Genomic DNA, 68610 nt, shown 5'->3' on the forward strand with positions numbered 1-68610 from the left:
CTATATATTTGTTTCTCCAGTCCCACGTCAGGCTCGTTGAGTTTATCTCGGCATGTCCATCTTCCACTACCGATTTCATAAGTTGTACGACCGCCCTCGAGTTGAACTCATCGTCCTCAACTGCCGACCCTAGGTTAGCAAGGGCATAGACCTCACTATTTTGATCCCGAGGTACGTGTTGTAGAGTCCACTCCTTGAATTAATTTAATGTTGCCTGCAACTTATCAAGGTACCTTTGCATTCGTTCCTCTATGACCCCGAATATCCCATTAACTTGGTTCACCATAAGGAGGGAGTCACACTTAGCTTCGATTACCTCAGCCCCCAAGATTTTGGCTAGTTCGAGACCTGCAATCATGGACTCATATTCGGCCTTGTTGTTAGTCAATTTTAAAGTCTTAATAGATTGTCTAACTACATTGCCTGTTGGTGGCTTCAATACAATGCCAAGTCCGGACCATTTTGCATTCGAGGCACTATCCGTAAAGAGGGTCCAGATCCCCGAAGAAGTACCTGAGTTCACCAACAACTCTCTTTTGACCTCGGGTATTAGAGTCGACGTAAAGTTGGCCACGAAGTCTGCCAAAATTTGAGATTTAATGGCGGCCCAGGGTCGATATTCAATATCGTACCCGCTAATTACCACTGCCCATTTGGCCAATCGTCCCGAGAGCTCAGGCTTATGCATAACATTCCTTAATGGGTAAGTAGTCACAACACATATGAGGTGACATTGGAAGTATGGTTTTAGCTTTTTAGAGGCGCTTAGCAAAGCGAGCGCTAGCTTTTCTAGGTGAGGGTACCTAGTTTCGGCCTCGCCAAGGGTCCTACTAACATAGTAGATTGGAAATTGCGTACCTTTCCCTTCTCGGACCAGGACTCCACTTACCACTATCTCTGATACTGCCAAGTACATGTACAATTGTTCGTTTGTCTTTGGCGTGTGAAGTAGCGGTGGGCTCGATAGATATCGTTTGAGTTACTCCAAGGCCCGTCACTCCGGGGTCCATGAGAAGTTATTCTTCTTCTTTAACAGTGAGAAGAATCGGTGGATCTTATTGGAGGACCTCGAGATGAATCGCCCCAGGGTAGCTATGCGTCTGGTTAATCTTTGCACGACTTTCACGTTGTCCTCAACTGTGATATCTTCGATGGCTTTGATCTTGTCGGGGTAGATCTCTATTCCCCGGTTGGATACCATGAATCCAAGGAATTTACCTAACCCAACTCCGAACGCACACTTCTCTAAGTTCAGCTTTATATTGTATTTCTTTAGTATGCTGAAGGTTTCGCGCAAATATTTTAAATGGTCCTCTGCTCGCATGGACTTAACCAACATATCGTCAATGTAAACCTCCATTGATTTTCCTATTTGTTCCTCGAACATCCGGTTTACTAGGCGTTGGTAAGTGACACCAGCATTTTTTAATCCGAATGGCATCACGTTATAGCAGTATGTGCCGTACTTAGTGATGAAAGAGGTTTTTTCTTGTTCTCCCGGGTTCATCCGTATTTGGTTATACCCTGAGTAGGCATCGAGAAAACTGAGGATCTCGTGGCCGGCCGTGGCATCGATCATGCGAACGATGTTGGGCAAAGGGAATGAGTTCTTGGGACATGCCTTATTCAAATACTTATAGTCTACACACATTCTTAATTTATTCCCCTTTTTAGTGACTACCACTACGTTTGCTAACCAATCCGGGTATTTACCCTCCCGAATGGACCCTATTTTAAAGTTTAGATACCTCATCCTTGACGAAAGCATGTTTGACCTCGGACTGGGGTCTCCTCTTCTGCTTGACCTGGTGGAACTTCGGGTCCAGGCTTAGCTTGTGAGTGGTTATATCCGGTGGGATCCTTGCCATATCAAGCTGGGACCAAGCGAAAAAAATCTTCGTTAGCTATAAGAAATTGAATGAATTTTTTCCTGAGCTCAGGGCTTAACCCTGTGCCCAGGTATACCTTTCGATCGGGTAAGTATTCGGTTAGTATGACTTGTTCCAGTTCCTCGACCATTGATTTTATGGCATCAGAATTGTTGGGGACTATGAAAGATCTGGGGACTCCGTAGTCGTCGTCCTCGTCTACCTATCGTTCCTCTGATCCTGTCGAGGCTGGTGTCGATTATTGCTATTTGGCCCCATTTTTGACCATCCGACTCGGGTCCTCCATTGTTGAGAGTGTGGATGCCGGAATCACCTCATCGACCGCGAACATCTCTCTGGCGGTCGGTTGTTCCCCATAAACCATTTTGACTCCTCCAAGTGTTGAGAATTTCAGCACCTGGTGCAGTGTTGAGGGTATTGCCCTCATGTTGTGAATCCATGGTCTCATGAACAAAGCGTTGTATCTCATATCCTCTTCGAATACATAGAACTTGGCTTCTTGTATGGTTCCAGAGACGTTCACCGGTAATGTTATCTCCCCTTTAGTGGTCTCACATGCCATGTTGAACCCGTTCAGTACTCGGACCGCAAGTACGATCTGATCTTGTAGGTTGAGTTGTTCCACGACCCTTGATCTGATGATATTGGCTGCGCTACCTGGATCAATTAACACACGCTTAATTCGAGATTTATTCACGAGTACCAATATTACCAGTGCATCATTGTGGGTCTGCATGATCCCTTCAATGTCTTCGTCATTGAAAGACAAGGTTCCTTCCGGTACGTAATCCCGAGTTCGTTTTTCCCTTGTGATGGATACTTTGGTGCGCTTCAGCATCAGACCCTGGAGAATGTCAACTCCACCAATGATCATGTTAATGACATGCTGAGGCTCTTCCTGCTCGGTCTATTGATTAGAATCCCTATTCTTGAAGTGGTTTTTGGCCCGATCACTCAGGAATTCTCGAAGATGCCCGTTGTTGAACAGTCGGGCCACCTCTTCCCTTAATTGTCGGCAGTCCTCTGTTCTGTGGCCATGAGTGTCATGATATTTGCAAATTAGGTTGGGATCCTTTTGGGCTAGATCAGACTATAAAGTTTTAGACCACTTGGTATCTTTGATGCATCCGATGGCAGATACGATAGCGGCGACATCGACGTTAAAGTTGTACTCCGATAATCTTGGCGCTTCTTTAGGCCCAACGGGCCTGTTGAAGCTATTTTTGATCATGAGTCCTCGGTTGCTCTGACCTCGATCACTTCTCCTTTCGTTTCTCATAGAGTTTCGTCCGGACCCACTGTTTCTTCGGTCCCCATTGTAGGGCTGATACCGATCCCTGTTTGATCTCAGTTCACGATCGATGTCTCTCTTGACTATGTCGATGGTTCTGAAGGGATACAAAAAGCTGGAAGGGGACCCAAGCTGATCATCTTCGACCCTGATCTTCAATTAAGACCGGTTATGGACATCGGCCCAAGTGTCAGCTGGATATTCCACCAAGTTTTGTTTCAATTGCTGTGAAGCCAACGAGCTCTGAATGTTGAGTCCTTAGGTGAAAGCCTGAATGGCCAAATCATCAACGACCGGTGGCATGTCCATCCGTTCCATTTCAAACCGGGATACGAATTCTCTGAGCATCTCATTATCTTTCTGTTTTACTTTGAAAAGGTCTGACTTCCTAGTCTCGACCTTGATAGCCCCGGCGTGTGCTTTCACGAAAAAATCTGCAAGCATAGCAAATGAGTCAATAGAATTAGAAGGTAAGTTGTGATACCATATCATAGCTCCTTTTGACAGGGTCTCTCAGAACTTTTTCAACAAGACAGACTCGATCTCATTATCCTCCAAGTCGTTCCCTTTGATGGCACATATGTAGGAGGTAGCATGCTCGTTTGGGTCGGTCGTTCCGTTGTACTTAGGAATCTCGGGCATGCGAAACTTCTTAGGGATCGGCTTTAGAGCCGCGCTTGGAGGAAAAGGTTTTTGCACGAACTTCTTGGAATCCAGGCCTTTCAATATCGATGGTGCGTCTGGAATTTGGTCGACTCTGGAATTGTAGGTTTCTACCTTTTTGTCATTAGCTTCTATTTTCTTCTCCTCTAATTTCACCCGTTTTGTCAGTTCTTCGAGCATCTTTATGATCTCAGGGTTAGTCCCCGATTCATTTTTATTCGACCTCCCTGCGACCGGTTCATCCCTGCGGGTGACTTCCTGGGACGGATCGGGTTCAATTCTGCTCGGTGCGCGGTTCTGTAACTGAGCTATCGCCGCCTGTTGAGCCTGTAATATTTCGAAGATCATCCGTAAATTGATCCCGTCTCCTCCAATGTTTTATGTATTTTGAGCTGTTGATCGGGCTCCACCGCGGATGTTATTCTCGGGATCGATAGGCAGGTTTGCATTGATAGCCATATGTGAATTAACGTCAATCATGTTCGCGACCGGAATACAGATGGGATCAACGGGCGGTACCTCGTCACTGGGCACTATGTTGTAATTTTCATCGTGATGGTCAGACTCATTGTCAACATGTAGGGGTACTGATTGAGAGTTTGACATTTTGAGCTTTAACCTGAAATTAGAGACACTTCAAAGAACAAGTGTAAAGTAGTGTGTGTTATGGAAATTTGTATTAAATAACCATTATTATCCTTAGCCCCACGATGGGCGCCAAACTGTGTACCCTCAAAATCGGATAACAATTGAATTTGTAAGTGATTTTAAAAATATGCGGATTAACTTGATACAAAGTGATAAATTAAGTTGCAATTGAAATAAACAATGATACAGTAAATTCAAACCACACGAATTGGATAATTTGAATCTCGAAAAGTCAACCACCCTTGAGCTGGATGCATTTTGATCATTATCACGATACAGAAGAACAAGAGCTTAAAGAGAAAAATAATAATGTATTGCTTTGGAATGCGTGTTACAATGTGTTAAATGAATCATCAGATCCCATTTATATCGTATTGGAGTCCTACTTTAGGTACAATTCTATAAAAGGTAAAAAGATCTCTTGATTTGTCGATTGCCAGTTCCTCATTGATATCTGTCGAGATTCCCGCCGCAATATCCGACCGGTCACGGATATTTCAGTCTTCTGTTATGCTAACAATGTTTCTTCGAGCTCGTTCGAGGCTAGGATCGATTCCAAGATCACGACTTCGATATTCTCGAAGGCAGGCGTTCCAACCCCGAGTTCTAGCCCGGTGGGACTTGGGTCGATCTTCAGTCCTTTATTTTCATATTCCGAACCTGACCTACCATGTCGTAGGTGAGCTCGATTTTGACTGTACACACACACACACACACACACACACACACACACACACACACACACACACATATATATATATATATATATATATATATATATATATATATATATATATATATATATATATATATATATATATATATATATACTAGTTTTTATGAACGTGCGTTGCACGTTAATAATAATACATGATGGTTTAGTCAATTATTTATATGAAGGGACACCAAATTAAATTAATAAGAGAGATATAAATAATAAAATAACCCTTTATTAATTAATATATACTGCAAAATATTATCTAATATTGTTAATTAATCTATATATTGTCTACAAGCTAACAAAATGCTCAATACACAAGAGCTTAAAAATAATATCTAATTTGGTTGAATAATCTATATATTATCTCTAAGATATTAGAATGCTCGATATAACAAATAATGTATTGACCCTTTGCCTAATATGAATTTATGAGGAAGTCTAAAAATAATTAAATTCTAAGTTTCTTTATGCATACGATAACCAACGGATTCTTGAAGTTTTAAACCATACAAATTCTCGATTACTAAGGGCATTGAACCACTTTGTTTCATTGCCCCAGGCAGAGTTTCTCTAAAGATAATGCTGAAAATTAATATTGTTACACTAACATTAATTGAAATAACACATACCATTGATCTCTAAAGGTATAAAATTTAAACTTAAATATAACGTCAATATAAAAGACGTTGATATCCAAAACTAAAAACTATGACGAAATATAAAAAATACGATACAAAAACAATTATAATAAAAGTTAAAATGTCCTTGTTTTTCTCTCTAATTCATACATGACCCTAAAGCATTACTCAATTGCGAAAAAACGGGAACAATAGAGAGAACTAATAATACCTTTGGAGAAATTTATTTCTTTCTACACCAATACCTGTAGAGAACAATAAATAATGTGGATCAATAGGAATAACTGGCTTATTCTTTTCCTGCATAGAGTCATGCAATAAATCTGAATCCTACACAAACCAGAGAATTACATAAGGAAGCATATTGTTTTGTTGTGAAAAACGGAATAAGCTAGGAGGAAAAAGACAGCGGTAGAGACCAAACCAAGAATTTAACCAAAATCGACATATTATTGTCCAACAAATAGTAGGTTAGCAAGAAGAAGTATGCAACGAGAAGTAGAGTTCAAAAAAAGAATTTGACCCAAAGTTGGCTATGTAGCCTCGGTGTATGCTAGTTTAAATGAAATGAAAAATCAGCGATTTACAAATATTTAAGGTTATAAAAGTTGATCAATATTTTGAGGTTATTTAATCGTTCAACATTTAGTATAAATTATTCGTACTTTTATAATAATAATATAATATATATATTATTTTGACGGACATCTATACAATGTGAATTTCTGTAATGATACTATGAGCCCGTTTGGATTGGCTTATTTTAAGTGCTTTTAAGCCAAAATACCTTTTAAGTCATTTTGTAGTGTTTGAATATATAAAAAAAAATGCTTTCAAGCATTTGTTTTAAAACAAAAATGACAAAAATAAGTCAAAAGCCAAAAACTAAAATTCCTAACTTATGGCTTTCGGCTTAAAAGTCATTTACAACAAGCACATCCAAACGTGCTCTATATTTCTTTAAGGGCCCTTGTCATCTCATTTGTAGAAACGTGCACAAATTATTTTTCACATAATTAACCGGAAAGTAAAGAAAGTTGATCATGAAGCTGTTAGAGCTGATAACGTTTGTTTAAACTTTTTTCTTTTCAAAAGTTAAGTTTGCAAAATCAGGTTTTGAAGATTTGAAAACAGCATTTGTGTGGCATGCTTTGCAAAGATAATTTACTTTTTTCCCTCTCCAAACTCGGGAAATGTTAAAAACTCCTCAAAAGATATGAAAATATGAGTTTGAAAATCTTCAATTTCTTTTTTTTTTTTGGGCAAAAAAAGAAACTGAAAAATTGAATTTGCAAACTAACGGCATGGATTTCACGAAACTTATGATATGATTTGTATTGACTTTTGGCCATGAACTGATTCTTGGTGACCAAAACACGTAATACTTTACAGCACAGAGAGACTAGATAGAGAGAGAGGAAAAAGCTGAATGATGATAGCAATTGTTAACAATACTGTTGAATCATAAACTTTCTTTTGAAGAAAAAGTCAAAAAAGATGAAATCGTATGACTATTTTAGAGATTTTCATATCTTTTAGAACTATTCCACCCAAGTGTTTTAGGTCCTATCACATTTTTTTTTTGCTAACAAGGAACCCGAATGCCGCTACACTTTGGGTGCACAACTGTCCTATATAATAATACCTCGAAAATTCCATTAGAGTATAAATTGTAATAGACAAGTCCGGTAGGATGGACTCAATCCACAAAATATGCAAGTGTGTTTCGATTCATACTTATTATTAATACTATTTTTTTCACCATACTTATTGTTAATACCAATTCGTGGAGAAACTGAGAGTGAAGGGATTGCTCCTCAAAAAGGAGTGCCACGATTTTCCTATAAAGCGATAAGAAAGGAGTCGGGCTCGGGCCTAACTCCCCCAAAAGAAGAAAAAGTGGAAAATAAAGAAGTAGACGCGTATCACACGACATACTTGAATTGTGCCTTCTAATTGACTCGCGTTCCTTTCTGCTTTATGAAAATTTTGAAACCGTGACTTATATACACTATATCTATACACGCGAGTTTTTGACTAAAATTATCCTTTTTGGGAGTAAGTGTAACTTTGAGGTCGGATTTTTAATTGTAAATGCTCTGTTAATATGTGCATCAGGCTACATAGTTAAATTGTTGCTCCTATATCTGCTAATTGGTAAAGCTTATATGGATTATATTTGGATGTCTAGATTAATTTATAGTACATAGTATTTTTGATCTCTTAACATTGTTGCCATGGCTTTGTATCGTGTTTAAATACTCAATTGTCAATTTCATTTTCGTCTCGGTTAATAAGAAAATCTAGCTATCTTTAGTCATCTCCAATTACTAGTATTAAAAGTTTTTTTTTTTTTTTTGTCATCGACTTGCATTATTTACTGATTTGATATGGAAATAAACGAACGCGACATGCAACCCTCTATTCTCTTTTTGTGTTTCTTCCTAATCATTGGATAGCTACTGCCCTTTTTAGCATTTTTGTGGCTATGCAATCCTCAATTATAAGAGCAAATAAAATTAAGAAGGTTAGGATTTTTCTTACTACTGAAACAAAGATGAAAAAAATGAATAGGAGAAGAAGGTGGAAGGAATAAAATTGATTTGGGGTGAAGAGCTAGCTTCTCTTCACGTGCAGGTCATTTCTCTGTTAGTTTTAACCGTCTTTGGGGAGTTTGCTGTTATTTGAATTATATATAGTGCTCATGGTTATATTTAGAGGATAAAATTATACTTATCCTTAAAGATAATGTAAAATTTTAGCCAAAAACTTCGCTATATACCCTACGGATTAACAATGAAAACTTTTCTCTAGCAGTCAAGCTCTAATGTCCCATATAGTACCTTATTGCTTGCGGCTCCTTTATATGCACGGAAAAATGACAAAGAATCTGGGTTGCTTCAAGTCCAAGAAAAAAGAAGAAAATACGGGTTGCTTTCATAAGTAAGCTCCTACCATTTTAATAACGAGAGGTGTAAATGAGATTGTTGACATTCTCTGATTCAATTACTAGGAATGAAAACCTCGACGCGAATTTGAATTAATCGAACAATAAAAAAAAGCTTATATCGAACAAATTTAAAAGTCTAGGTTGCTTCGACTCCAAGGAAAACTTTTATGATACTGCCCCAAACTTAAATGTGAGAATGCAAGACTTGATTATATTTTCAATGCCTATGAATATGTGAATTTTTTTTTTTAATCTTTGTATTTCTCGGTTTGGAATGGCAATTAACATATCAGGCAGCATTAGACAGACTAAAATCACACGCACCTAAATTTTTGTATTGAAAACATCATACTGTGAAATTGATTTTCGATGTCTTTAAATACTACTAGCATAAATGGTATGAGTCTATATACTTTTGTGTGTGATAAAATATGAAATAAATCTATATGTATTATTGATAGATTGATAAAATTATATAAAGATAAAGGTGTAATAACAATTTATGCATAACAAAACAGTTGATCTTTATTTTCTCGGCACCTAATTGTAATATTGTACCTCAATAATGTTTGGTAGTGATGAACGAGTCTTTATCAATCGAAATCCCTGTCAACTATCTCTTTTTACCGCTATTCGGTCAGTTTCAAGGTTATACGGTAACTAATTAATCGAAGTAGTAATTTTTTACTTTTACCACCAACCAAGTACATCAACATTGACTGCTGACTAGCCTTACAATTCTGGAAAATGAAGTAATAACAAAAACAGAAACAACCAAAAAGCTTACAGGTCGCGTAGTTCACGCCACGAACGTGATATGATATCCCTTCTTCGGTTCAATTAAAAAAAAGGAGGACTCACGAGTTGCGACAAACCAAGTTCGGTGCCACAACAACAATAGTGGATAAGCCCATTTCCGTCATTTCACAACAATTTGCGCGTCACCTCAGTAAGACGTGGCGTCCTCTGCTTTCGATCATGAAATGAACCGCAACATGCACGCGCCACGTATAATGTTGGAGCAGATAAAATCAACAAGGCCACATCATACGCCGACGTGGCAACCCCAATCCTAGTCAGCTACCCTACCACTCTATATCCCCCGTTTTTAAAATGACCCACCCAAACTCCCTGATCACCACTTTGAAGGCACTCCACCCACAGTTTTCACCTAAAAGCTCACTCCTTTACTCTCTCTAGGGTTTATTATATATATATCTTCGTCGGTAATATCGCCGGAAATGATTTTTCCGGCCATCGGTTTTGTTATGGAGTGTTATTGTGATGACGTCATGTCGTGTAGCCGTCGCAAAATCGGCGATTTTTAGCCGTCTCGTGTTTGTTGAACCTTAAGCAAAAGTTACAGACTTTTTAGCTTAGGAGAGTTTCCAAGTTATTCCATGCTTTGTCGAGTAAACCGCTAGAAGACTATTTTCTACTCTAAATACTGATTTTCTACTAGATAAAAAGGTATCTGTTTTAGCTTAAGCCTCTCTTTTGTATTAGTTTCTCACAGTTCATCAATTTCTCGCCGAATTCTCGTGAATCATTTGAAATTTTCGTGGTCGATTGTAGAGTGTGAACTTGAAATCGTAGTATCAGAATTGTAGTTATGCCTTTTCCGATGAAGATTCAACCTGTTGATTTCAATACCGTGGAAGAACCGAGTCGATATGACTCGTTTAAGCCGGTTCAAAAGTCACGGTTCAAGCGGCTATTCGAGAGGCAATTTTCAGGACTTTTGAGATCATCGGCGCCGCTGGAGAAGCTGGTGGCCGGCGAAGAGTTGATTTGTAATAAGAAGGATGTTGCGTCCGACGAGTTCGAGCCGAGCTCCGTTTGTTTGGCTAAAATGGTACAGACTTTCATTGAAGAAGGTGAGGCCGATAAACATCGGTGCAATCGGAACCGAAAATGCAATTGCTTTAACTGTAATGGTACTGACAGCTCAGAGGAGGAAACTGATTCACTCAGTTGCTTCGGTGAATCGAATCATACTTGTTGCAACGATGCTTGTGAAATCCTCAAGGTATTGCATGTTCCATTAATATGCAATTTTACCTTAATTTGTTGTTAAAATTCTTCTTAGAGTTAAATTAACAGTGTCTGTTCTTTGCGTGTTTCTCAAAATAACTCCCTTTTTGGTGTAGAGTTTGGTGCCGTGTCCTTCCGTTGTTGAAAGGAACGTTTTAGCTGATATTACAAAGATCATTGAGAAAAACAAGATGGGAAAGCGAAAGGACAATTTCATCCGAAAGATAGTTGTTGATGGCCTCTTAGCTGCGGGATATGATGCTTCAATCTGCGAGTCTCGCTGGGACAAAACTCCTTCCACTCCTGCCGGTAAACTCACAATTTCAACAACAAAGATGTGCTGGATTTTTTTGCTTAAATCTGAATTGGAAACTATTAACTTCATGCTCATATGTGTACTGACATATAAATCTCTTTAGTTTTGTATGGTTAAAGATCTATATATATTCCAGTAACTGTGAGATGACATATAAATCTCTTTAGTTTTGTATGGTTAAAGATCTACTATATATATTCCAGTAACTGTGAGAGTGAGAATATTAATTTTAAAGTCGTCAAATTATTGCTAAAGGTATTGCAATGCATCTGACCGAAAATAGAGCAGAATGGATACAAAAACTTACAATGAAGTCAATTGGTTCATTCATCATATAATCGATCCTATTATTTCGACACAGAAGACACATATAATTGATCCCAATTAGTTCCAGATTAAGGCCTAATAGCAAGAAAACTTGGTCTGCAACATGGCAAGTTACAACTTGCATTTTGTTTTATATTCAGGCTAGCTTAAATGGAGAAACATGAACAATGAAGATTCATATAGCCAATACCAACGTGTTTGGGACTGAGGCATAGTTGTTGGCTATCTGCTTAGGCTGCCTTTTTTTCTTTCTTGCTATTATGGGGCTAAGAATTCAACAAAAAGTCTGAATCTTTTCTACAGGAGCGTATGAATATGTTGATGTTTGCTATTATTTTTGGGTTAAGATTTCAACAAGACTGTATCTTTTCGACAGGATCGTATGAATATATTGAAGTTGTTGTGTATGAATATGTTGATGTTGTTTGCTATTTATTGGGTTAAGAGTTCAACAAAAGTCTGAAAATTTTCTACAGGAACGTACGAGTATGTTGATGTGGTGATTGAAGGAGAAAGACTACTAATTGACATTGATTTCAGATCAGAGTTTGAAATAGCAAGGTCGACCAGGTCCTACAAATTTCTCCTCCAATTGCTGCCCAACACTTTTGTAGGCAAAGCGGATCGCCTTCAGAAGATTGTTCATTTGCTAACAGAGGCTGCAAAGCAGAGCTTGAAGAAGAAAGGAATGCCTTTTCCTCCATGGCGTAAAGCTGAATACGTGAAAGCCAAATGGCTGTCACCTTACACCCGTATCAAACCAACTCTAATGGGGGCACCAACCGTGTCAAACTCTGCTCCCGAAACTGGCACTGCTTGCAAAACCTATCAACAAGCGGTAAAGGAGGAGTCTTCAGAGGATTCTTGCGGGGAGCTGAATCTGATTTTTGGAGAGAGCAGCCAACTCTTGGAGAATAACGCCAAGAGCGTGATTACCTATCCTCTATCTGCTTGTGATGACGAAGAAAAGGATGTGATGGTGCAGCAAGGCAAACCACCTGACACTAAACACAAGGATTCAAGCAATGGTGCCAGGAAGATAACTGGTTTAACTTCTCTGATTGAAGACCACACATGAAATTTTGACCTGTCCTAACCTTTTTGTCGTTTGTTGCTTCTCTGTGTCGAGTTGAAAACCCCGTGTGTTTTAGTAATTGGGGCCATTTGAATCTACGGACCAACTGCCTACTGGTTTGTCTCGGCAGTCCCCCTTCAAGTTTTATAGTAAGGGTCTCTGAGTCCATGCCACTAATACAACTTTATAGTCGATAGATTAGTAAAGGAGCACTGATAAGTGTCTTGTTTGTCAGTTTGGTTCTTGGATATTTTCCAAGTGTTTTGCAAATACATGTTAGCTTGTAGTATTACTAATATCATGAAAATAAAGTCTTGGAACTATTTTGGTATGAGCTTCTCTTTTTGCAACTTTTCATGCGTTACCACTTGAAGCGGCCATTGCGCTTGTAGTGCTTGTGTTTTACTTTTGAGTCTTCGCTCTCTGGCAGTTTGATGTTCTAATTTCATTGTGCAAACCCGTTCGTAGCTATCGTAATGAGAGAGCGAACTCGACCTGATTTTCAATTAAGCTGTCATTTACCCAGTCTTATGTACTTTAATGTGTCGTTTGGTACATCCGATAAGAATAATAATTCGTTTGGGATTAACTTTAGTTTGAGGCATTAGTTAATTTCGGGACAAGTGGTGAAATTATTTATCCCACCTAGAAGGTGGGACAAGTCTACACTAGACGGTGCAATTATTTATCCCATGCGAAATAGAATAATTAATCCATGAAATAGCCCATGGATATCCCACTATTAATCAATAAAATATTAGAGGAAGTGGAGAATGTAAGATACATAGTTACGTTTTGCTCTCTCGAAACATTAAAAGATAAGATGACATGGTATAGCGAAGAACTCTTTAATCAGAAACCAAAAGTAACAGAACGAGTTTTGCGAAATAATGCATGCAGGATGCACTGTATTCTTTATAAAGGTGATTCTTATAAGTTATAATATAAAGGGGAGCGGGGAAGAGAATTGATTTTCGCACCATATATAGACGTGTGACCTTTAATATTTTATGGAAGCGTTTCCTTTCAATATTAAAGGGATGATCTTAGTGCGAAAGAATCAAAAAGCTCATCTAGACATGAAAAATTGTACATACTGCAAAGAATATAATTATTACTGCTGGATAAAAGATGAGGCATTGCGTAAAATGGAGGTGTGATAGGACTTTAATTTGCCCCATACTGAGCCAAGTTACCAACTTTTTGGTGAAATTTTCCATCTTCTTTTTGTCGCAGCGTAATGCCGCGTTAGGTAGAATTTCACAAGTGTTCTTATTCAATTTATTAGTATCCAGTTTACTATTGGAGTATCTTATAAAGACTTGACTGGTCATCGTTGAAAGTGCCATATTTTGTTAGAAGGTGTTAATATCAAGTGTAAATAAGCTTTTTCCCCTATTTGCTCCCTTTTGACATAAGAACCACATTTTTGTTTGTTACAATTCCTTCCATGTAACTGAAGTGAGCTCAAATTGCAGGAAGGGTATCCCATCTTCCTCTTGTTTTGGGTTAATTTACTTAAAGAATGTTTCTGGAAAAGAGGAACGAATATTAAATTTGTCTGACACGGTGTTTGTGGATTAGTCAAACTCAATAGTAGTTGTTTATGGTAGAACCAAGGCCAATATATTCCAACTTTAGTTACTTGTATATTTTCGATTTGATTTGAATATTGCTGCTCCCTTTCATTCTAGCTTTTCGAATCAATTTTATCTGAAGATTTATATATGTTTATCAACATTTGAACAACAATGTGGGTGCCTAATACTTAATTTTCATATCTCAAGACCAGTGAAAATTTTCATATATTCATTTTTGTAGAAATGGAAAAGAGTACTACGGAGTAATAAATAATAATGGGTAGCTGGGAAAAAAGTTTATTTACGCATTGCAGAAGTAGTATTATCTAATTCCGTGTAGATCTAGAACGTGTCACTTTTATGTATAAAAGGATTATCTCATAATCAATGGTTAATTTCCTCTCTACACACTGCAGAGAATATAATTATTACTTGTGGATCAAAGCTGCTGACTTACGTGAAAAGGAGAGAGCTAAGGAATTTCCTTTTTGGTGAATTTCAGTGTTCTTTTGTCGCGACGTGCTGCTGCTGCGTTACTACATTTTCAGTAAAGTTATTGTGCAACTTATTCGGGAAGATGCTGTGGGAACGGGCAAACGGAGTCTACCCATAAAACCATACTCCAAAATCTCAAAAAGAGGTTGACAGATGCCAAAGAAAGATGAAAAGAAATCTTGCCCTAAGTCCTACGGGCATACCATACGACCTCAAAGTTCAATATCGGAGTCACCCGTTTCTCATTAGTCTACGGCCCCGAAGTCCTAATACCGGTCGAAGTCGGAGAACCAAGTCTCAGGTTCCGATTTGCAATCGAAGAATCAAACAACGAGACCATGAACATGAGTCTGGAACTGTTAGACGAAAGGCGTGAAGCCGCCCTCGTCCGAATGGCCGTCCAGAAACAACGGATCGAGAGGTATTACAATCGAAGAGCCAACCTTTGCCACTTCAATGTCGGGGACTTAGTGTTGAGGAAGGTCACATTAAACACCCGGAACCCGAACGAGGGAAATCTGGGACCGAACTGGGAAGGTCCGTATCAAATTGTCGAGATCACTAGAAAGGGGTCGTACAAACTCGGAACAATGAACGGCGAACAATTACCGAACAACTGGAACGTAACTCACTTGAAACGATATTACTACTAAGGTACGACCCCGATCACTTCTTTTATTTATCTACATTTTGGGCTAACACTTGCAGGTAGCCGTCAAATAGCGACATAATTTTCTAGGTCTGAAAGCACGCGTTGTACTCTTTTTCCCTTGAACCGATTTTGTTCCAAATGGGTTTTCCGGCAAGGATTTTAACGAGGTAATAGTGGATCGTGCTAACTTAGAATCAAAGATCGGTTGTCAACAATATTCGAGGCTTCTCTACGATCGACCTCTAACACTGGGGGGCATTACTCGTGGTAAACAATTTTGTCAAGGAAAGAAACTTCGCGCTCAAATAGTTTAGGTTCAATCGATAGAATTTACTGTAAGGGCCAAACAATGAAATGAACCATGCTCATATAGACCACTCGAGCCCGAACACAAAGTTTGAACACATGTGCAACCTTGCATATTACGCACAAAATTGAAAGAAAGTTTCTACCTTGCGGATAAATATTTTGCCTTTTGAAATTTTTTCCTTATTACATTTTGTAATGACCTGACCGATTGTTTTACTTTCTAGAACCCCATAAGACTTCCCGTACGTGTTTTTACTGTTTTATGACTTGCGGGGATGGGTGGTTCGGGATTTGGAAGGGTTTGGGTTAAAATCGGAACACTTGGTTCCTTAAGTTGGCCTTAAAAGGCTAAATTTGACTTCGGTCAACATTTTGAGTAAACGACCTCGGAATTGTAATTTGACGGTTCCAATAGATTCGTATGATGATTTTGGACTTGGACGTATGTTCGGATCGGATTTTGGATGATTCGGGAGCGTCTTGGCGCCTAATAGTGAAAGTTGGTTATTTGAAGGTTTTAAAAGTTCTTTAAATTTGGTTTGGAGCGGGTTTTGGTGATACCGAGGTCCAAATGGAATTTCGAGATCGGGAATAGGTCCGTAATGTTATTTAAGACTTGTACACAAAATTTGATATCATTCCGAGTAGCTTAAGTACGTTTCGGCGCATTGGGAGTAAATTGAAGAACTTGGAGTTCATAAGTTTGATTCAATTGGTTTTGGAGTGTGATTTTTAGTTTTAACGTTGTTTCGGGCGTTCCGAGAGTTCGAGCGAGTCCGTTTTATGATTCCAAACTTGTTGGTATGTTCGGGCGGGGCCCCGGGGCCCCTGAGTGTCAATCAGACGAGGCTCAGACCAAGTTGGAAATTGGGAGCAACAACTGAAGCTCCCAACTGTTGTCATAATCGCACCTGCGCTTGGCCAACCACAGGTGCGAGCTCGCAGAAGTGAGCCAGGCCTCGCAGAAGCGGCCAAGAAAGGGCAGCCCAGGATCCGCAGGTGCGCCCCAATCTCCGCAGAAGCGGGACCCCGTCCGCAGAAGCGGAGCCAGCCTGCCTGGGCATTGCAGCAGAAGCGGACTTTTGTCCGCAGAAGCGACAATGCAGGTGTGGCCCTGCGACCGCAGGTGCGAGATCGCTGGAGGCAGTGAGGTCTCTTTTAAAACGGGACTTAGTCATTTTGGCTCATTTATTTTCATTGTTGAGCAATTTTTGGAGCTCTCAGAGAGGGGATTTCACCTAACACTTTGAGGTAAGTAATTTCTATACAATGTATGTTAAATACATAGTTTATGAGTAGATTATAACATGTAAATTAGTAAAAATTATGGGTTTAGGTGAAAAATTAGGTTTTTGATAAAAATGAGATTTAACCACGAAATTGATTATGGAATTTAGTAAAAATCATATATTTGAGTTCATGAGTTATGGGTAACAACTTTCTTATAAAATTTCCGGAATCCGGGCACGTGACCCGGAGGTGAATTTTAGGAATGTTGCAAATAGGCCCGAGAAATCACTTTGATAGTTGGAATATGAACTTTTAAGCATGTATTAATTATTTTAAATAACACTTGACTAGTTGCGAGTCGTTTGGCGCTAAATTGAGGGTTTGGGCACAATCTTGGACCGGAAAGTAGGCCTTGAGACGAGGTAAGTCTCTTTTCTAACCTTGTAAGAGGGAATTAACCCCAAAGGTGAACTTAATCAATATGTACTTCTATTTGTGGGGAGCTACGTACGCACGGAGTGACGAGAGTCCGTGCGTAGCTACTATATATGCTTAAGTCCTGGTAGATTTAGGTTTACACCATGTTTTGTTGATACCGTTGCTTATTTATGCTTACTAGTTGTTTGGATTAAAGCGGAGGTTGAGGATTTTAATATTTTAAAGGTTCCTGGTTGATTTTCCTATTTTGAAAAGAATTGAGAGACATTGTGATAATTTGAGAAAAATCTATGTTCAACCGCTTCGCAAGTATATTCCGCGAGCGGGGCAAATTTCCACTACTCTCATGGGAGCAGGTCGTTCGCCTTAGCAGGTTAATTGATGTATCTATGATTCGGGTCGTTCGACCCTCGGCAGTGCACAATATATTTATATGTATATTTGGATCGGGCCGTACGTCCTCAGCATAATTCGTGCGTAAAAATTATTGGAACCCCCTCTTATACTTAATGTTGTTTCTTGGACTTGAAAGGTGAAAGGTTTTGATGAGAGAAATGACTTAGTTCTTACTTGAAATGAAAGGATTATTTACTTATTTTTCCTGCTCTGAGTTCTATTATCATTTATATATATTTAATTAGAACTTCATGTTACTATATTTTTGGCCCATAGTAAGTGTCGAAGTCGGCCCCTCATCACTACTTCTTCGAGGTTAAACTAGATACTTACTGGGTACATGTTGTTTATATACTCACGCTATACTTCTGCACTTGATGTGCAGGATCTGAGGCAGGAGCATCTGGTTATCAGTCCGGCGCGCACGCTTGACTTCTGGTTCAAGACTACACGGTGAGCTGCCCTTCCGAGCCGTTCAGCAGCAGCCAGAGTCTCTCTTTTGATTATTTTCTGTCTATTCTATTTCAGACAGTAGAGTAGAAATCTTTTGTATATTCTACTAGTAGCCCACATACTTTTGACACCAGATTTTGGCACACACTAGTAGACTTGTGATTTTGGTTTTATTTCTATGGTCATAAATACATTTAGCTGCTTTCGTTTTACTAAATTTGAACCTATTTCTTACTAAATCTATTAAATTAGGAAAGTTATTTACTTGGAAGAACTTATTAAAAAGGGAAATAACTAGATTGTTCACTGTTGTCTTGCCTAGCGATGGTGTTGGGCGCCATCACGGCCTAAAATGAAATTGGGTCATGACACATTTGATCCCCCGAAGACATCGATCCCAAAGTCTACCTCGCACGGGGACTGCCGCCTAAGGCAGGTTCGGACATTCCGGGATAATAAACTTCGGGGGCATAAAGCTTATTTGGCAGTGCCCGAACTTTAAAGGCTATAGCCAACCCCAATTGGGAACGGTTAAGCCCGGATGACTCGGGGTAACAATCCCACTGTGCAATACCTGAACTAGAAAGGCTACGACCGTACTAAAACGGCTCGGAGACGTTCGAGACCCGTAACAAAAAAAAACAAGGCCTTCAAAACTTCTAAACCGGTTCAAAAGGCTACCCTCGACAAACTATAATCTAAAATTTTTTAAGTACTTTGGGGAAAGATCCCGGTCATACCGAGCCCCACGAGTCTTAAATAAAATAATATCGAAGGTGAGGCATGTTTGAACCTTCGAACTTGACCTGATTATTACATGCTAAGGCATTTCGATCTTTGCAAACATAAAGAATAAAGCGAAAGGAAACAATCTTAAAAACTGTTGAAAGGAAAAAAAAAAGCCTTATATATTATATATGAAAAGGTCTTTACAAAGGCTAAATGGCCTTGACAAAAAAAGTACAAAAGTACAAAAATACGGAAGCAAAGAAAAATATACAAGGCACTTAAACGGCCTGGTCTTCACCGGAGCCCGTCTCGTCACCAGGGTCTTCGGAGTCCCCTCCACCCTTGGATCCGCTCGAACCCTCAGAGTCTTCTTCATCCTCGGGATACGCCAATTTCTTGGCCTCGGCTTCGAGCCCCTTAGCCCTTTCGATCTCAGCCGATAAATCTAAACCCCGAGCATGAATTTCCTCGAGGGCCTCCCTTTGGGACTGCCAATTCGCGTGCTCGACGATATCTTTTAGCTGGTCCTAGGCTGCCTCAGCATCGGCCTTATACTGGGCCACCATATCATCGGCATCAGCTTTGGTCACTTCAACCACCGACTTGGCCGCTTCGAGCTCCTTGGCAAGAGTCTCTCGATCGGAGATGGTTGAGCTTAGCTGAGACTGGAGCTCCACAATTGTTTAGGCCCGCGCCTTGGCCTTTTCCTTTGTCGCCTGAAGTTAGACCTCTGCTGAGGTCAACTATGCCTGGGCAGTCTCCTTTTCCGAGGCCAGGCAATCCATCCTGCCTTTCCATTCTTCGGCCTTGACCTTGACTGCATCCATCTCGGCTCGAAGTTGGTCGATCCGATCGATCTTCTGTTGGACCTGCAGGTTCCGACCATTAGTCACTGTGTCTAGCTCATCGTCACTAACTTCAAATATTTTTACCTGCTCAACCAGGTCAGCGTGATCCTTCCGATCCATCTCCAACTCAGCTCGAATGCTCTTAGCCCTCCTTCACGCTGCTCGCTGAAAAGTTTGTAAGTATCTCTCTTTTCGGTGAGCCCTCGGACTTCGGCTTCAAGCTGGTTCAGCTCATCGCGATACCAAAGGAGAGTTTCATGGTGAAGCACCGAGGCCTACAAATACAAAGAAAAATGTTAGGATTATCTATGAATTAGTGTAAGTACAAAAGGAGAAATCGAAGTCATCGAGAGATATCTGAAGTTACCTGGTTCAGCGCCTGTTGTGCTTCGTTGAACAAGCATGGCGCGTCTACCTCGTTCATCTTGACTTGGTCTTCCTCGGTCACGAGGCACAAAAGGTAACTCACCCCTACGGGGACAGAGAGGACCCGGTCATCCTCCAGAACAGAGATCATGATGGATCGGTTTATGTCAGGATCCACACTCGGAGCTGGGAACTGGTTGATCGGTTTCAGGATCGAGGAAGGCCCGCTTCCTCCCAAAGATGGACTCTTCTTAGGCACCTCTAAGTTACCCAATCCGGCGACGTCCTCCGTGGCGGTGGAATCCACACCATCAAAAAAGCCGCGGAAGGGGTCATCCACCCCATGGAGCCCCTTGTCGAGGCATTCTTTCACCGTTTGGGCCTCGTTATACATGGACTAAGTAAACGAGGGGGATTCAGTGATGTCTATCACACCGAGTGCTTCCTTCGGGGCACTGCCCACATCTCGGGAAGCCTCGGCCCCGACTTCTTCATCGACCTCCTTAGCTTGAGGCAGATCGTCCGTGCCTCTCTGGTTTGGAGGCCCCTTGCCCTTCGAGCTGCGACGAAACGCGGGGACACCAGAACAAAGGGTTCTTCTTCTTCCTCGGATTCATCTCTCAGCTGATAGAGCTAATCCGAAGATGGTGCTCGAGCACTGGTGCTTTCTTTTGACTTGCGCACTAGCCTTCTTCTTGTTATCTTTTTCTCCGAGCTTGGGGAACTCAAAGCCCTTTTTGTTTTCTTCTCTTCGGCCTGTCTCGGAGCAGGGGACTCGGTAGGTAAGCCTTCGCCACCGGCTGGAGGCCTCAGCTCGACATCCTTAGATAATCGTGCAAAAAGAAGTAAAGGAAGTAAGGGCTTAGTGATGAAGGGGGAATCCTAATACTACCTACTTAGGAAAGAAGTCTCACCATGGGAACGGGCCTCCCAACGGCCCTTTTGAGAGCTTGCGCCTTGAGCGCTTGAAGTAGTGCATCTGTGATACGATACCCTCAATCGATGGATAGCATTTGGGACCCGAGCGACGGCTGCGCCACCATAAAGCATCGATAAGAAAGAAGGAAATAAGTATAAAATCGACTTTCAAAAGTAAATTTGTACTAACGTGATGTATTCAACTTCTCGAGGAACGACCTGCACTCGGCTGGTATCAAGTCCAAAGCCTTCACTCGGACAAAACGACCTTGCTAGCCCCGATCCCAGTCCTCGTCAATACTCGAAAACAAGGTTTTACTGGCCCGACACACAAGCTTTATCAGCCCCTCCGGAAGATTCAGGGATAGTATAAGTGGATAAGATGGTCAATGGTAAGCAAGCACTCATCGATCTTGTTCACAAAGAATCGGAAAAGGATCACGATCCTCCAGAGGATGGATCTGGCCTAGGCACACATTGTACCTTCTGCAGAAATCCAGAATGACCGAATCTACCGGGTCCAATGTAAAGGGATAATTGTAAACACTTAGGTATCCCTAGACATGGGTGGTAATGTCTTCATCGGGTCGGGGATCACTATTTCCTTATCGGCCCAATTGCAGTCATTTCGGACTGTAGGGAGGACATCTTCAGTGATAGAGCAGATGTATCTCGAGACCTTCTCACACCGGCCTTGTGCAGAGGAAGGCTTTTCAACCTTAGAATCAACATTGACCGGGCATCTCTTGGGGACGAACATTTTCAAAGGAGGCTCCGGCACTGGTTCATCGACGGTAGTGCGCGAAACAGTCTCCTTGGCCTTAGTAGCCGGCCGCGAAGTAGAAGGGGTTTCTTTCTGAGGAACTGTTTTGGAAGTCTTTTCCATTTCTTTAAAAAATGGAGGAAAATAGAGAAAGAAAGGAAGTTGGAGGATTGTGCTTGTTGGGTTGAGATGAAGACGAACAAGAGTTCTTGCACAGGATCTTAAATAACCGGAGTAAATGTGCTAGAAAGTATCGAAATCTTAAAGGTACTAGGGTAGAAGGTTTGGATGTAAAGTTAAAATGAACAAAGGAAGAGGTATTTATAGTATTTCAGCGACGGTTCGCATCCAGGAATGGCCGACCATTGGCTAACATGCATTTAATGCCATTAAGACTTGGCTGACGAGACGTTTCAGTTGTTTTGTCATTTTTGTCACGGTGTATCGAAGTAAGAATCGGAAGCTCATGTCGTTTCTCGTCGTCTACTCTCCGAAAAACGAGGAGACTATCTGTATACGGGTGAAATCGAGCTCGTGGTGCATTCAAGCCTCCGACATGGTAAGCCAGGCTAGAGACATGGCAATAAAGGACTGAAGATCGACCCCAAGTCCTACCAGGCTAGGACCAGGGTGAAGGACACCTGCCTTCGACAATATCGAGGTCATGGCCCCGGAATCGGTCCTAGCCTCGAACGACTTCGAAGAAACATTGTTAGCATAGCCAACAAAAGACCAAAATATCCGTGACCGGTCAGATATTACGGCGGGGATCTCGACACATATCAATAAGGAACCAACAATTAGTGAATCAGGAATTTTTTTACCGTTTACAGAATTGTATCTAAAGTAGGACTCTTATCATTACTAAAAAACGGCCAATTTTTGACCAGAAAAAGTAGTTGCAAATTTCCGACGGAATCGGTCAAAAATTGCATAAAAATATAATTTTTAATTTTTAATAATAATTACGACAGATATTCCGTCTATATCCGTCGTACATTTTGGCAGAAAATACCGCGTAACGGTTAGCGACTAATTCGGTCGAAAACAATTAAACAAAAATAAAAAAAATAAAAAAGTGCGATCGATTCGGTCGGAATTTTTTATTAAAATGAGGTTTGACTATTTGACCTATTTTCCAACCGAATCGGTCGGAATATAATTTTAAAACCCCCCGACCCCTTTCTTTTTTCTTTCCCTGTTTTCTTCCTTCTCTCTTCTCTCTCTCACACTCAAACCTCCCCTCTCCCCTCCCCCCACCCAACCCGCCGCTACCATCACCAGTGCTACTCACCGGCGACGCCGCCCCGCTGCAGCTCCGTCGACGACCCTCCACTGACAGGTAAGTTTCCCTCACCCCCCTTTGTTATTTTTTTTTAAAATACAGTAATTTTGTTTAATTGCTCCTAGTTTGGTTTTTGAAAATTGATTGGTGTTAGCTAAAGTAAATCTATGCCTATTGTTAGTAGCTAAATTAAAGTTATATGTTGGTAATTTAGAGTTATATGTTAAAGTTATATGTTGGTAATTTAGGGTTATATGTTAAACTTATATGTTCAAGTTATATGTTGGTAATTTAGAGTTATATGTTGCTAAATTAAATTTATATGTTAAAGTTATATGTTGGTAAATTACATACTAATTTAGGGATAACATTACCAAGTTGGGGATAATTTTGCTAACAGATATGACATCTAACGGAAAGGAAAAGATGAAATCTAAGAAGAAAAAACAATCTGTTCCAACTTCCTCAAGTATGCCAAATATGAGTCCTCCTCTTCCTTATCCTCCTCAGTCGACTTCATTGCCATCTACCATGTTCACTATCCCCCCTCAATCTAATAATTCAGTTCAGTATTATTCTATGCCTGCAAAAGGAAGTTAAAGTAACACTGTTTTTAACTTTGTACCCACACCTTCTATGCGATCATCTTCACCGGGCTTTCATGGTAGTCAGCATGGTGGCTCACCAGCTGCTGCACCCCCGAACTTTTATGATAGTCAACATACTGGCTCACCAGCAGCTGCTGCACCCCCGAGTTTTTACGGTAGTCAGCATGTTGGCTCACTAGTTGCTGCATCCCCGAGCTTTCATGGTAGTCAGCATGATGGCTCACCAGCTGCTGCATCACCGGGATTTCATGGTAGTCAGCATGATAGTTCGTTTTTTGTTGCTCCATCATCTTCCAGTCTATCATCATCATCCATTCCCAGCATATGTAGGTTGGATATTGGAGGCTCTCGCCCAACTACATCTAGTGCTGCTTCTGCACCATCTAGTAGACGCAGGCAGAATCTTGGAGGGGGTGTACAATTTGATAGTTATAATCGATTGATAATCGTCCCCTACGAGGATGGGTAAGAAGGTTCTTATACTATTTTTTAAGTTTTGAATGTACTTTTAGATATGTTAACATTAAGGAATATTTATTTATAATTAATACTTTTGAAACTTTAAGATGTTTATTAATTATATATATGTTAACTTTAATGCAGGTTTTTGCCATCCTTTCAGTGTACATATTTGGTTGTGGATTCTATGAAGCCATTTTATCATGAGCCGTGAAATTCTTGGAGACAGATGCCGTACAACATCAGAGAGCAAATGTGGAATCAATTTAGGGTAAAAATTGATTACATTTATTTAATAATTATCGTCTTCATCTAATGTTAATTTTTTATATTGCAGACAAAGTGTACATGGCATCCTCAACATCAAAATGCAATAAATAGTATTTTCGAGAAGAAGGCTGCTCAGCGGATTAAAGATACTATGTTCGCTGCTCGAAATGCTAGTAAAATGCCAGACTGGTTAAGAAAAGATGTTTGGGATAAACTTCTTGAGAAATGGAATACCGCAGAATGGAAGCGAATAGTGAACAAGCAAAGGCAAACCGTGCCTCCAGTAAAGGTGGCTCGTTGCACACAGGAGGTTCGATTAGTTTTGTGGCCCATAAACTAAGATTGATAATTACTTATAAAATTTTTCTTAGTTTTACATATAGAATTTTAAGTTTGTAATGTCTAACTCATACTTTTTGTTATGAAGGAAAAGGAAAGAGGGTGAGATATGAGTCACGCTGAGGTCTTCGAGGAGATGCATAAGAAAAAGAAGAAGGATGGTACAAGAGAACACTGGGTGTAGACGCGTGCGTCGGACACATATGTAAAATACTAACTTCATAATTATTTATAGTTTATTAATATTATTTTGTTTACATAATAGTTATGTTTTCATTTCAGGAAGATTATCATAAAAGGGTGGAAGAATGGTAACAAACTCAGCCTCCTTCAACTCAACCAACACCTGATGATATGGCTTCATTATGGACAGAGGCAGCAGGTGGAGTAAACAAAGGCAAAGTCTACGGACTTGGAGTACGTCGACCTACAGGTCATCCAAACCCACTCTTAGCCAATTCTTTTTCTTCTCAAAATCAAGAACAAATGGAAGATATGAGAAAGAAAATTCGTGATTTGAAGAAACAATTGGACTCCCAATTCGGAATATTTGTTAAGATGCAGAAATTTATGAGTAAACATGGGCATGATTTATCTGATGATGAGGATGAACAAACTGAATCTGATGTGTAGTAGTTTAGGTGTGGTGTTTTGGTTGATTGATAAACTTGATTGTGAGAGACAACTTTATGTTTTGTTTTAAAATTTGAATGTGGGCTACTATTTGGATGTTTTTATGCCCAAAATTGTTAGGTTTAATGGTTGGTATTTTGTTTTAGAAAATTAATATTTAAAGGTTTTCGACGGATTCCGTCGGAAATTAAATAAAATTTATTTTTAATTAGTAGTTTCCGACCGATTCAGTCTGAAATTATATATTTATATTATTTAATTTTAAATAAATAATTATTATTATTTATATTATTACGATGGATTCGGTCGGTAACTTCCGACCACTTTGGTCGAAAACTTAAAAATATTTGGTCGTATGACCTTTTGAACGTTTCGACTAATTTGGTCGGAAATCACCGACGGATTCAGTCGGAAATAGTTTTCCGACCAACTGTTTTCCGACCGACCAATTTTGTTCGGAAAGTAGTCGGAAATTCGTGATTTTCGACCGATTTTCGACCGTTTTGGCGGTCGGAATTCTGTCATTTTCCAGTAGTGTATATTATATAAATGGGGTCTGATAATTCGTAAAGCACATTGTAAAACGCACTCAAAAGAAATGCATTATTATTTTTTCTGTCTTAAAGCTCTTGTTCTTTTTAATCGGCACCGGTTGTGGTAAGTCCGGCTCGAAAGCAATCATTCCATCAAAGCTGAAATTATCTAACTCGTGTGGTTTGAATTTATTTTATCTTTATTTATCTAATAGCAACTTAATTTATCGTTTCGTATCAAGTTAATCCGCGTATCCTTAAAATCACTTACAAATTCAATTGTTATCTAATTTTGAGGATAAACATATATATTTATACGAAGTACGAAGGAAAGAGATCGCTTGGTCTTCTCTTCCATTACCTTCACTTTAGCTATCACTAGCAGTGAAAAACTGGCTATTATCCAATAGGAAAAGATCTCCTGAAGACGCACACATGGAAACCCTCTTTCGATTAGTTCATGAGCTGCCAAAAGCTTACTCTAGGTAATTTTTATTTATTTATCTAAACATTAACAAACATAACTATTTATACTTGACCGGCAAGAGGTAATAATTATCCGATAAAATAGTTGACATTTCGACAATACAATATTTAAGAATAGTATAATTTTGTTAGAGATGCAGAATATTAGATCCATTCCCAAGTTTTGTGCCGATTTTGTAATTATTAGTAAATCCCCAAGCAATGACATTCTTCATTAACACGTAGTTCCAAAAAATAAAACAGGGCGGTATTTCTTGTCACATCGGCATCAGAAAGCTTCTGGTAATTTCTCAAACATTGAAATTCTTACTAATATTCTTAAACAAGTTAATAGTATCAACGATTTGATTTTATTAAATATTAACTAACACCCCTAGTTAGGTCGGTGAAAAGCTGCCCTTAGGTAGTGACTTATAATGAAGGGCAGTTATCTCTCTCACTAAATGAGTTCACCAAAAAAGACCAATTGTATTGGAACAGATAGTATAATTCACTGTGTTTGCTTTCTTTGTTGGGCAATAAGTTCGGTTTGGAGTTTTTTTTCCTTTACAGGACCTCTCCTATAGCACCCTAAACTTACTTTTAGGTAATAGTCCTTATTCAAGTTTACAGATAAGAAGGGGTTGCTTTATTTATTTTTCTACTCCATATTTGTTACCACTTACTTTCGGCTTTTGATTTGTTATTACTAAAAGTAGGTGACAGGTTTTGACAAAGTATAATAAAACTTTATGGACTGACCACAATAACTATCCTTCGTTGTGAAAGTGACATGTTTCTTCAATAAATTAACCGGCAAGTTACATAAGTAAGGATACTCCAATTCAAATTGTAGCCTAATGTCACAACTCGTATTTTGGAGTTGTGATTTCGGCCAAGAACTGGTGAGAAAAAGTTCTTCTGATGGTCTGACGTAGAGCAGTCTACTCGAGTAACTTGGGCTTTTTAATTTTAAGCATATATAAGGGGGGTATAGGTGATGAAAGCTTCGACCTGCCTCTCCCATGCGTGCTGCCACCAAGCCGTATAGAACGAGCTACCTTGGGGGCAACCTCAAGGGCCTGCCTAGATGACTCAAAAGGAGTGTCGAAGGCACCCATACGAGTTAGGGAAACTCTATGGGCGGCGCAACGCCTTCGGGCCTGCGTTGGGCATCAAAGTGGTGCTGGAGGCTCGATGTGTGGAACGGCCAGCCCCGCGGGCTGCCGAATGTTGGAACGAGACCTCCGTGCCGATTGGATACTTGACGCACCTGTCATAGGGGCATCATGTGTCGACTTGTGAGCATGGCTTTGGTTCAACCATGCAAGCAAGGGTCCGTTGGCCTAAAGGTGCAGGTGTGGGCGACACTGCACTACTTCGGAATGGAAGCGTGCTGCAAGAGGGCTATGTATGGGCATGGTACGAAAGAGGCGCATGACAATGGCCAAGGGCTAAAAGTTGCCTTACTCGGGCGAGGCACGAGCTAGTCGCGGATGCACTAGGCGAGTGTCAAACTTGAGGATTGGGCTGTGCACGCGGGAGCGATGCTCAGTCTTGGGCTAAGGACAAGGCATGTCCTAAGCCAATCCCCCAGGGCGCGCATGGATTGTGATCCTAAGATGAAGCGCCACGACATGTCTAGGGCCAAGGGCCTAGACATCTTACGGGCGGCACAAGTTGGGGCGAGCCTACAGGCGAGTCCTACCAACAGGCACAGGATCGTGCTTGAGAAATCCTGGGACAGGGAGAAGGCTGGCCCGCGGCGAAGAGGAGAACTGCAGGCGCCGCACGGGCGAGCAGGTGCCGCTACCCAATGTAAGAATTTGGGCCCGTGACACTTGGTATCAGAGCTGATTAAGGCCATACTATGCCATGGCATAACATCAAGGCAAAGGGTGGATATGGCGAGTATATATATATATTGGCTAGCAAATGCAATTAATTTCGGCCGAGCAACCAATTTGTATTTTGCACGAACGTTCACGCTTTTGTAATTGTAGCCCACAAAGAACGTTATCACTTTCAATTGGATGTACATGAGTTTTTCTTCTATCGGGAAACTATCAGTTATGTCCATTTAAAAGTAGCTTATTACAAAAATTGGTCAATTCATTAAATATTACTAATATTAGCCAAATGTTACTAATATTAGCCAATTATCTATTTCTAGTAAAAAAAAAACAAGGTCAAATCTTTGCCTTTTTTTTGAGTGGGTGTTATTAGAATAGATTGAGTACATCTTAAGGAGTTTGAATCTCAATTTTGGGATGATTTGGCGAAGTTTCGAGGTGATTTGAATTGAAAATTCGAACTAGAAGATGAAACATGAAAAAAATGATGTGTATCACATTGTGTATTATTTGTGTATCACATATGCATCATATTTGTATCAAATGTGTATCATATGCATATCTATGTATATCCGTGTGTGTGATACATGTGTCGTAGAAGAATTTTTTGAACTCGACTTTAACTACGAATTTCGATACTAAATCAGTCCAAATCACCTTCAATCTTACTCAAAATTTGTATATTGACTCATTTATATGTTTTCAATGAATTTCAACCATACCCATTGAAAAATGTCATTTTTTGATGTACATGCGTTTTTCTTCTATCGGGAAATTATCAGCTATGTCAATTTATAAGTAGCTTATTACAAAAATTGGTCAATTCATTAAATATTACTAATATTAACCAAATGTTACTAATATTAGCCAATTATCTATTTGTAGTAAAAAAAGAAAGATCAAATCTTTTTTTTTTTGAGTGAGTATTATTAGAATAGATTTAGTACATATTAAGAAATTTGAATCTCAATTTTGGGATGATTTGGCGGAGTTTCGAGGTGGTTTGAATTGAATATTCGAAGTAGAAGATGAAACATGAAAAAAATGACATGTGTATCACATTATGTATTATTTGTGTATCACATATGCATCATATTTGTATCAAATGTGTATCATATGTATATCTATGTATACCCGTATATATGATACATGCGTGATACATGTGTCGTAGAAAATTTTTTTGAACTCGATTTTAACTACGAATTTTGGATTTTTAATTTTTTGTGTGTAATTCTTGGAGAGAAAAAACCTTATTTATTTGGATTTTTAATTTTTATATGTGCTTTGATAAGTTTATGATTAATGACTAGAGGTTGGTAAGTTGAAACTTATTTGGGATATTTATGTAAGATTTTCTTTTCTATCGGCATTTAAATGGGCTGTATTTAACTGGAAAAGGCCCAAGACAAAGGGTGTGTTTGGTATGACGGAAAATATTTTTTTATTTTTCACTGTTTGGTTACACAAAATAGTTTGGAAAATATTTTCCTAGATATCATATTTTCCTGAAATCGAAGGAAAATGACTTTGTTAGGAAAATATTTTCCAAAAACTCTACCTACTTTCACATCTAACCCCAACCCCTCTAACTTCAATTTTCTATTTTTTTTTCCGTTTTTCTACGCCACCCATCCACCCCAACCCCCAACCTCCCCCTCCGCGCGCGCGCAATTTTTTTTTATTTATATTTTCAGTTTACATGTTCGAAATTTTACGAGTTCCAAAGTTATGAGTTCGGAGGTTTATGTGTTTGGAAGTTTGCGGGTTTAGAAATTATAGAGTTTACGGGTTCGAAAGCTTGCGGGTTCAAAAGTTTAGCGGTTCAGAAGTTTATGAAATTTGTGGGTTCGGAAGGTTGTTGGTTCGAAAGTTTATGACTTCATGTTTATTGTATCCAAATTATAATTTATGAATACTCTTGAGAAGTTATTTTTCTTAATTTGCGTACCAAATACCGAAAAATGAGTAAGATTACTAGTTTTCTAAGAAAATATTTTCCGTTATACCAAACACACCCAAAGTCTATCCGTTTGAAATTGTAAGTATTTCATTTGAATCTGCATAGATTAAGATAAAATAAAGTATTACTGGATATTTGGGAGAGAATAACAGTTTAATTTAAGCTTAAAAAATGTAAGGGAAAATTGATGAAAGTCACCGCTTGATTTTCTGTTGTGACCAATTAGACTTGAGAATACAATTATATTTTTATTGAGTAGAATCATTGTTATGCAAATTACAAAGTACTGAAGGTTTAGTCTAATAATTAACCAAATCATTTCCAATATATAGCCGGCAGTTTTTCATGTATCTGAAAAGTGGATCCTTAAAAAGTTTGATGTAATGGTGAGTAATATCAATTATCATATGAAAACAAATTATTAACCTAGTTTTTTAGGTGTAGAAATGCTTCTAGAAGCACCAGCATAATGCTCCATTTAATTTTCTTTTTGCACTATAAGTCCATCTTTGGGCAAAGTAATTAGAGAAACAGAAGATTAAAATGTACGTAGGAAACTCAGATAAAAAGAGCTGATTTAAATATAAAAAAATAACAAATTACAAAAATATCAGATGCTGAATGTCTGCTCCCAGTTATACTCGTTTTCATAACAATTTAGATTATTAGCATACATAAGAACACATTGTACATATCAGTGTAGAAACCAAAAGAGCCCAAGACTTGTGATATATTTTTTGTTATCTCTTCAGGTCTTAGGTTTTGCTTTTATACAATCAGAGAATACTCTACACGGAGGAACGCAAAAACAGTTCACCGCTATTTCTTTTTTTCCCCGCTGATTTCTGAAATAAATATGTTTTTATTTATTAAATATTCTGATAAACAAGATAAATAATGGCACTTAGTTTTCATTCTCGTTTTACAATATGTGTTTACCCCAAAATTGGGTAACAATTAAATTTGTACGCGGTTTAAAGGATACGTGATTTAATTCAACACGAATAATTAAGAGTAACAGATAAATGAAATAAAGATGAAATAAACGATCAAACCAATCACAATATTAAGACCAAGACTGATCTTAGATTGAATAGTGACCTCGTCCTCGATTACACCCTCGGTTCGAGCCCAGTCGTGAATGAAGAACAAAACAAGTGAACAAAATCTTTAATAGTAGCTAGAAGGCAAAAATAAACTTTTATAGCTTTGAATTGTGTGTTACAATGTGTCAGACTAAAGAAAAACATACACTTTGTATAGTAGGAGAGTTTCAATCCTAGTATAAGTCTAAAGAAGGTAAAAATCTTCTTTTTCCGGTAATTGTTGATCCATAATTGACATCAAGCATGATTTGCACCGTGATATCCGATTTAGGGCGAGTATTACGGCCCTCTATCCGTCATTCATAACAGTTCACCGTGTCTCCCAAAGTCTAGAATATATACTCGGCCTGGGCGCGCCGCTTTACCATGTCCGATGTTATACCGTTCACTCTTCCTGGGTCTCGATACGAAGGGTCTCCGACCTCGATTACAATCTCGCGGATCTGTGCCCCATTCCTTTTCTCATCGAGAAATCGGGGTAGACATTGCCCCATATTTTACTCGCACACAGATAGTCCCCTCGTTTTCGGAGAGTAGATTTATCGAAACGACAGAAAGCGATAAATGACCCCAGGTTCCTCCTTCGTACGTTACACCCGAGATGACATGTCAACGAAACATCCCATCAGTCGCGTCGTTCTAACTTCGGACATGTGTCAAGCGCCGGTTGACTGCCCTCGAATGTGAAACGTCACGCAATGATTGTACTTCCTCTATAAAATCTCCAACCCCCTTTTTACTTCTCCATTTTCCCATTTCAGAGCTCTTTGATTTACCCTCGAATTTTCTATTTAACTTTAACTTCTTCAAATCTTCATATACTACTCCTTATATCTTCATATCTTCAAACTTTCTCTTTGGATCTTTAACTCAGGCCTTCATATTTTCATCCCATCTTCAAATCTTTATATATTTTCTTCAAACCTTCGTATTCCCAGAACCCGATAGCGAAAACTTCCAAATTCGTGCCTCAGCAAACCGCCCCTTTATCTTCAAACCCGGCCACAGACGCCGAGGTGGCTCAGGAGCTTCGTCCCCGGAGGCTGCTCCATCGAGAATGACATTAGTGTCGATAAGGCCTCCAGTCAACATGACCGAGGCGAGGGAGCGTAAAGGTACATATGCTCAGTTACTGAGGAGACACTACCCAAAATTCAGGTAGATTGTAAATGTGAGGGAAATGAGGTGGTCGTCCCCGATCCCAACGAAGACATCACTACTCATGTGAAGGGTACCTAAGTGTTTATATTTACCCCTTCACGCTCGCCCCGATGGACCCCATAATCCTCGACTTCTGCAAAAGGTACAAGGTCTGCCTTGGGTAGATTCACCCGTCCTTTTAGAGGACCGTAATCCTCCTCCGACACTTCATAAACGACACCGAAGCACCTCGGTTCACCCTCGACCCTTTGCTTCGTCTATACAGTCCCCTAATCTTTTGAGGGGGGTTGATCAAGCTCGTTCGCCGAGCAAGTAAGGCTCCATTCTCTAGCATTGATAAGAATTGAGATCGAGGTTGGCAGGGGAGTTTCGTTCGAGTGAAAAACGAAGACCTCATCCCCTCCGAATTTCTACCGTTCCCGAAGAAGTGGAATGCCTCCCATAAGTCTTTTCCTTCTCGAATATTCGGCATTCCCTTTTATTATTTTTCTAATTGCCTGTGTTTGTCGTTGTGCTGCGGTTGCCCAGGTTCCTAATGCAGTCCCCCGCATCAAGAGGTGGATCAAGGGGATCTGCAAACAGATGTCATATTTTGAGCGCGCATGGCGCAAGCTCTTGAAGGTCAAGTGGGAGGCCCGTTCCCATGGCGAGGATCTCTCTCGAAAGATTACATATATACTCTTAACTTATACATCGCTAAGTCTTCTTCCTTCTTACAAGTTTTCCCAAGGCCACCGAGCTCCGGCCGTTGGATGAGGATCCATCCTCGCTCGTCGAACCCTCCACTTCGGGACAGCCCGGGGCTGCCGCAAAGGAGGAGAACAAGAAGAACAAGAAGAGGAAATCCTCGGGCTTCTTGGACACCGAGGTGAAGAATAAGAGGGTGACCATCCGGGTCCGAAAAAGCAAAAAGAGCACCAAGTCTAAGGCACCGGACTCTGATTCCCTCTACTGACTCAGGGATTACCCCAAGGACGACGACCTTGAGTTAATTGCTCATAAGTCGACCCTCAACGAGTGGGAGCAGGCGGCAATCGAGAAAGGTGACCACGAGGTCGATCCCCCTCTAGCTCGGGAACTAGAGGGTGAGTCGGAGGCTGCTGCCTCCCGATAAGCCGCTCCTGTACTGAAAGAAGTAGCTGGTGTCATTGACATCGTGGAGACGCCATCTTATACTGAGCCCATGCTCGATGAGGCTCAAGCGGGTAAAGAAAAATCAAACGAGACATCAGGCCCAGATGATGCCCTCAACATGTTCTTCGATGGCATGGACATGGCCGCGTTGGAGGACTTTTCCGGGCTTGGTCACCTGGAGGTCCCAAAAAAGGGAGCGGGCGAGCTGAGTTAGATCCTGAAATTAGTGAAGTGGTTCCCTGCCCCGAGTGTGGACCCCGACCATAAGAGGACGACCGTTCTTACTATCCTAGCAGACGCCCGCGCCCTGTTCACTCCGGTGGGCTTAGCCAGCTACCTTCGTTGCATGGTGACCGAAGAGCACCGAGCAAAGATGAATGAAATGGGTATGTGGAGCCTCTTCAACGAGGCGCAACATGCTCTGAACCGGGTAAGGCGTCTTCCAACCCCTTGCGAATATTGCTTAATTTTAGACATATTCTAATGACTTTGTTGTTTTTCAGGCTTTTGTGCTTCATCATGAAAGCTTCCTTCTGTCCCGCTTGGAGATCAGCCAGCTCGAGTTCGAGCTCAAATAGCAAGTCCGGAAGAAGGACATATATAGGGCTCTCAGTGAACAACAAGACGAGGCCCTCAAGGACCTCCCAATTTTCCGAGCCAAGCTAGAAAATTCTTAGAAGGAGGTTTTGTCCGTGAAGCGGGAGAACGTCGACCTGGTCGAGAAGGTAAGGATCTTTGAGGCTAAAAACGAGAAGCTACTCGTGGTGACAAACAACGCAACTTCACAGGTGCAGGAGAAGGTAGACCTGATCGACCAACTTCGGACTGAGATGGATGAGGTTAAGGCCACGACTGAGGCGTGGAAGGGCATGATGGACCTATTGGCTTCGGGAAAAAAAGGCTGCAAAAGCGGAGCTGTAATCGGTCAAGGACCAACTCCGAGTAGCAAAGGATAAGGTCGACAAGTGGTCTAGGATAAATGATGAACTTCGGGCATAGCTGAACTCAACCGTCATGGAACGGGATGCCCTCGGCCAAGAATATAGTGAGATGAGGTCCAAATTGGAGGCAACTTCGACTGATTCCTCTGATGTTGAGGAGATGCTGGCCCAGTATAAGGCTGATGTGGAGATAGTTAAGTCTTGATTAAAGACGAAGACCGAATATGTGAAGCGACTATCCCAGAGAGAAACCCTCGAGGAGATTCACACCCGAGGTTTTGACCTGTCGGCCGAGATCGAAGAAGCCAAGAAACTCTAGGCCGAGGAAAAGGAACTCTACGAGACTGCGGGTCCCTAAGGTTCTGGTGACAAGTCGAGCCCTGGTGAAGATCAACCGTAGATGCCTTAGTTCTTTTTTTTGGTTTTCCCTTGTATATTTTCTTTTTTATTCATTTTTGGTCCGTTTTATCGTGTCTTTGTAATATTTTTTTTTGACATATATAAAATTTCTCCTCTTTGGTAATACCGTATATTTACCTTTCAACACCTATTTGCAATCTTTTGCTTGTGAAATGATTTTTAATGCCTTAACATAAAATCAAATGTAGTCTAGAGCATTTGTTCTTCGGAGGTCTGAATGGGCCCCGATTTCGATGACAACCCCGGATTACTCGTGGTTTCAAGTCTTCTATAAAATCGAAGTCCTTTAAGATGCTTAAGTATTTTATTCATACACGACGATATTTTTACCGAGGGTGAACTTTTAATAGGTTTTGATTATACGTAAGGGCCGTACTTTCTGGGTACGGACTTCAGACGTCTCCGAGCCATTTTTAAGGTGGCCGTAGCCTTTAATATTTGGGCACTGCCTAATAGGCTTTGTGCCTCCAGGATTTGATTTCCCGGACCGTTCAAAATTTTTATCGGGATGACAGTCCTCGAGTAGGGGTAGCTTGTGGGCTTTAGGTTCTCGGATCGAAGAAGCAAAATGCGTAGTAATAATGTATATGTGAAGCAAAAATTTCTTTCATTGCTTTACATATAGGATACATGATCAGAGGCTCATAAACTTTGTGTCGTGGCTAGAGTGGGCTATATGGGCACTACTCGAATGACCTTTTGACCCTTACAATGAATCCTAACCACCAAGCCTTGGCGTTCGACATATAAAATTTTCTTTTCCCTTGCTAAAGATCTTAATCTAGGGGTAATGGCCCCCAATATTCGAGGTCGAATCTTGCCAGGTCTCGGATACTGTTAATTTGGCGCAATCGATCATCGATTTCGTTCTAAGGTCAGTCTCTAAAACTAAGGTAGCACGCTTTACTATTGCCTAGTTAAAAATCATGCCGAAAACCCCGCTTCATGACAAAATCGGTTCAAGGAAAAAAGATTACAACACGTGCTTTCGTCCCTAATAGTCGCTTCCGTCCCTGGCCGAGTACCTGCATACGTTAGTCCGTAATGTAAAATTAAAAAAGAATTAAGTTCGTACCTTAGCAGTAGTACCGCTTTAAATGTGCCACGTTCCAGTTGTTTGGTAGTTGTATACCGTTTTCCGCTTCGAGTTTATATGAGCCTTTGCCGGTTATTCTGACGACTCGATACGGTCCTTCCCAATTCGGGCCCAGTTTTCCTTCATTTGGGTTTCTGGTGTGTAGTGTTACCTTTCTCAATACCAAGTCGCCGACTTGAAAAATATCGGAGGTTGGATCTTCGGTTGTAGTACCTCCCTACTCGTTGCTTCTGGGTGGCCAACTAGACCATGGTGACTTCCCGCCTTTCGTCCAATAATTCTATGTTCGCGGTTATGGCCTCGCCGTTTGACTTTTTGGTAGCATACTAGAACCCGAGGCTCGGTTCCCCTACCTCGACTGGTATTAAGACTTCCGCTCCGAAGACCAGAAAGAACAAGGTCGCCCTGGTACTTGACTTCGAAGTCGTATGGTATGCCCACAGGACTTCGGCCAAGGTTTCCTTCCACTTTCCTTTAGAACTGGTCAGCCTCTTTTTCAAGTTTTGGAGTATAGTTTTATTCGTCGATTCCGCTTGCCCGTTCACACTAGGGTGGTTAGGCGTTGATAATATCTTCTTGATCTTGTGATCCTCGAAAAACTTACATACCTTGCTGCCGACGAATTATTTTCCATTGTCGCAAACGATCGCAACTGCTATCCCAAATCGACATATTATATGATCCCAGATGAAGTTGATGACTTCTTTCTCTTGGACCTTCTCGAACGCCTGAGCCTCAACCCATTTGAAAAAATAATCGGTCATGAATAGTACGAATTGAACTTTACCGGGTGCCCATGGTAGGGCACCGATAATGTCCATTCCCCACTTCATAAAAGACCATGTTGCCAGGATTGGGTGGAGCATCTCTCTAGGTTGATGAATCATCAGAGCATGTATTTGGCACTTGTCGCATATTTGCACGGAATCTTTCGCATCCTTTTCCATTTCATTCTAGTAGTACCGGCTCTGATTAGCTTCCGAACTAAGGATTCTGTCACGACCCAAAATTATGTGACCGTCACCCGATACACTGGCCAACCCGGGAGGACCAACCTGTACAAGAAAGCCTATCTATATTCTTAATAGCTACATGCGAAATCCTTTATGAAAATATCATCCTTTTAAATGATTAAACTATACATAAAATATAATCTTTAAATCCCTTATTTTCAATAATTAGAAATACATAAAGATAATAATTTGTTTTACGCATGTAGTATAATAACTCTTGATTACAACTCAAAAAAAATAACAACTATCTATGAAATCTATAAGACACAATAATGAAATAAATATGTGGGACAATCCCCAATTTAAAAGAAAAACAAAATATGATTAGCTACCACAAAATAGAGTGGTGCCTCACAATATACCTCGGAAAGAGAGTCATCCTATATATCCATATCCATTCATCATGAACCGCACCTCATCCTGAAACATGTAAAGTAAGCGGGACCCTAAAGGGGCCCTTAAGGACTTAGTACACTACCACGATACTCAATAAGTATAATAGACTCTCTCTAACTCAAGTTCCTGAAACAAGACTTTTCAAAACTAATACAACCAATATTCAATATAAAGAGGTTAACAATTATAACAATCGTGCTCTTTATCATTATTAAGTGAAATGTAAATGAGGATATAAACTTTTAAATTATTTATGTCAATCCAAAATTTTAATAAAAATCATTTAAATTGTATTTAGTCATTGAAATCACTTTCGGCTCCTTAGGCCTAAACATAAGAAAATCCTCTTTTACCTTTCACTAGGGATACTATACCGACACCAACACAAGAATAAGGTCAACTAGGTGATGAACCTAGTGGCAAATATCATATACCCTACTTGCTCATGTCGTCTCATCGTAGTATCGCACGAATTGACCCAGCCATGCTAATAAAGCACATTTGTCCCGCTTGGGGACTTATTCCATAAACCTCGGCTTAGCCTTAGAATGTGTCCCTACATCGGCACGTGTAGTTTCATAGTAACGAACTCAATATTCAAACTAATCTTGGTGATCTCCGCTAGTAACTCCCAAAACATTTATAATCATCAAAATGGAATAATACGACACCTATAGGCCTCACAATTTCTATTCTTGAGCACTTTGCAAATATGGCCCCTTTTAAAACCTTAAAAACATGTAACATGTAATTCAATTCACCGACACACACAAAGCTTTTAAAAATATGAGAACAATCCGATTTCCTTTTTAAACTAATTGTCATTTTACACATTTAGCTTTAAAGTTTAAATACCATTAAAATATCATTTAATCCGAATGGCACTTCAACCTCATACTTTGGCAAACAATTTCGAAAACCCCATTTAAGTCACATTTCATGCTTTTAACATCAAAATAAGTTTTTAATAAAACTTATAACATTTCCATCTCAAGTGTCATTTTTATCCCGTAAATTTCAAAACGAGAATTTTATTCATAAGAATTATTTACAAAATCAAACGATATTTTATATGCACCACAATTTATAACACATTGTGAAACTCGCACTCGCTCGTCCCCACAAGCACATATTCACATTTACAATCAATTTATATGAAGTTATGCATTTAGAGAAAATCCCTCAAGCAAGAGTAAGTTTCATAAACTTACCTCAAGTTGCTTTTCAATTCTTATCCCAAAATAATACTACAATGCTTCAAATTTGATTAAACTTCCCAAACGTTGCCAACAAGCCGATATCTACCTAATGAACGTATATCCATCAACCAAGTATCAAAACAATACAACTTTATCAAGTAAATTCCCAACACTTAGGTCTAGTTCTAAAAGTTCTCCAAAAATTCATATTTCACCATTTGAAGTTTCTTCTTGAGTTTAGCTCCAAATCACTTAATAATTGAGTGACGGAATGTAGTCACTTCAATAGAAACCCAAAACGACACCGTGCAAGTAAACCCAACACTATTCATCTTCTCTACCAATAAATTTTTCATCTTCAAAACTAACTTTCTAAGTTTTCATGAATTGATGCTTAGATACAAATCTCCCTTCATACATATACTCAACCATGTCCATGGAGTATAATATATATGATTTTAAAGAATTACCTCTTGATAATCCTAGAAGTTTCAAGACTTGTGTTCTTGAAATACTCTTGAGAGATTCTTCCAGAATCTAAAGATTCCATGTAATTGGAGTATTAGGAGATGGACTAAATGAACCAAATTTACCAAAATACTCATTAATTACTCGTGGCATCAATAGTGCAGGAGCTTCCCCTTCTCTCTAACCTTCAAGATCTTGCCCCAAACAAATAACTTTCCTCTCTCCCGAAATAGCCTTTAAAAGGCTTCAGTTGCCTCAGCGCTATGACAGGCACGACGCACCACCATAGCGCGCAACCTAACTACCTTGTAAATTTTTGGTTGCCAAGTTTGTGGCGTTGAGGGCAGTTCACTGCCAAGCTTCTTGGCAATAGAGGCACTGAAGAGAGTTTTTGATCAATGTTGTCCCTTATCTTTGAGGGTAGGTCTATTTTGGTCCCTCAAATATAATCCTGAGCATATTTAGTCTCTTAAGTATGTTAAAGTGGAGCACCTTTAGTCTCACTGACACAATATGTTCAAAAACTAACGGTGTTACCCAACTCTGATTTATGAAACAAATCTTCTGCTCTAAAGCAAAATATTTTTTTTTTTTTTTTTGGATAACGCAAATTACCACTTTAATTCCTCATTTTTAGATAATGTCTTCTAAAATTTTGACCTTGAAAATATCCCATTCTGTGCTAGTTTTTAATGAGAAAATGACAATATATAGCCGCTGTAAAAATAATAGCCCAATATATATATAAAATTTATATATTATTTTTATATATATATGCATTTAAAAATTTCAGTTGATTTTTCCAAAAAGAAAAGTTAAAATTTGAAAAAAATAGAACTGCCAGGATCACTTCTAGGCATATTATTGAAGCAAACAAATAACCAGGTTGTATTATCACTTTTAGCCCGTGCTAGAAACTATTTACATCTGGTAGCGGAATATATTTTTTCGGCTATTATTTTTACAACAACTATACAATATCATTTTCTCATGAAAAACTGGCACAAAAGGGGATATTTTCAAGGTTAAAATTTTAGAAGATATTATCTAAAAATGAGAAATTAAAGTGATAATTTGTATTATCCAATAAAATGAGAGGAAACGTTTTGTTTCATAGCAGAAGATTTGCTTCATGAATCAGAATTGGGTAACATCGTTAGTTTTTTAACACATTGTGTCGGTGAGACTAAAGGTGCTCCACTTTTGCATGCTTAAGGGACTAAATACGCTCAAAGCTATATTTGAGGGATCAAAATAGACCTACCTCAAAGATAATGAACAATATTGACTAAAAACTCCACTGAAGATATAAATATATTTTTGGTTTTTCCCCTACATGAAGCATGATTCTTGGTTTGTCCCCTTATAATATTATATTATAATCATATGATCCCAATGTACCAATCTTATTTTCAAATGATTCCCATGATTTTTGTCTTATTTTTTATTTATTTATCCAACTAACTTGTTCCCTATTTTGGTTATTCAATTACATGGCTTCAGCTAGAGGTATTCGTCGGTACGGTACGATACGGTATAATATTTAAATATTTCGGTTCGGTATTTGGTTTCGTAAAATGCTATATCAATACCGTACTTAATTAAATTCGGTATGGTTCGATTTTCTTCTTTCGGTTTCGTTTTATTCTGTTCGGTAACTTTAGGTTATTCGGTTTGAGTACTAACTAGTGCATAGAGTCATAGGCAGTAATATTCTTAATTAAAGTACTCAGAAGTACAAAACTAAAAACGTTTGCTGACAAAGGTTTTGTCCAAAATCACCAAATACCAACCTAGAGAAATGTCTTGTTACTTGTTTAGAGTTAATTGATGAACTTAGAGAATAAAGGAAAGTAAAATTTTAAATTTCTTATATTTATGCTATAATTAATAAAATATGTATTGTGTAATATAATATATATTTCGGTACGGTATCGATATTTCGGTATTTTATTTTTAAATACCAAATACCATACCTAATACTAATATTTTTAAAAACTTAAACCAAATACCATACCGAATACCAAAATTTTTAATTTTGATACAGTAATTCGATATTTACCAAATTATGCCCAACCCTAACTTCAACATTAATTTCCTTAGTTCATTTCAATCTTTCTTTGCTTACTAAATTCCAAGGCTTCCGGTTCTAGTTTCATCCCTTCAACTTAATTCCATAGCTTACAATTAGTCCAAGCACAAATCTTATTACACGTAAGTCCAACACCATCTATTTGTGGTCTAATAGTGCCTAATGACTTGTTAAGTCAACGAAATGTTTTTCTTTCAATTTCTTTTCTTTCCTTACCCATTCTCATGAAATCCATGCTCAATCATTGATAAATTAATTATCTCCGAGCATTCTAACAACTTTATCCCACTCATATAATCTTATGTAGCTCGAGTTTAATTAATTTGTATTCTTTGAACTTGAAATCAACCCGAATCACTTGTTGAAACTTACAGGGATTTACAGATTCTGTCCCCGAATGGTTCCCGCAAGTTTTCTCATGAATTTCTCTCATGACATATTCCGTCTCTCCCGGCCCTAAGCATCTGGCCAGTAGGCCAAAGAAGGATCTCCTGAACAATGCCCCTTCGACCAAGCAAAATCTGGCAGCATTGGTCTACATGGCTCTCGATTCCTTGGGATCCGAAGGCAATTTTCCTTTCTTCAGGTAGTCTATGTATTTGTTTCTCCAATCCCAAGTCAAACTTGTCGAGTTCACTTTGGCGTAACCTTCTTCTTCCACCGAGTTCATTAGTTTCCCCTGAGCTGAATACATCGGAGTCAACGACCGACCCCATGTTGGCCAGTGCATCGGTCTCACTATTTTGATCTCGGGGTACATGCTGCAAAGTACATTCTTTGAATTAGTGCAGGGTCACCTGCAATTTGTCCAAGTACCTCCGCATCCGTTCATCTTTTAATTCGAATATTCTGTTGACTTGATTTATCACGGGGAGGGAGTCGCATTTGGCTTTGATCACTTCAGCCCCATGGCTCGTAGCCAGTTCTAGACCTGCAATCATGGCCTTATACTCGGCTTCATTGTTATTCAATTTTACAGTTCTAATAGACTGCCTAATTACGCTTTTCGCAGTTAGTTTTAACACGATACCGAGCCCGGACCCCTTCACGTTGGAGGCACCATCCGTGAATAGCGTCCAGATTCCCGAATTAGCCCCCGAGGTGAGCAGTAATTCCTTTTCGACTTTGTGTATTAAGTCCGGCTTAAAGTCGGCCACAAAGTCTGCCAAAATTTGAGATTTTATGTCAGTTCGGGGTCGGTAGTCGATATCGTACCCACTAATCTCCACGGCCCATTTGGCCAACGGCCCCAGATCTCGGGCTTATGCATGATATTCCTTAGCGGGTAAGAGGTTACGACACATAGGGTGGCATTGAAAGTACAGTTTTAGCTTCCTAGAAGCGCTTAGCAAAGCGAGTGCTAACTTTCCAGGTGAGGATACCTCGATTCGGCATCGGCTAGAGTCCCATTGACATAGTAAATAGGAAATTGCGTGCCTTCTTCCTCCCAAATTAAGACACCACTTACCGCCACCTCGAAAACTGCCAAGTAGAGGTACAACTGTTCGTCTGCCTTCGGAGTGTGCAGCAGAGGGGGCCTCGACAGGTACCGTTTGAGTTCTTCCAAAGCTTGCTGGCATTCCGGAGTCTAGGAAAAATTGTTCTTCTTCTTTAATAGTGAGAAGAATCGATGGCTCTTGTCCTAGGACCTCGAGATGAACTGACCCAATGCGGCTATATGCCCGGTCAGTCTTTGAACCGCCTTGACGTTGTCCTCTACGATGATGTCCTCTATGGCCTTTATTTTATCGGGATTGATCTCTATCTCCCGATTGGATACCATGAACCCGAGGAATTGACCCGAACCGACCCCGAATGCGCACTTCTATGGGTTTAGCTTCTGTTGTGTTTCCTTAGTATGCCGAAGGTTTCCTGCAAATATTTTAAATGGTCCGCTGCTCGCAGGGGCTTGACCAACATATCTTTAATATAAACTTCCATTGATTTCTCTATTTGTTCTTCGAACATCCGGTATACTAGGCGTTGGTAGGTGGCACCGATGTTCTTTAATCCAAACGATATTACATTATAGCAGTAGGTACCGAATTTGGTTATGAAAGAAGTCTTTTCTTAATCGTCCAGGTCCATCCGAATATGGTTGTACCCGGAGTAGGCGTCGAAAAAACTAAGTATCTCGTGCCCGGTCATCGTGTCGATCATTCGATCGATGTTAGGCAAAGGGAAGAAATCCTTTAGGCATGCTTTGTTTAGGTCTTTATAATCCACACACATCCTTAATTTATTTCTCTTTTAGGTACTACCACTACGTTAGCTAACCAATCCGGGTATTTAACTTTGCGGATGGATCCTATTTTTAGAAGTTTGGATACCTCATCCTTGATGAACACTTGTTTGATCTCGGATCGTGGTCAAAGATACTCTTATGCTTAATCAGATGGAACTTTGGGTCCAAACGCAGTTTGTGAGTGGTTACCTCCGGTGGGATCCATCTCATGTCAAGATGGGACCAAGCGAAATAATCAGCATTAGCTTTAAGAAAATCAATAATTTTTTTCCTGAGCTCGGGGGTTAACCCCGTGCCCAGGTATACCTTTCGATCCGATAGATGCTAGATTAATATGACTTGCTCCAACTCTTTAACCGCTAATTTGGTGGCGTCGATGTCATCATGAACTATGACTGATCTCGGGACGTCATAATATCCCTCCTCGTTCTTCCTGTATCTCCAGTTCGACTGAGGCCGATATCAGTGATTGCTATTTAATCTTTTCCCTTTTGGTCGGTTCCGTGTTCCTTGATGTTGAAGTTACGGGCACCAGGATTACCTCATCGACAACAAACATCTCCATTGTAGCCGACTATTCTTAGTAGACCATTTTGACTCTCCTCGGTGTGGGAAATTTCAACACTTGGTGCAAGGTCGAGGGTACCGCCCTCATGTTGTGGACCCACGGACTTCCGAATAGAGAGTTGTACCTCACGTCCCCTTCGATCATGTAGAAATTCATTTCTTGGATTGCCCCAGCGATTTTTACTGGCAAGGTTATCTCTCCTTTCGTGGTCTTACACGCCATGATAAACCCGTTCAACACTCGGGCTGCTGGTACGATTTGGTCCTTTAGCCCCAATTGTTTTATGACCCTTGATCTGATGATGTTGGCCGAGCTACCTGGATCAATCAGCACACGTTTAACTCGAGATTTATTGATAAGTACGGATATTACCAGTGCATCATTGTGAGGCTGTACGATGCCCTCGGCATCTTCGTTGCTGAATAAAATGGCTCCATCTGGAATATAATCCCGGGTGCATTTTTCCCTCATAATAGACACTTTAGTTTGCTTTATCACTGTCCCTTGGGGGACTTCGACTCCCCCAATGATCATGTTGATCATGTGCTGAGGCTCCTCTTGTTCGAACTGTTTGTTAGCGTCCCTATTTTTGAAGTGGTTTTTGGCTCGTTCACTTAGGAATTCTCGGAGGTGCCCATTGTTGAACATCCGATCAACTTCTTCTCTTAGCTGTCGGTAAACCTCGGTCCTATGACCGTGAGTGCTGTGATACTTACACATCAAGTTAGGATCTCTCTGGACTGGATTGAACTGCAACAGTCGGGGCCATTTGGTCTCTTTGATGCGTCCTATGGTCGACACGATGCTTGCAACATCTACGTTGAAGTTATATTCTGATAACCTTGGTGCCTCCCTACTACCGAGTGACCTATTGAATCCATTCTTCTCATTAGACCTCGACAACTGTGCCCTCAATCACCCGGATCTATTTCTTCTTCGGTCCGTATTGTAGGGTTGATATCGATCATCTGACCAGTCTTGGCTCTTGATCAATGGCTATCATAGATCTATCATCGGCCCTGACGGGGTAAACAGATCCATAAGGGGCCCCGAGTTGGTTGTCCTAGACCCTGATCTTTGATTGGTACCTGTTGTGGACGTCGGCCCAGGGTACCGCCGGGTACTCCACAAAATTTTATTTTAGATGTTGAGAGGCCAAGGAACTTCGGGGATTGAGCCCCTGAGTGATTGCCTGAATGACCCAATCATCTGCAACCGGTGGTAGGTCCATCCGTTCCATCTAGAATCTTGACATGAACTCCCTGAGCATCTTGTTATCCCTTTGTCTGACCTTGGAAGGATCTAACTTTCTGGTCTTGACCTTGATAGCCCTGGCATGGGCCTTTACGAAAGCATCTGCGAGCATAGCAAACGAGTAAATGGAATTTGGGGCAAGTTCTGATACCATATCATTGCTCCCTTGGATAAAGTTTCCCCATACTTTTTCAGTAACACATACTCGATTTCATCATCTTCCAAATCGTTCCTTTTGATTGCGCATGTATAGGAGGTCACATGCTCATTTGGATCTGTCACGACCCCAAATTTCCTCCGTAGGATGTCGTGATGGCACCTAGTCTCTAAGACTAGGTAATCCTATCAATGCAAAATAATAATAAATATCTGAAATAAATAAACTACAATTCAAACAATTTCAACTCCCAAAACCCGGTAGAAATAAGTCACAAGCTTCTAAGAATTTATTCTCAATGTCTCTATATGTCAAGGTCCTAATAAAATATAAGGAAGCAACATAAAATGATAGAAGGGGACTCCAGAGTCTGCGGACGCTGGCAGATATACCTCGAAGTCTCCGTGCGCAAGTAACTCACTGACGTCTAGGCTGGTAAAGTGTACCTGGATCTGCACAAAAAGATGTGCAGAAGCGTAGTATGAGTACACCACAGCGGTACCCAGTAAGTGCCAAGCCTAACCTCGGTAGAGTAGTGACGAGGTCAGGTGAGGCCCTACTGGAATATAATAATGGCATGGTAAAATGTTTATCAATGTAGTAAAATAAAATGACATTGAAAATGAATCAAATAGTATGTCACATTTAATGACACCAAATAATTGCAAATAATATCTCGTGGAAATCAAAACAGAATTTCCTTCAACTTTATGAAAATCACAATAATAATCAAAGGCAACTACGGCCATAAATCAATATCAACAAGGGCACTCCCGAGGTACCGCCTCGTAGTCCCAAATCATAAATAAATTCACAATATCTCATTTTCTTATATCACCGCGGGAGCCTTCACAATTTATTTAAAGAAAATATTTTTCCCGAAATAGCATCCCGCGTTTTAGCCACCCTTATCACACCACATGACTTCTAGTAGTCACCCCTACTAGCCACGCGTATCAAGCCACCCTTATCTCACCGCATGCGTTTCAACACCCAGACCTTATACCACCGCATGCGTATCAATATCACAATATATCACAATTTGCACCTCAAGTGATCAAATAATTTAACTTGCCAAAATAATTCAACAACAATATTTTTCCACAATAAAGAGCTCACGACTCATGCCAAAATAAATCATCAATAATAGTTTTCCACAATAAAGAGCTCACGGCTCATGTCAAAATAATTCATCAATAATATTTTTTCATAATAAAGAGCTCACGGCTCATGTCAAAATAATTCAACAATAATATTTTTCCACAATAAAAAGCTCACGGCTCCCTCACAATGAGTATAAAAATATTCAGGAGTAAATAATTTAAGAAAATAATATTTCAAAATCTTTACTACGTTGCTTCAATATCAAGTTTAAAAATGTCAAATACTTCATATTAATAATATTTAATTTAAAAAAAATCAACCTTCAAATAATGCACAGAATAAAAGAAACCAAGTTTCAACTAAACAGGTAAAAAAATTAGTAAGAAAAGATCAAACAAATTTGAAGTATATATCTCAGATCAATGATGAAGAATATAACAAGATAAAATAATTTAATAAATGCGCAACAGTGATCTACACAATTTAAAATATAATCTTTCACAATCTAGTCCGTGTACACACTCGTCACCTCGTGCACACGATTTTCAACACATTTCAATAATCACATCAATACCAATCCTAGGGAAATTTTCCCCACACAAGGTTAGACAAGTCACTTACCTCGACTTGCTCCAATTTAACCAAGTATTATGCTTTTTCCTCGATTTTCCGACTCCGATCGACTCGTATCTAGTCATAATTAATTCGATACAGTCAACAAAAATTATAGTAATCACTTTCATAAGAAAATATTACATTTTCATTAAAATCCGAAATTAGCTCAAAATTTGTCCGTGGGGCCCACATCTCGGAATTTGGCGAAACTTATAAAATCCGACAACCCATTCAATTACGAGTCCACCCATACCAATTTTACCAAAATCCGATAACAACTCGACCTCCAAATCTTAAATTTTCGTTTTTGGAAGATTTTACAAAAATCTTGATTTTTCTTCCATAAATTCACGGATTCATGATGTAAATGAGTATGGAATCATGAAATATAATCAATATAGGATAAGGAACACTTACCCCAATGTTTTCCCGTGAAAATCGCCCAAAAATCGCCCAAGAACCGTGCTCCAAAAATTCAAAACGAAATGAATGAAATGATCATTTTTGGTCCTTAAGTTTCTGCCAATCCGTCACTAAAAGTCCATTTTTCGTCACTAAAAGTCTACCAGAAATAGCTCTACTAGTCTTACTTCAATTGATCATAACTTTATGTACAAATGTCCAAATGATAAATGGTTTATCTTTCTGGAAACTAGAATCCACCGACTACAACTTTCATGTTTCACAATTATTCTGATTCCTTATGCATTGCGAGATATAGGCTCCCAAAGTCGGCTGCATGCATCAGAATTTCTGGCGAAAATTCTGGCGAAACTGCTCTACAAGTCTTCATTCAATCCATTATAACTTTATGTACAAATGTCCAAATAATGCATAGTTTAACTTTCTGGAACCTATAATCCAACGACTACAACTTTTATGTTTTGCACATTTTCTGGTTCCTTATGCATTGCGAGATATAAGCTTCCAAACTTGGCTCCACGCACGGAATTTCTGCAACAGAAATTTCTGCAAACAGAAATTTCCAGCACTTTGTCCGAAATCCATTCCGTTTACCTTCCGAAATCCACCCGAGACCCTCAGGACCTTAACTAATTATTCCAACATGTCCCAAAATACCATACGAACTTAGTCGAGGCTTCAAACTACATCAAACAACATCAAAACGACAAATCACACCTCAAATCAAAATCAATGAACTTTGAACTTTCAAATTCTATATCTTGTGTTGAAACACATCAAATCAATTCGGAATGACTTCAAATTTTTTACACAAGTCATAAATGACATAACTGAGCTATGAAAATTTTCAGAATCAGATTTCGACCCCGATATCAAAAAGTCAACCTCTCGGTCAAACTTCCCAAAAATTCAACTTTCGGCATTTCAAGCCTAATTCTACTACGGACTTCCAAATAAAATTTTGATCATGCTCCTAAGTCCAAAATCACCATACGGAGCTGTTGTAATATTCAAAATTCTATTCCGGGGTCGTTTGCACATAATTTGACATCCGGTCACTATTTGAACTTAAACTTTTAATTTTTCATCAAAATTCCATATCTCGGGCTAGGGACCTCAGAATTTGATTCCGGGCATACACCTAAGTCCCAAATCACGATACAGACCTACCAAAATTGTCAAAACACTGATCCGAGTCTGTTGTTCAAAATGTTGACCAAAGTCAATTCAGTTGAGTTTTAAAGCTCTAATTCACATTTTAATTCATTTTTCACCTTAAATTTTCCGGAAAAGTTTTACGGACTGCACACGCAAGTCGAGTAATGATAAATAATACTTTTTGAGGTCTTAGAACATAGAATTAATTATTAAATTTAAAGATGATATTTTGGGTCATCACATTCACCACCTCTAAAATAAACGTTCGTCCTCGAACGGAGTTAGAAAAAGTACCTGAGCTTGTGAATAAGTGTGGATAACGGCTACGTATATCATGCTCGGTCTCCCAAGTCGCCTCCTCGACTGGATGACCCCTCCACTGAACCTTCACGGAAGCAATGTTCTTTGACCTCAGCTTTCGAACCTGCCTATCTAAAATAGCCACTGGTTCCTCAATATAAGATAGATCCTTGTCCAACTGAACCGAACTGAAGTCTAACACATGAGACGAATCCCCGTGATATTCTTGAAGCATAGAAACATGGAATACCGGATGAACTGCAGAGAGACTAGGTGGTAGCGCAAGTCTGTAAGCTACCTCTCCAACTCTTTCAAGAATCTCTGAAGGCCCAATATACCTAGGGCTCAAATTGCCCTTCTTCCCGAACCTCATCACACCCTTCATAGGCGAAACCCGGAGCAATACCCGCTCATCAACCATGAATGCAACATCACGAACCTTCCGATTCGCATAACTCTTCTATCTAGATTGGGATGTACGAAGTCAATCCTGAATCAAGTCTGTACCCAATAGCCTAGCCTCGCCCGGTTCGAACCAACCCACTGGGGACTGGCACCACCTACCATACAAGGCCTCATACGGAGCCATCTGAATACTTGACTGATAACTGTTGTTGTAAGCAAGATACGCAAGTGGTAAGAACTGATCCCAAGCACCCCCAAAATCTATCACACACGCACGAAACATATCCTCTAATATCTGAATAGTGTGTTTGGATTGCCCATCCGTCTGAGGGTGAAATGTTGTACTCTTATCCACACGAGTACCCAACTCTTGATGTACAGCCCTCCAAAACCGTGAGGTAAACTGTGTACCCCAGTCAGAGATGATAGATACCGGTTCACCGTGAAGTCTGCCAATCTCGTGAATATATACCTGAGCCAGTTGCTCTGAAGAGTAAGTAGTAATCACAGGAATGAAATGAGCTGACTTGGTCAATCTATCCACAATCACCCAACTACATCGAACTTCCTCCGAGTCCGTGGGAGCCCAACGACGAAATCCATAGTGATTTGCTCCCATTTCCATTCTGAAATTTCCAACTTCTGAAGCAATCCACCCGGTCGTTGATGCTCATATTTCACCTGTTGACAATATAGGCACCGAGCTACATATTTCATTATGTCTTTCTTCATCTTCCTCCACCAATAATGTTGCCTCAAGTCCTGCTACATCTTTGCAGCACCCGGATGTATGGAGTACCGCAAACTGTGAGCCTCCTGGAGAATCAATTCACGAAAACCATCTATATTAGGCACACATAGCCTGCCCTGCATATGTAATACATTTTCATCTCCAATTGTGACTTCCTTGGCATCGCCGTGCTGAACTGTGTCCTTAAGGACAAGCAGATGGGGGTCATCATACTGACGTTCCCTGATACAATCATAAAGTGAAGACTGGGAAACCACGCAAGCCAAAATAGGACTCGGCTCGAAAATATCCAATCTAACAAACTGGTTGGCCAAGGCCTGAACATCCATGGCTAAAGGCCTCTCTGCTACCGGTAAATATGTTAAGCTACCCAAACTCTCCGCCTTACGACTCAAGGCATCGGCCACCACATTGGCCTTCCCCGGATGATAGAGAATGGTGATATCATAATCCTTAAGCAACTCTAACCATCTCCGCTGCCGCAAATTAAGATCCTTCTGTTTAAACAGATGCTGTAGACTCCGGTGATCGGTGTAGATTTCACAATGGACACCGTACAAATAATGCCGCCAAATTTTTAAGGCATGAACAATAGCTGCTAACTCCAGGTCATGTACAGGATAATTCTTTTCATACACCTTTAACTTTCTGGACGCGTAAGCAATCACCTTACCGTCTTGCATCAACACTACGCCGAGACCAATACGTGACGCGTCACAATACACAGTATAAGATCCTGTACCTATAGGTAATACCAATACTGGGGCTGTAGTCAAAGCTGTCTTGAGCTTTTGGAAGCTTTCCTCACATTCCTCGGTCCATCTGAATGGAGCACCCTTCTGGGTCAATCTGGTCTTAATAGTTGTTCATAATCAATTACCGAATCATCAATTAACTTCATGTTAACGAAAATCTCATTTCAAACTTTCACAATACTGATAACGAGACACGAGGCATGAAGACCTCAAAATTATTTACCCAAATTAACGAGTCACATTTAACGCCACCTAGGCGGGCACCTACCTCGTAGGTTAAAAATTAATAATAACAATAAGAATTTGACAACTATGCACAGAGAATTTCATATAAGAATTTTCAAATAAGCCTAACAGACATGACTCCCTATTAGTACTATAGTATAAATTTAATTTCACAAGGGAGAACTTAAACACAAGAATTTTTCTCATAAGGATCTCGTCCTTATATAACTTCCACCGCAGCTCGTAGCCCGGTTTAAACATATCAATTTATATAAAAATGTGAGGATCTCGTCCTCAGTTCTGAATCACAAGTAATATGCACATCGTGCCAATTGAAAATTTCTATTTTCTCCTTTTAAATAAATTCGGTTACACCAAATCACAACACATAATGAACCCCACACCGGTAGGGCATATAATTCATAATTTGCAATTAATTATTTGGAATTTACATCAAAATTTACCGAAATGAGTAACAGAAAGCCATATTTAGCCTCGCAACTCTTATTAGTGACCAACACGAAATGATAGGCATAGTTATCTCCATAAAATCTCCCAATAGGGGTAAACACATAAGTAAATTATAGAATTATGAAGCTCACTCATAAGTGGAGCACAATAGGAAGACTCGTTTCGATATTGAGAACTGAATCAACTTAAGGAAATTATTCCTTTATATTAAATCGAGGTCGTACCTGTAATGACACCATCTGATGTAGCGACCTCCGCCATACCGTAAAATAAATATATTAACGGCTGGGTATCCACCTCTAGGACGCCTTTTACCCGTCTGTCCTCCACCCCTAACTGGTCGTGTGGGTGGTGTAGTAACTGCAATGGAACAAGTAGCGTGAGTGCTTTGATGAAATAAGTCTCTCCCAAGTTTTTGACAATTTTTCTCATGATGAGCCTAGTATCACCGTATTCATAACAGCCCTTTTGCGGATTAGGCTGCTCATATTGAGTCTGTGCAGATAACTGGAATAATCATTGTAGGAACTCATGTCGGTGGTACATTAAAAGAACTTACTAGAGCACCCCGAGTAATCCGATGTGTGGACTGGGCTGGATGACTGCCTGAGCCAAGTGGGCGGTGTTACATTGGCTGGTCTGCCCTCTTCATAGGCTTACCACGAACACTGGTGGAGAATTATCTCTCCCAAGGCAAATTTCTTCTTTTGTTATGCTGACTCAACACTGTTGAGCTGGCCCATTTCTTAACATACTCTTTGATTCTTCTTTGGGGTAACCCTTACCCCTATTTATATACACGATCACAAAAGTAGAGCTCCATACAGACAAATCTTGGCACGAACCACATAGTCCAGAATCTCGTCAACAACTATACTTACTCCGAAGCACTCCAAAATCCGCAACAGTGACGTCCACGCTGAGTAGACCTTCTACAAATTTAGAGTTGTTTCTATAATTCCTTTGGTATTGAAGTATAGGATTATTAAGGAGGCGGACATACCGTAAGTCCCAACCTTATCCTATACAAAATCTCAGGTCTTAAACATGTGTAAATTTTAGGGAACCTTTCAGTACCACATATATACATTTCAGGCCAAAATTGATATAATACATGACCCGCAATCCACCCATTGGTAGTGGACTCCCCCTACTCAGCACGAAGTCATAGGTCACAACGTCCGATAATCCACAATAATAATCTTCACAGCTTGTATAAATCAACCAGACGCTAATGTTCGTTGCACCCCGCACATGATTCACTAGGTGATCTCTCAATACGTCCGCATCTTCAATCGGAACCACACGTTGAGGCAATGTTTGAGCATCTCTGGCTCCCTCATAGTCCATATACGGCATTACGAACCGTCGACGCACAACTGATATCGAGTGCGCAATGTCATACACGAGTGGATACAAAGGAATATAAGATATATGTTTCAAGCTAAATCAATGCCGCACGATAATGAGTCAAAGAAGTGAATATTTTTTAACAATTCCATAGCCTCTCGAAGATAAGTACAGACGTCTCCGTACCGATCCGCAAAACTCTACTAAACCTGTTTGTGACTCATAACACCTATGAACCTAGTGCTCTGATACCAACTTGTCACGACCCCAAATTCCCTCCGTAGGATGTCGTGGTGGCACCTAGTCTCTAAGACTAGGTAAGCCTATCAATGCAAAATAATAATAAATATCTGAAATAAATAAACTACAATTCAAACAATTTCAACTCCCAAAACCCGGTAGAAATAAGTCACAAGCTTCTAAGAATTTATTCTCAATGTCTCTATATGTCAAGGTCCTAATAAAATATAAGGAAGCAACATAAAATGATAGAAGGGGACTCCGGAGTCTGCGGACGCTGGCAGATATACCTCGAAGTCTCCGTGCGCAAGTAACTCACTGACGTCTAGGCTGGTAAAGTGTACCTGGATCTGCACAAAAAGATGTGTAGAAGAGTAGTATGAGTACACCACAGCGGTACCCAGTAAGTGCCAAGCCTAACCTCGGTAGAGTAGTGACGAGGTCAGGTGAGGCCCTACTGAATATAATAATGGCATGGTAAAATGTTTATCAATGTAGTAAAATAAAATGACATTGAAAATGAATCAAATAGTATGTCACATTTAATGACACCAAATAATTACAAATAATATCTCGTGGAAATCAAAACAGAATTTCCTTCAACTTTATGAAAATCACAATAATAATCAAAGGCAACTACGGCCATAAATCAATATCAACAAGGGCACTCCCGAGGTACCGCCTCGTAGTCCCAAATCATAAATAAATTTACAATATCTCATTTCCTTATATCACCGCGGGAGCCTTCACAATTTATTTAAAGAAAATATTTTTTCCGAAATAGCATCCCGCGTTTTAGCCACCCTTATCACACCGCATGACTTCTAGTAATCACCCTTACTAGCCACGCGTATCAAGCCACCCTTATCTCACCGCATGCGTTTCAACACCCAGACCTTATACCACCGCATGCGTATCAATATCACAATATATCACAATTTGTACCTCAAGTGCTCAAATAATTTAACTTGCCAAAATAATTCAACAACAATATTTTTCCACAATAAAGAGCTCACGGCTCATGCCAAAATAAATCATCAATAATAGTTTTCCACAATAAAGAGCTCACGGCTCATGTCAAAATAATTCAACAATAATATTTTTTCACAATAAAGAGCTCACGGCTCATGCCAAAATAAATCATCAATAATAGTTTTCCACAATAAAGAGCTCACGGCTCATGTCAAAATAATTCATCAATAATATTTTTCCATAATAAAGAGCTCACGGCTCATGTCAAAATAATTCAACAATAATATTTTTCCACAATAAAGAGCTCACGGCTCCCTCACAATGAGTATAAAAATATTCAGGAGTAAATAATTTAGGAAAATAATATTTCAAAATCTTTACTACGTTGCTTCAATATCAAGTTTAAAAATGTCAAATACTTCATATTAATAATATTTAATTTAAAAAAAATCAACCTTCAAATAATGCACAGAATAAAAGAAACCAAGTTTCAACTAAACAGGTAAAACAATTAGTAAGAAAAGATCAAACAAATTTGAAGTATATATCTCAGATCAATGATGAAGAATATAACAAGATAAAATAATTTAATAAATGTGCAACAGTGATCTACACAATTTAAAATATAATCTTTCACAATCTAGTCCGTGTACACACTCGTCACCTCGTGCACACGATTTTCAACACATTTCAATAATCACATCAATACCAATCCTAGGGGAATTTTTCCCTACACAAGGTTAGACAAGTCACTTACCTCGACTTGCTCCAATTTAACCAAGTATTATGCTTTTTTCTCGATTTTCCGACTCCCATCGACTCGTATCTAGTCATAATTAATTCGATACAGTCAACAAAAATTATAGTAATCACTTTCATAAGAAAATATTATATTTTCATTAAAATCCGAAATTAGCTCAAAATTTGTCCGTGAGGCCCACATCTCGGAATCCGGCGAAACTTATAAAATCCGATAACTCATTCAATTACGAGTCCACCCATACCAATTTTACCAAAATCCGATAACAACTCGACCTCCAAATCTTAAATTTTCGTTTTTGGAAGATTTTGCTAAAATCTTGATTTTTCTTCCATAAATTCACGGATTCATGATGTAAATGAGTATGGAATCATGAAATATAATCAATATAGGATAAGGAACACTTACCCCAATATTTTCCCGTGAAAATCGCCCAAAAATCGTCCAAGAACCGTGCTCCAAAAATCCAAAACGAAATGAATGAAATGATCATTTTTTGTCCTTAAGTTTCTGCCAATCCGTCACTAAAAGTCCATTTTTCGTCACTAAAAGTCCACCAGAAATAGCTCTACTAGTCTTACTTCAATTGATCATAACTTTATGTACAAATGTCCAAATGATAAATGGTTTACCTTTCTGGAAACTAGAATCTACCGACTACAACTTTCATGTTTTGCAATTATTCTGATTCTTTATGCATTGCGAGATATAGGCTCCCAAAGTCGGCTATATGCATCAGAATTGCTGGCGAAAATTCTGGCGAAACGGCTCTACAAGCCTTCATTCAATCCATCATAACTTTCTGTACAAATGTCTAAATAATGCATAGTTTAACTTTCTGGAACCTATAATCCAACGACTACAACTTTTATGTTTTGCACATTTTCTGATTCCTTATGCATTGCGAGATATAAGCTTCCAAACTTGGCTCCACGTACGGAATTTCTGCAACAGAAATTTCTGCAAACAGAAATTTCCAGCACTTTGTTCGAAATCCATTCCGTTTACCTTCCGAAATCCACCCGAGACTCTCGGGACCTTAACTAATTATTCCAACATGTCCCAAAATACCATACGAACTTAGTCGAGGCTTCAAACTACATCAAACAACATCAAAACGACAAATCACACCTCAAATCAAAATCAATGAACTTTGAACTTTCAAATTCTATATCTTGTGTTGAAACACATCAAATCAATTCGGAATGACTTCAAATTTTGCACACAAGTCATAAATGACATAACTGAGCTATGAAAATTTTCAGAATCGGATTTCGACCCCGATATCAAAAAGTCAACCTCTCGGTCAAACTTCCCAAAAATTCAACTTTCGGCATTTCAAGCCTAATTCTATTACGGACTTCCAAATAAAATTCCGATCACGCTTCTAAGTCCAAAATCACCATACGGAGCTGTTGTAATATTCAAAATTCTATTCCGGGATCGTTTGCACATAATTTGACATCCGGTCACTATTTGAACTTAAACTTTTAATTTTTCATCAAAAATTCCATATCTCGGGCTAGGGACCTCGGAATTTGATTTCGGGCATACACCTAAGTCCCAAATAACGATACAGACCTACCAAAATTGTCAAAACACTGATATGAGTCTGTTTGCTCAAAATGTTGACCAAAGTCAACTCAGTTGAGTTTTAAAGCTCTAATTCACATTTTAATTCATTTTTCATCTTAAATTTTCCGGAAAAGTTTTACGGACTGCACACGCAAGTCGAGTAATGATAAATAGTGCTTTTCGAGGTCTTAGAATATAGAATTAATTATTAAATTTAAAGATGACATTTTGGGTCATCACAGGATCCGTGGTCCTATTATTTGGGGATGTCGGGCATACGAAACCTCTTTGGGATCGACTTTGGTGTCGCGCTCGGAGGAAATGGCTTCTGGATAAACTTTTTGGAGTCCGGTCCCTTCAATATTGGGGGTGCTCCCGGGATCTGATCGACCTTGGAGTTGTATGTTTCCACCTTCTTGTCATTAACCTCGATCTTTTTCTCGCCCGACTCCACCTATTTTGTCAATGCTTCGAGCATCTTCATTATCTCGGTAATTTGTTCGTCTCTTCGAACGCTTTCCTGGGATTGTTCGGGCTCTATCCTGTTGGGGAGGTGGCTTTGGTTCTGCAACTGTGCCATTGCCGCTTGTTGAGCTTGTAGTATTTCGAAAATCAGCTGTAAGCTTACCCCATCACCTTCGCCTTCGAGCACTTCTCGAGTTGTTAGTCGAGGTCCCCCGCAAATACTATTTTCGGGATCAGTTGACAAATTGATGTTGATAGCCACCTACGAGTTAGCATCGAACGGGTCGGTAGCTGGGACACCGCTGGCATCGGCAAGAAGCATATCGTTGCTGGGCCCCAAATTATTATTTTCGCCGTGATGGCCAGACTTAACGTCAAGGTTTAAGTGGGTTGACTGAGAGTTTGACATTTTTAGGCTGACCTAAAACTAAGATTTCAAAGAACAAGCGTAAAATAGGATGTGTTATGGAGATTCGTATCAAATCACCACTATTACCCTTAGCCCCACGGTGAGTGCCAAATTGTTTACCACAAAATTGGGTAACAACTAAATTTGTACGCGGTTTAAAGGATATGTGGTTTAATTCAACACGATTAATTAAGAGTAACAGATAAACGAATTAAAGATGAAATAAACGATCAAACCAATCACAATGTTAAGATCAGGATTGATCTTAGATTGAATAGTTACCTCATCCTCGATTGGACCCTCGGTTCGAGCCCAATCGTGAATGAAGAACATAACATGTGAGTAAAGTTTTTAATAGTAGCTAGAAGGCAAAAGTAAACTTTTATTGCTTTGAATTGCGTGTTACAATGTGTGAGACTAAAGAAAAACTTCCCCTTTATATAGTAGGAGAGTTTCAATCCTGTAATAAGTTTTAAACATGTGCAAATCTTTATTTCCCAATAATTGTTGATCCATAATCGACATCGAGCGAGATTCGCACCGTAATATCCATTTGAGGACGAGTATTACGACCCTTTATCCGTCATGCATAATCGTTCGCCGTGTCTCCCAAGGTCTAGAACTTATACTCGGCCCGAGCACGCTGCTTTACCATGTCCGATGTCGGATATACCGTTCCTTCTTCCTGGGTCTCGATGCGAAGGGTCTCCGACCTCGATTACAATTTCTTGAATCCGTGCTCCCCCTTCGTTCTCTCATCGAGGAATCGGAGTAGACATTACCCCCGATTTTACTCACACACAACATGTGTGCAAGCTAGTTCTCCATAAAAATGCCAACGGTGACCAAATCATTAGATAAATAGAAAAACAATCGTACAAGAAAGATGCAAGTGGGTTGCTGCCGCTGATTTTCCAACTTCGTTTAATTTTAGACCTAGATTATTTGTTATAATGGTAGTGTTCCAATTAACATGCTTGTAACTCAATTATTTCACTCTATACATGTGACTCGTTGTGTTCCAATTTATGTGATGTATTTTACTTTTTAATTTATCCCAAAGAATGATATCTTTATATATTTAGAAATAATTTAACTTTAAATTTCTTATTTTAACTTAATAAGATAATTTATAACTAAATTTCAAAAGTTCTTTTTTTATTTTTTATTTTAAACTCCACGATCCAGTCAAATATATCACATAAAATGGGACAAAAGAAAGTCTTTATCAGCTAGCACAAACATGAGATAGTAGTACGTCCACCAATACTTAACCGGATAGATAGAAAGAAATCAATTCAGCATTTATCCACTTTTTTAAGGCATAGATCTTTCTTTTATGCAACCACTCTAACTTCTATTTTCTGTTTTCTGTTCTGATTTAGTCAAATAACTACTAGTATATCATTGTTCCCCTCCATACACCTCCCTTTTTTCCATGCCAATTAACTCCCGATCCATAGATGCAGAATAAACAATGAGAAAGAGGGAGATCAACACTTGTGGATCAAGCAATTTGGTCAACAAGTTTGGTTTTATAAATGCTTGAGTTACAATCTTATCCAACTAATCTGCTTATTTATGTAACATTTGCATTTATGTAAGATTTTGCAACTCGTTGACTCCACGAGTTGGACAGAGTGGAAGCTAAACAGCACCTTTACCCACATCCAAAGAAAAGTTCCAAGCAATTACATAACACTTAAAAAACTTTAGAAACAATTGACTTCATTGACTCAAGAACATTTTATATACTGACTGATCACCACTCCCAAAATCAGCATCTTTCACTTCAGATGGATTACCTCAAATCACTGACTGAAGTATTCTCCACAAATCTTGAAACCCCTCCATCTTCAGTCCAATTTATAGATGCAGCCCTTTCTTGTACAAGCCCACCCTTTGCACCACCTTACACAGATCCTAATCAAATATGCATAATTCGTAGGCACCTCATTTCTTTGCTTCAAAATTATCCTTCTTTTAGACCTTCCATCGATACCTTTACACACGACGATGGCAACACCGCAAACTTACTTAATGCAAATGGGGAATTGCAAGTCTCTTCTTCAACACCTGCAATTCCTCTTACCATTTGGTTACATGAAAGTTACCCTTTTATGGCCCCTATTGTCCTTGTGTCTTTAAATACTGCCTATCCAATTTATGATAACCATCCTTTTGTGGGCTCTTCAGGTTCTATTTCTTCATTTTACCTAGTAAATTGGAAGTACCCTGGCTGCAACCTCTCAGACCTTGTGCACAACCTTATCAAGATCTTCTCACATAATCATCCTTTTTACTATTCAGCTCTTAGTGCTAATTCCTTTCACCCTTCTCTAGCTTCTAAAAGGGAGGCTGTGGACCGACTCTCGTGCACACTTCATTATGACATGACAGAATTGCTGTCCAAGACTCTTGAACAAGTGGAGGAGCTTTCAACACTTAGAGAACAAATGGTTAGAAGGGCTATTATTGCAGAAATTTCAGTTGATGAGCATAAGAGTGAAATGTCAGAATTGAAGGAAAGGGTGAAGATTTTGACAGACGAAGCGGATAAATTATCGAGTTGGTTAAGAGTTAATGATCAAAGTTCATTTTCAGAACATCCAATTGAGGATGCATTTGAAGCCACTGATGAGAATTCAAAGGCACTACTTGAATGTCTAGTAGCAGACAGAGCAACAGAGGACTTGATATACTCATTAAATAAAGTAGTTGAGCAAGGGGTAGTGAATTTAAGCACATATCTAAAGCAAGTGAGACTTTTGGCCAGAGATCAATTCTTTGGTAGAGCTAAGCTTGTGAAAATGGGAATATCACTCCAGTGGCTTGACTGAACAGTTTATGATATTTTCACTACTGAAAGCCAGCAGGCCCATATGTATAGAAAGCCGAAGTTATGTTTACCTCAAACTTTTTGTTATTTTGATATCCAAGTTGATGTAATGCATTTTGTTACTCTAATGTCTACTGGTTCATTATCTTCTATGAAGTGTAGCTTGACTCCATTATATCTTCAAATTTTCAACTCTTGAATATTCCGAAGGAGACAACCAAGGGCAGAGCTATTTGTTCGAAAGTTATACTGTGCAAATAGGGTAAAAACAATATTTGTTTGTACATATACATAAATCGTTGAATATCCTTGACCTAAGGGAGGCTTTTAGTATAGTTGCAAAGGTAGTTCAAAATTGTTTTATGTAGCAAGTTTGGATAGAATCCTCGGCTCCGCCGCAGGAAAGGAGGCACTCTCAGCTGCACATGCCTACATAAAAGTTTCTCCATTCTCTACAGATAAAGAAATGCAACAACAACAACAAGGAAATGCCAGGGTTGGAAATTGGAATCTTGGTTCTGTATCTATAATGCAAGGGCCTTATATTGGGAGAGTTTTATCCCACACCAGGTATTGGTTTTGGTTCAAAATGGTAAAGCCATTGCGCAGAAATCCAGAGAAAACAACCTAAGCACAAATAAGAAATGTATATAACAAACAAAACAAAATTACATCCTAAGATCAATCAAGGACTGTCGGTTGCCCTTCAGTTGCAAAAGAAAAAGATTATGCTAAGTGCAAAATGAAGTACCGATACATATAAAATAAAATACATTGCACCTGGAAGAACGTTGAAGATAGAACAAAAATATCATCATTAGCAGACCGTCTAGGAAAAAACTTATCGACACTCAGATCTTTATACCAAAACATATTAGTCAATTATAGTTGAGTAATATGTTGAGGTAAAATTTTACATTCATTAAACATAGTTAAGTGATAGAAGTGACTGTAAAGACACATGGTATCTATTCATTTGCTTGATGTAAATAGTAAGTTAGGATAAGTTAGCTTTCTTTGTCCGCTTAGCCCCCCTCCCCCCCTTTTCCCATGCCAACTGCTAATCAAGGGAAGCAGAATAAACAATCAAAAAGAGGGAAATCAACGCTTACGGAGCAGACAAATTGGTACAGAAGTTTGGTTTTAAATGCTTGAATGACAATCTTATCCAACTAATCTGGTTATTTATGCAAGAATTGTAAACTGCTCAATCTCATTGACTCACTAGTTGGAGAGAAAGGAAGCTAGAGAGCACCTTTTGATTGACTTCCAAGGAAAAGTTCCAAGCTACTACAAAACACTTAAAAGACTTTATAAACAATTGATTTCGTTGCTTCAAGTATCTTTTAATCTTCTGCAAAACCACCTCTGTCATTGGCATCAAATATATAATAACTGATTAGCCCTCCTAAAATCACCATCTTTGACCTCAAATGGATTACCTCAAATCACTGCCTTACTTTCTAGGGTTTAAGGAATAAGGTAATGAAATTCCGATATGAACTTTTGTTGTTGTTACGACAGGCGGAGAGCAGTGCCCTCTTGGTCTAATTTCTCCACAAATATAGAAACACCAACATCTTCAATCCAATTTATATATGCTATACTTTCTTGTACAAACCTCTTCACCGTGTCACACAGATCGTAATCAAATATGCATAATTCCGTAATTCGTAAGCACCTAATTTCCTTGCTTCAAGATTATTTCTTTTATACCTTCCATAGATACCTTTACACTCGACGATGACACCAGTGTCAACCTACTTAACGCAAATGGGGAGGGAGTTGCAAATCTCTTTCTCCACCCCTGCTATTCCTCTTACCATTTGGTTACATGAAAGTTACCCTTTTGTGGCCCCTATTGTCCTTGTGTCTTCAAATACTACCTGTCCAATTTATGACAACCATCATTTTGTGGACTCTTCAGGTTCTGTTTTTTCTTTTAACCTAGTCCTTTTCCACACGACGATGGAACCACCAGTTTCTGCATTCTATCATAACTTTATGAGTGTTTCCTGAATTGAGAATTGAAAACATTGATTGGCAACTGAGTTTGAAAACTGAAATATAAGTAGAAAAATAAACGTGCCATCGAACTTTTGATGCATTCCGGAAGAGAAAGTAACATTTATATAAAAACAATAACTACGCCTCAATAAATTAAATAGTTTTATGCTGGCTGTCTGCTTACTGCAACCTTCCTCCTTTATCTGGACTTAAGACTGGCAATGTGAGCTAAACAATATACTACCTTTAAACGAACTCAAAAAAGTTATTGGCCTCCTCTCTTTAAAGATAAGAGGGAAATGGCAAATGAAAACATGATTGAAGACTTGGCATCGAAGAGATATGCACCGTTTGCAATGTTCACGTTTTTACTGATATGCTGTTTTGCGGCAATCGAAACACACACCCCTAACCCCCCGCCCCTACCCACGCCCCTTGTTTTTGCTTTGCCAGTATAAATGATGCAATACTGTTCTGTTTTGGGCTTGAAAACTACAAAACAAAAGAAGTTGATATGAAGGAAAAGGGAGGAACCATAACAATAGGAAAAGAAACAAGATGATTACCCTAAATAGTTGTTTGATAGTTAGAATTGGATTGTTCATAATGATAACATTGTATACGATGTATAATTGAGCTCGTAATATACCCTAGCGTTCGACATGATAGGCCAAGCTTGAGACATGGCAATAAAGAACTGAAGATCGGCCCCAAGCCCCACCGGGATAGCAACCGGGACCAAACACCTGCCTTCGATAACACCGAGGCCGTGACCCCAGAATCGGTTCTGGTTCAAACGACCTCGAAGAAACATTGTTAGCATAACAGAAGACCGAAATATTTGTGACCGGTCGGATATTACGGCGGGAATCTCGGCACGTATGAATAAGGAACTGACAATCAGCAAATCAAGAGATTTTTTTATCTTTTATAGAGTTGTAACTAATGCAGGACTCCCCTACTATATAAAGGGGGTTTGATTACTTGTAAAACACATTGTAATACACATTCCAAAGCAATACATTATTATTCTCTATAATCTCTTATTCTTCTATGTTTTGATACCGATCGAAGTACGTCTGACTCAAGGGTGGCTAACCTTCCAAGGCTGAAATTATCCAATTTGTGTAGTTTGCATTTATTTATTTTAATTGCAATCTAATTTATCATTTTGTATCAAGTTAATCTACGTATCCTTAAAATCACTTACAAATTCAATTGTTATCCGATTTTGAGGGTAAACAGTTTGGGGTCCACCTTGGGGCTAAGGATAATAGTGGTTATTTGATACAAATCTCCATAACACACACTAATTTACACTTGTTCTTTGAAGTGTCTCTGATTTCAGGTTAAAACTCAAAAAGTCAAACTTTCAATCAGCACCCCTGCATGTTGGCAATGAGTCCGGTCATCACGATGAAAACAACATAGCGCCCGGTGACGAGGTAACGCTCGTTGATCCCATCGGAATTCCGGTCGCAGATCCAATTGACTCTAATTCACATATGGCTATCAACATAAACCTGCCTACTGACCCCGAGAATAGTGTCCGTGGTGGAACCCGATCGGTAGCTCAAAATACACAAAATATTGGAGGAGACGGGATTAGTCTACGGGTGATCTTCGAAATGTTGCAGGCTCAATAGGCGGCGATAGCTCAGTTACAGAACCAAAGCCACGCACCGAGCAGAATTGAACCCGATCCATCACGGGAAGTCACCCGCAGGGATGAACCGGTCACAGAGAGGTCGAATGAAAATGAATCAGGGACTAACCCCGAGATCATAAAGATGCTCAAGGAACTGACCAAACAGGTAGAATCAGGGGAGAAGAAAATCGAAACTAATGACAAAAAGGTGAAAACCTACAATTTCAGGGTCGACCAAATTCAGGAGCACCGCCAATATTGAAAGGCCTGGATTACAAAAAGTTCGTGCAAAAACCTTTTTCTCCGAGCGCGTCTCCAAAGCCAATCCCTAAGAAGTTCCCCATGCCCGAGATTTCTAAGTACAACGGAACAACCGATCCAAATGAGCATGTAACCTCCTACACATGTGCCATCAAAGGGAACAACTTAGAGGATGATGAGATCGAGTCTGTCTTGTTGAAGAAGTCTGGAGAGACCCTGTCAAAAGGAGCTATGATGTGGTACCACAACTTACCTCCTAATTCTATTAATTCATTTGCTATGCTTGCAGATTCTTTCGTGAAAGCACACGCCGGGGCTATTAAGGTCGAGACCAGGAAATCAGACCTTTTCAAAGTAAAGTAGAGGGATAATGAGATGCTCAAAAAGTTCGTGTCCCGGTTTCAAATGGAACGGATTGACCAACCACCGGTTGCTAATGATTGGGCCGTTCAGGCTTTCATCCAAGGATTCAAAGTTGGGAGCTCGTTGGCTTCACAGCAGTTCAAAAAAAACTTGGTAGAATATTCGGCTGTCACTTGGGCCGATGTCACTTGAGACTGAAGAAGCAGTGGGTCCGGCGGAGCTCTATGAGAAATGAAAATAGAAGTGATCGAGGTTAGAGAAACCGGGGACTCATGAGAAAAAATAGCTTCGACAGGCCCGTCGGGCCTAAAGAAGCACCGAGATTATCAGAGTATAACTTCAAAGTCGATGCCGCCACTATTGTATCTGCCATCAAATGCATCAAAGACACCAAATGGCCTCGACCACTACAATCCGATCCAACCCAAAAAGATCCTAACCAGATGTGTAAATATCGTGTCACTCATGGCCACAGAACGGAGGATTGCCGACAGTTGAGAGAGGAAGTAGCCCGACTATTCAACAACAGGCATCTTCGAGAATTCCTATGCGATCGAGCCAAGAATCATTTCAGGAATAGGGATCATAACAAACAGACCGAATAAGAAGAACCTCAACACGTCATTAACATGATCATCGATGGGGTCGATGTCCCTCAGGGGCCGATGTTGAAGCGCACCAAAGTATCCATCACGAGGAAAAAATGGACTCGAGATTACATACCAGAAGGAACCTTGTCTTTCAACGATGAGGACGCGGAAGGGATAGTGCAGCCCCACAATGATGCACTGAAATATCTGTACTCATAAAAAAATCTCAAGTTAAGCGTGTTAATTGATCCAGGTAGCTCGGCCAACATCATCCGATCGAAGGTCGTAGAGCAGCTCGGTCTAGAAGATCAAATCATGCCTGCAGTTCGGGTTCTAAACGGATTCAATATGGCATGTAAAACCACTAAGGGGGAGAAAACATTACCGATGAATACCACCGGGACCATCCAGGAAGCTAAGTTTTATGTAATCGAATGATACATGAGGTACAACGCTTTGTTAGGGAGGCCATGGATCCACAACATGAGGGCAGTGCCCTCGACTCTGCACCAAGTGTTAAAATTCCCAACACCAGGTGGTATTAAAACAATCTACGGAGAACAGCCAGCCACAAAGGAGATGTTTGCGGTTGAAGAGGCGATTCCGATATCCGCACTTGTAATGACAAAGGGTCCGAGTTTGGTCACAAAGCAAGAAGCTAAATAGCAATTACCGACACCAGCCCAGACCCAACTGGAGAAATAGGGGACTGATGAAGACGATGATTACGTGGTTCCCGGGTCTTTTATAGCTCCCGATGATTTCGATGCCACTAAATCGACAATCGAGGAGCTGAAACATGTCATATTGATCGAGCATCTACCCTACCAGAAGGTATACCTGGGCACGGGGTTAAGTCCCAAGCTTAGAAAAAACTCATTCAGTTTTTTATAGCTAACATAGATTATTTCGCTTGGTCCCACCTTGATATGATAGGGATCCCGCCGGAAATAACCACTCACAAGCTAAGCCTGGACCCGAAGTTCTGTCCGGTCAAGAAGAAAAGGAGACCCCAGTCCGAGGTCAATCATGCTTTTATCAAGGACAAGGTATCTAAACTCCTTAAAATAGTGTCCATTCAAGAGGTTAAATAACCGGATTGGTTAACGAACGTAGTGATAGTCCCTAAAAAGGAAATAAATTAAGAATGTGCGTAAACTATAAGGATTTGAATAAGGCATGTCCCAAGAACTCCTTCCCTTTGCCCAACATTGATTGCATGATCGATGCCACGACCGGCCACGAGATCCTCAGTTTTCTCGATGCCTACTCCGGGTATAACCAAATACGGATAAACCCGAGTGATCCGAAAAAAACCTCCTTCATCACTAAATACGGCACATAATGCTATAACTTGATGCCATTTGAGTTAAAAAATGCCGGTGCCACTTACCAATGCCTAGTAAACCGGATGTTCGAGGAACAAATAGGAAAATCAATGGAGGTTTACATTGACGATATGTTGGTTAAGTCCCTGCGAGCAGAGGACCGTTTAAAATATTTGCAGGGAACCTTCAGCATATTGAAAAAAATTCAATATGAAGCTAAACCCGGAGAAATGTGCGTTTGGAGTTGGATTAGGTAAATTTCTCGGATTCATGGTATCCAATCGAGGAATCGAGATCAACCCCGACAAGATCAAAGCCATCAAAGATATCACAGTTGTGGACAACGTGAAGGCCGTGCAAAGATTAACCGGACGCATAGCCGCCCAGGGGCGATTCATCTCGAGGTCCTCCTATAAGAGCCACTGATTTTTTTCACTACTGAAGAAGAAGAATAACTTTTCATGGACCCCGGAGTGCCAACGAGTCTTGGAGGAACTCAAGCGGTATCTATCGAGCCCACCACTGCTTCACACGCCAACGACAGACGAACAACTATACCTGTACTTGGCAGTATCGGAGATAGCAGTAAGTGAAGTCCTAGTCCGGGAAGAGCAAGATACACAATTTCCAATTTACTATGTTAGCAGGACTCTAGGTGAGGCCGAAACTAGATACCCTCACCTAGAAAAATTGGCGCTCGCTTTGCTAAGCGCCTCTAGGAAGCTGAAACCATATTTTCAATGTCATCCTATATGTGTTGTGACTACTTACCCATTGCGAAATATAATGCATAAACCCGAGATCTCGGGATGATTGGCCAAATGGGCCATAGAGATCAGCGGGTACGATATTGAATATCGACCCCGGATCGCCATTAAATCTCAAATATTGGCAGACTTCGTGGCCGACTTTACGCTGGCCCTAATACCCGAGGTCGAAAGAGAGTTATTGGTGAACTCGGGGGCATCCTCGAGGGTCTTGACCCTCTTTACGGATGATGCCTCGAACGCAAAAAGGTCCGGACTTGGCATCGTATTGAAGCCACCAACTAGCAATGTAGTTAGATAATCTATTAGGACTGTGAAATTGACTAACAACGAGGCCGAATATGAGTCCATGATTACATGTCTCGAACTAGCCAAAAGCTTGGGAGCGGAGGTGATCGAAGCTAAGTGTGACTCCCTCCTCGTGGTGAACCAAGTTAATGGGACGTTCGAGGTCAGAGAAGAACAAATGCAAAGGTACCTAGATAAGTTGCAGGTAACATTATATCGGTTCAAAGAATGGAATTTGCAACATGTACCCCGGGATCAAAACAGTGAGACCGATGCCCTTGCTAACTTAGGATCATCGGTCAAGGACGACGAGTTCAACTCGGGGTCAGTCGTACAACTTATGAGATCGGTAGTGGAGGAGGGCCATGACGATATTAACTCAACGAGCTTAACTTGGGACTGGAGAAACAAATATATAGAATATCTAAAGACCGTAAAACTGCCCTCAGATCCAAAAGAATCGAGGGCCCTGCGTACGAAGGCAGTTCGATTTACTTTGTCCGAAGACGGAACCCTGTTCAGAAGAACATTCGATGGCCTGCTCGCGATATGTCTATGACCGGGAGACACCGATTACGTTCTGAGGGAAATCCACAAAGGCACCTGTGGAAATCATTCAAGCACCGAATCATTGGTTTGAAAAGTAATCACTACTACTGGATCGATATGGAAAAAGACGCGATGGAGTCGTACGAAAATATGATGAATGTCAAAGACATGCTCTGATGATTCATCAACCCGGGGAGCTGCTGCATTCGATTCTGTCACCATTGTCATTCATGAAGTGGGGAATGAATATCGTTGGCCCCCTTCTATGGGCACCTGGTAAGGCTAAATTTATATTGTTTATGACTGACTATTTTTCTAAAAGGTAGAAGCCCAGGCATACGAGAAGGTCAGGGAGAAGGAGGTCATCGAATTCATTTGGAACCACATCATATGCCGGTTCAGAATGCCGGCCGAGATCGTGTGCGACAACGGGAAACAATTCATCGGTAACAAAGTAAGCAGGTTTCTCGAAAACCACAATATCAAAAGGATCTTATCAACACCCTATCACCCTAGTGGGAACGGACAAGCATAACCGACCAAAACAATCATACTCCAGAACCTCAAAATGAGGTTAACTGATGCCAAAGGAAAATGGAATGAAATTC

The 68610-nt window shown here is 39.8% G+C and overlaps 4 protein-coding genes and 1 long non-coding RNA gene across 5 annotated transcripts; 3 read left to right on the forward strand and 2 right to left on the reverse strand.

Moving 5' to 3' along the window:
* Positions 1-2133: 2133 nt before the first annotated feature.
* Positions 2134-2763, reverse strand: LOC138908234 (uncharacterized). The gene has a single exon (XM_070198888.1). The coding sequence runs from the start codon at positions 2761-2763 to the stop codon at positions 2134-2136; it is 630 nt and encodes a 209-aa protein (XP_070054989.1).
* A 7163-nt stretch (positions 2764-9926) lies between these two features.
* On the forward strand, positions 9927-12883 carry LOC104096481 (uncharacterized). The gene is made up of 4 exons (XM_009602856.4): positions 9927-10270; positions 10376-10829; positions 10951-11143; positions 11954-12883. The coding sequence occupies exons 2-4, from the start codon at positions 10413-10415 to the stop codon at positions 12553-12555; spliced, it is 1212 nt and encodes a 403-aa protein (XP_009601151.1). The 5' UTR covers positions 9927-10270; positions 10376-10412; the 3' UTR covers positions 12556-12883.
* Positions 12884-23894: 11011 nt separating this feature from the next.
* Positions 23895-24903, forward strand: LOC108943849 (uncharacterized). Its single transcript, XM_070175481.1, has 4 exons — positions 23895-24087; positions 24226-24352; positions 24419-24661; positions 24779-24903. The coding sequence occupies exons 2-4, from the start codon at positions 24311-24313 to the stop codon at positions 24794-24796; spliced, it is 303 nt and encodes a 100-aa protein (XP_070031582.1). The 5' UTR covers positions 23895-24087; positions 24226-24310; the 3' UTR covers positions 24797-24903.
* A 12242-nt stretch (positions 24904-37145) lies between these two features.
* Positions 37146-39404, reverse strand: LOC117275639 (uncharacterized). Its single transcript, XR_004505823.2, has 2 exons — positions 39071-39404; positions 37146-37451 (listed from the first exon to the last, which is right to left on the reverse strand). It is a non-coding gene; the product is annotated as an uncharacterized lncRNA (long non-coding RNA).
* Positions 39405-59158: 19754 nt separating this feature from the next.
* Positions 59159-60202, forward strand: LOC104121521 (protein ELC). Its single transcript, XM_018766687.3, has one exon. The coding sequence runs from the start codon at positions 59159-59161 to the stop codon at positions 60200-60202; it is 1044 nt and encodes a 347-aa protein (XP_018622203.3).
* The last annotated feature ends 8408 nt before the right edge of the window (positions 60203-68610 follow it).

This window comes from Nicotiana tomentosiformis, chromosome 1, assembly GCF_000390325.3.
Source record: "Nicotiana tomentosiformis chromosome 1, ASM39032v3, whole genome shotgun sequence".
Taxonomy (NCBI): Eukaryota; Viridiplantae; Streptophyta; class Magnoliopsida; order Solanales; family Solanaceae; genus Nicotiana; species Nicotiana tomentosiformis.

Coding starts and splice junctions, on each gene's coding strand:
- LOC108943849 (XM_070175481.1), top strand. CDS start 24,311: ATGCCGTACAACATCAGAGAGCAAATGTGGAATCAATTTAGG. Junction 24,353..24,418: donor AAATGTGGAATCAATTTAGG/GTAAAAATTGAT, acceptor TTTATATTGCAG/ACAAAGTGTACATGGCATCC.
- LOC104121521 (XM_018766687.3), top strand. CDS start 59,159: ATGGATTACCTCAAATCACTGACTGAAGTATTCTCCACAAATCTTGAA.
- LOC104096481 (XM_009602856.4), top strand. CDS start 10,413: ATGCCTTTTCCGATGAAGATTCAACCTGTTGATTTCAATACCGTGGAA. Junction 10,830..10,950: donor ATGCTTGTGAAATCCTCAAG/GTATTGCATGTT, acceptor TTTTTGGTGTAG/AGTTTGGTGCCGTGTCCTTC. Junction 11,144..11,953: donor AACTCCTTCCACTCCTGCCG/GTAAACTCACAA, acceptor AATTTTCTACAG/GAACGTACGAGTATGTTGAT.
- LOC138908234 (XM_070198888.1), bottom strand. CDS start 2,763: ATGATCATTGGTGGAGTTGACATTCTCCAGGGTCTGATGCTGAAGCGC.